Source organism: Thunnus thynnus, chromosome 17 (assembly GCF_963924715.1).
Source record: "Thunnus thynnus chromosome 17, fThuThy2.1, whole genome shotgun sequence".
In the NCBI taxonomy this organism is placed as follows: domain Eukaryota; kingdom Metazoa; phylum Chordata; class Actinopteri; order Scombriformes; family Scombridae; genus Thunnus; species Thunnus thynnus.
The window spans coordinates 9,857,322-9,929,410 of record NC_089533.1 but is presented as its reverse complement, the minus strand read 5'-3'; the positions used below and the strand labels follow the sequence as shown (position 1 = coordinate 9,929,410).

At 37.8% G+C, this 72,089-nt stretch overlaps 3 protein-coding genes across 4 annotated transcripts; 1 reads left to right on the top strand and 2 right to left on the bottom strand.

Moving 5' to 3' along the window:
* Window positions 1-2,119: 2,119 nt before the first annotated feature.
* galr2b (galanin receptor 2b) lies at window positions 2,120-10,057 on the bottom strand. Its single transcript, XM_067571006.1, has 2 exons — window positions 9,684-10,057; window positions 2,120-6,383 (listed from the first exon to the last, which is right to left on the bottom strand). Exons 1-2 carry the CDS (start codon window positions 10,055-10,057, stop codon window positions 5,621-5,623), a joined length of 1,137 nt encoding a protein of 378 aa, XP_067427107.1. The 3' UTR covers window positions 2,120-5,620.
* An 18,234-nt stretch (window positions 10,058-28,291) lies between these two features.
* zfand2a (zinc finger, AN1-type domain 2A) lies at window positions 28,292-32,698 on the bottom strand. Of its 2 annotated transcripts, none has more exons than XM_067570323.1 (10): window positions 32,514-32,698; window positions 31,692-31,790; window positions 31,519-31,613; window positions 30,960-31,091; window positions 30,725-30,876; window positions 30,500-30,622; window positions 30,315-30,390; window positions 30,095-30,171; window positions 28,802-28,932; window positions 28,292-28,598 (listed from the first exon to the last, which is right to left on the bottom strand). In XM_067570323.1, the coding sequence occupies exons 2-9, from the start codon at window positions 31,744-31,746 to the stop codon at window positions 28,821-28,823; spliced, it is 822 nt and encodes a 273-aa protein (XP_067426424.1). In that variant the 5' UTR covers window positions 31,747-31,790; window positions 32,514-32,698; the 3' UTR covers window positions 28,292-28,598; window positions 28,802-28,820. The 2 variants fall into 2 exon arrangements, with proteins under 2 accessions (XP_067426424.1, XP_067426423.1); XM_067570322.1 differs by having other exon boundaries at window positions 28,848-28,932.
* Window positions 32,699-46,286: 13,588 nt separating this feature from the next.
* On the top strand, window positions 46,287-49,962 carry uncx (UNC homeobox). The gene is made up of 3 exons (XM_067616278.1): window positions 46,287-46,947; window positions 47,491-47,666; window positions 48,582-49,962. The coding sequence occupies exons 1-3, from the start codon at window positions 46,689-46,691 to the stop codon at window positions 49,611-49,613; spliced, it is 1,467 nt and encodes a 488-aa protein (XP_067472379.1). The 5' UTR covers window positions 46,287-46,688; the 3' UTR covers window positions 49,614-49,962.
* The last annotated feature ends 22,127 nt before the right edge of the window (window positions 49,963-72,089 follow it).

The window sequence follows — 72,089 nt, the reverse complement described above, 5'->3', positions numbered from 1 at the left end:
ATATTATTATATATGACATCATTAGATTATTAATACTGAAGCATCACTGTGTAAGCAGCATGTTACTGTTGTAGCTGCTGGAGGTGGAGCTAGTTTGAACTACTTTATACACAATTACCTAGTTTAGTCCAGTGGTTCCCAACCTAGGGGTTGGGCCCCTCCAAAGGGTCACCAGATAAATCTGAGGGGTCGTGAGATGATTAATGGGAGAGGAAAGAAAAAAAACTCAACTGTCAACATCTGAAATGACTACACACTGCTTTTTATAAAATGTCAAAGGTTGGAATCCATTAGTTTCATCTTCGACAATGTGTTGTGTTTTAAAAGCTTGTTATATTATCCATTGTGTCAAATCTTCATCTGAAAAGTAACTGAAGCTGTCAAATAAATGTAGTGGAGTTGAAAGTACAATATTTTCCCTCTGAAATGTAGTGGAGTGGAAATATAAAGTAGCATCATATAGAAATACTCATGTAACTCAACTTGTACTTAAGTACGGTACTTGAGTAAATGTACTTTTTCACTTTCAATCACTGGGTTGCAGTTGTAATCACTGAATGGCAGTGGCTAATGGTGTTAATTATCTGCTGATGTCAAAGATGACTGATGACATAACTGAAAGGGACGGCTGATACCAGAGTCCTGACATTTTAACAAATGATTATACAAGTTTATGTTACATCAAGATCACAAAAGTGTTATTTCATGATTGCAAGAAAACAAAGCTTGTTATGTTTACATGATAATTACTTGTGATTGTGATTGTATTTCTGTTTTCTGTCAGAGATGTTTAGTTGATGTGCTTCTATGTTGCATTGTGATAAACTATATGTTGCATTTGATTTCTTGTATGGTACAGTACATGTTAGCAACAATTTATTTCTTCTTTTTTGCGCATTCTTAATTGATACTGCTGGTTGGGCCCCTTACCATTAATATTACTACCTGAGCATCCACCACTGTGACTGGTTTCAGTCTGACATCAACAGTAGACATTTTTCTGTAGAAGTTGGATGAGAAGCTTTTTTCCTAGAATAAATATGCCACATTCAAGATATACCTATACTTTTTTATAGAATAGTTGAAATTTAGATTAATTACTTCTACCGAAAATGGTGTTTTTGCTAGTGTTTAGTCACTGACTGACTCATTAACCTTAAAAAAAGGTGTGTAATTATTCCAGTGGTACACTCCAGACTTCACACATAGGTGGAAATGTGAGACATGAACATGTTCTGTCTTAAAACATCCTCCAGTAATGAATAACACTTATTCCTGGTACTGCTTTTTATGTCTAGTTTACTTTCTTGCTTTTACAGCATTACGGGTTATTGATTTGTTTCCTCTTTTTTTCCCTGGTTTGCAGACAGAAATTCAGTTCAAAAGAACAACTTAGTTGAAAAGTTTTAAGATCGTTACATAACGCCAATTTAGCTTAATTCATTCTTGACATCAACAGCTTAATTTATTCATTAGTATCTTCTTTTAAGTGCAGCATGGCCTGTGATGCCTCTCGCTCTGCTCTCACTTCCCAGAGAAGCGATGGTCTCTTGGGGATCTGCTCTGTTGTGCTGTGCTCAATAATATCATCACCAAGTCCTGCGGCAGAAAAACAGCAGCTAACAACATGAAGTGGGATAAAGGCAGCAAGTAAATATCTAGCAAGAAGATAATTGATATTTCTTTATATTTACTGTCTTTCTTTTCCATCCTATTAGACCATCAGGTGTCCGATTACTCAAAAAGATAGTAATAAACATTAGAACAGCACATATCAGTCAGCCAATACACATGAAATCGGTTTATGTGAATAAACAGTATGTACAGACCTGATAATCACTCCTCACTAATCCTAAACTCAGCACAGCAGAGATAGGGGAGTGACAAAAACTGATAGATAGCTTTAATGCTAAACTAATCGAACCGGTGTAGCTCTGTGTTAAAAGCAAATAAAAGTGTGAGTTAGGCTCGTAAAGATATCCTCTCACCTGGTTGGAGTTTGCAGTTTTGATGCATGAGTTGATATTTTAAGTCCACATTCATGCACAGTTTGTATTGAATAAGAGTACACAAAAAACTCAGAGCAGAAAATATTTTATTTGGTCATGTAAGTATAGCACATTGTGTTTTAAAACATTCTGATAAATGTCTATTTAAATATATTTATATTCTTAAAATCTACAGGCTGTTACTTTTGAAAACTCTACATGATGAAACAGAACGAACAGAGAGACACCTCAGTATATAGATGCAAAGGATAAAATCACAGTAAACACATTTGAGGAAAATTGGTCAGTGCAAAGGAGAATCATCCGTTTGGAAATTAGGCTTTTTAAGAGGAAAATTGCATCTTACACAATCTGAACAGAACACAACTAAGAGGCGAGAAGATTTTTTTCTTTTTACAGCTCTGAGGTAGGACACAAGCTTACAGTGAAACAGAGAAAGAGAGCAATACTGAGGATCTGCTTTCATTTGGAGAAAGAAAGTATATAAACCATGTAAATGATTGATTATCATTTCAAAACTTTTAAAGTTTTAAATACACAAAATACACACACTTTAAAATACACAACTCTTAACTGCGTAAGTGCACTCATTGATAAACACATTCATTTAAATATATAATACTTTACACCAAAGAGAAACATGCCATGAATATAATCATTGCAAAATACAAGTAAAGCAAGAAATATGTCTAATTTTCAAGTGGGGTCCAAAAAGACTTAAGTATTCTATATAGAGCTGTCAGTTTTTAATATTTATGATATACCAATAAACATTTCTTTTTACTCAATTGAGTCCTCTTGACACCTGATTCTTGCACTTTTTACACCAGAATGTAGTCCAGTCCAAATGTTAGAGTTTTAACTGCTGGTATAAAATTTAAATATAACTGAATATCATGTTTTTACACAATTTTCTGAAAGTGTCGTCACATTAGAACATATATTTAATTCAAATATATCAGTAATTTCTTGACAAGATGGAACAGCATCTGCATGCAAGATATAGATATGCAAAACAAACGGACCGAAGCATGTCCAGCTTCAGTTTGAAAAACTACAGTCCAATAAAAACAATTGGGTAATGATTATCTTAATGAGAGATGTGAAGGTTTTAAAATAAAGATTTAGTCAAACTGAAGAAACCAGTCAAACGTGTTGGTGGAAATACTGGTAATGACTGAACTGTTCTGGAGTCTGTGACTTGTACAGGATATACTGTACTTCTCATCTGACTTATGTGCATGAGCAGGAATGACCCTAAACCTTCATTAAAGCCTGTTTGAATGCTAACGAAGAGCAAATAGTTCTGACTTAGAAAGATTTCCCTCTACAGTCACCACATCTTGACCCTTTTAAACATTTTTGGGACCAATTGAAAAAGGAAAAGGTGAAACATTCTGCAATATTGTGAGACACATTCTCTGCTGCTCTTGAAATGGGTCATATTATACCCTTTTCCCACAACTTAACACAGTTCCCTGGGGTCTTAATAAAATGCATCTGACATGCTTTGGTCAAAATACCATAAGGATCAAACACCACAGAGGCCTTCTCATCTTGTCTAAACAGCCCTGTTCAGAACGGCCGGTTTGAGTGCCTATCCCTCCCACGTCAGCCCCTTCTTCCGCGGGATGTGCTGGCTACCATGGTAACTGTTGAGCAGTGACAAGTGTGAACCCTGGAGAAACATGGCTGCCAGAGGAAACATAGCGATGCCCATGAGTGGTGCAGCAAACACACCAAATGTGTTTATTCGTCCATGGGCGTCCCCTGGCCTGGGCATTCAGGGCTGTAGTCTCGAAGATTTTAGCCCCTGAATAATTCTCCACGGTTTGTCACTAAAGAGGATGGCAGTGTTGTAATTTTGTACCTTCAGTGAATTAACAGAGGCGGGACCAAAATAAGTGAATATTCTTGTGTCTTATTGGCTGACAGGTCTCAACTCTTCAATTGATGGGGTTACTATGCCAAAAGCTCACACAGTCAGTCAGTGAGAGGAAAAAATGGATATACAATGATTTTTTACTGGTAAAGAGGTTGAAGCTGAAGCAGTGGCACAAACATCCTCTCATGCTGAGCAAGGAAAACAAGGTTTGTAAGTGTCTGTATGAGTTCCAAGTTATGTGAACATAATATGAGCAGAGCATAAGTTATATACAGATAATGTACTTTGCATTGCACTGTAGCCAGCTAAACTGTTAGCAATGATTGCTTAGTTGTGCCTCCCCTTGGCTAGCAACACCAAACTAGCCTAGTCTTGTGTTAGATCTTAACCTTATGTCTGTTTCCTGTCTTATATTGCAGCCTGTTGGGTCATAACAATATAGAGGTAAGCAGATAATATAATTTGTCATTGTCTTCATTTTTCCAGAGGTAAAACAATATTTTCACATGTTTTACTACCTGTACCATTTAGGTGGGAATTGTGGTTCATATTAAGTAGGTCCATCAGCAATGATTTTGCAACCAAATCATGTAAGTTTACTCAGTCACTTAAGTAGTTAGCCATTTTAAACTCTCATTCATTATGGGTTTTGAGGATTTTCAATCATGTAGGCTTAGTAATAATGGTAATAAGTAACTGGTATGATGCTCATTTTGGTTTGAGACATTCGAGCAGCTGGAATATTCATGTGAAGATTATATGGTGAATCAAATCCAAACCCTTCCTTCATTCTCCAATTTTCATATTTTTTAATCAATGTGCAGCCCTCACATGTTAGAAAAAATGAATGATAACAGTCTATTTAGAGGTACATTTTTAAGTTTTTTGAGCCAGCGAGCAACGGCAGGCACCAACTAGTCTCCAACCAGCGCGGTGATGTTACTGAAGCTCAGCCTGAATGAACCCAAAATAAACTTAGATTTTGCTGTGATTTAATAGCCCCGCAATACATGCAAATTTTTCATCCTTAGCTTAGTTTAGCTTAGCTTAGGTTACCTGGGTCCTGACCAGCACTTGCAAGAAAAACATGGCGGACGTCAGGAAATTTAGTGGGTGGAAACTCAGATAGAAGCATGGATGGGGGGGGGGGCGATACAATTGGTGACCTAAGAAGGGGCATCAAATCTGAATGGCTTGTTGAATCACAGGAATAGAGAGGAAGCCAGCCCACACCAAACTGACTGGGTTGACTTACATACAGTTTGTGTGTTAGTAGGCACATCAGAGACCCAAATATATATGCACAAGCACTGAAAAGTATGGCCCCTTTAAAAGTGCTGAAGTAATATGGATAGTCGAATACTGCAAAAACTTAAAGAAATGCCAAAGTGCAAGCCATGGTTAAGGCAAATGGTGGAAACAGGAAATACTGAGAAATTTTCTCTTTTAGTAAATACTGACAAACCTGTCTGATTTACTGAATATCTAAGTAAGTAGAATGGGACTGAAACAAACATTTTTGGTAGTGGACTCACTGTGTACACAATGTTACTCTATATTTATATCTGTAAACATGTTTGTGCATGAATCCTTTGATCTCCTCCTGTTTGCCACCAATAGTATGAATGTCATGATGAGCATTTAACACATTTTGTAAAATATTAGCTGCAGTGTCTTTAACATAAGGCAATCTGTACTGAGCATGTCAGCAAAGCTGACTCACTTGTCAAGTCTGCCGCTGAAAGGGCAAATTCAGTGTCACTGTGGCTTCTCTTGGCTCTGCAATCGGCCTGTTAATCATTTCGCATTCATTCTGTCGTACATTCTCCTCGTTCATCTGTGACACTTCCGTAGAGGCTGCTTCAAACCCAGGCACAGTGTTGGCAACATGAACCACATGGACCTTATTTCTCCCATTTTTACTGAGAATACAGCTAAATACTTTCTTGAAGCCTTTGCGAAAGTGCTTGGACACCAGAGCGTACACGATGGGGTTGACACAGGAGTTGGCGTAGGCCATGCAGTGAGAAAGGAGCCTGAAGGCATACGTGGTCTGATTGAAAGGGAAGTCTCCGTACAGGTAGCACAAGATCACGACATGGTACGGCAGCCAGCATATGCAGAAAAGCACGGTGACAATGATGATCATTTTGGTGACTTTGCGTTTAGCCCTCTTGGACTCTGACATGCCATCCAGGGGGTCGACAGCCGTCCACAGGTACTTGATGGTTCGAGTGTACGAGAGGCTCACAATCAGCACAGGGATGACATAGCCGAACATGAACGTGCACGTGTCCAGCACTTTGCGGTTCTGCTCCTCCCAGCCAGGGATACACACAGTACTGTTGGCGTAATCAATCAGGTCGTAGTAGCTGAGATAAGGACCCGCAAAGACCAGAGAAAGACCCCAGATGATCACCATGGCAACCACTGCGTTACAAGGGGTTCTTAGCTCTCTGGAGCGTAGCGGGTAACGAATCGCCAGATACCTACAAAGACAGAAAAAAATAATACTGAATTATTAATGTATTAATTAGTGGACTTGCTGACTTAATCTGGTTTTAAGCGGATTCTTGGGTTGCTTTTAACAACTCTTAACTTCATAGTAATAAAATATCCTTCCTGCATGTTATTGTAACAGTCCTGCCTGCACATTGTGATTGGCTGTGAGATAGCCAATCACAAGGACGTGTCTCCTCTCTGAACTCATCTAAACTGAAATCCAAATCTGAATCCAAAAGAAAACAAGCCATACATTTTGATTGATTTACAATTAAACATTAAATTTGTAAGTAATTTCCTCAGAAACTGATCACTTTCTGAATTTAAAGTTTGTATATTATACATTCTTTTTTTGCAAATCAAATACAGTGACGCATGAGTGTAAAGGTCATGACAATTGCTTTTTGATAACCACCGATAGTTTGATTATGGGAAGGGAGCATCTACTATCCATAAAGGATGCTGCCACCTCCATGCTTTCCATTAAAAGCATCATATCTCATACTGAGAGAACTGGATGATAGTCATTCACACTAAAGCTGTTTGTGGGTATTGTTGTATAAAAAAGCCTTTAGGGAAATATATCATAACCACAAAATCCCAACAAAAGACATTTTTAAATAAAACTTTTCAATAGAGTCTGATCTGGCATGCATCACCTGGTAAAACCATGACAATAGCAGAAGATGTGACTGTGCCTTGGGCCATGCTTTTGATGCTGCTGAACAGGTGGGTGATAAAAGCGCAAATCCACTCACCATGTGTTGACATGAAAAAGAGGTTTAAATGATATTTTCCTAATATTTTCATGGAACAAATCTCTTTCACTACTCTGACACCACAATGCTTTTTACATATTATTGTCTCATCATCACCTGTGTTATCCGTCTTTGCACATGTAAAGCTATATTCATGAGTATTTATGATGTTTTATGAGCTGATGTTCACAGGGAATTTTCAAGATATTGCAGGTTCTTTTGCCCAAAAGCAACACTGCAAATTCATGTCCTCTCCATCCTCATTTACAGAACACTTGAACCAGCTCTCCACAAACATAAGAAAGAGTCCTTGAAACCTTACTGAAATGGGGCCAAAGACACTTAAATGCAACATGAAAGGGGAATGAAGCAGATATTGTGACCTACTTGTCATATATGGAAGCTCAGTGGCTTGGACGAAGTACTGAGACATTACTCTGTAAGCTTAGCTGAAATTGTCAGATTTATAAGAAAGCACAAGCTACTGGACAGTCTGTTAATGTCTGTCAAGATGATTTGCCTTTTACATTTGTGTTATGCTTCTAAATGAGGTTTTGCTAAATAAGAAACCAATTAAAGGGTAAAACAGAATCATCACATTTTCTGTAAAATTGAACCATGACTTAACTTCAAAGTTTCCTGGAAAACACAAATCACCCACTTCACTATTTGGCTCTACACAGATGCTGATGTGTCTATGCAGAGATACTTATAGTGATCATACTAAATTCAAGAAGACATTAACTGCCATATTATAATTATGCATAACTGTAGCCTCAACACATAGATATTTATACATAGGTGTTAAAAATTATTTTGTGTATGAGAGTGCATTAATAACTGAGCATCATCTACTGTACATTGTTTTTTTGGTACTGTTACCTTATGCATGCTCCAGATCTCAAGTATATGTTTTAAACTGCAAGTGCAAATTAATTCCCTGATTAAAAGCAATAACTGTAAATTGTTTTGTTTTATATGGAATCATTTTCTCAGGCATAAAATCACAGTAAATGTATGATCCGCCCCTGGGTAGCATACTGCAGCGGCAAATGCCTTCCATTAAAAGAGCGGATGAGTGTGCTGCTGTTCATCCAGGCTGAACTGTGATTTAATACCTGCTGGGGATTCCTAGTTTTAAGTGTAAACTGTAAGCTGCTGCTTTTTTCACTTGTTACAGAGGAACTGGGGGAGGAAAACGAGAGAAATTCATTAACCTCCAAAGTCAGATGTTCCTGCTCTTTTCCAGTCTGAGGAGGAAACGTCTGGTTGGCAAGGTGAAAATCTATTGGATCCTCTATAAAGTGTAAACATAGCCAGTGTGAGCAAAGGGTTTCTGCAGCAGAGGGCAGGTGCACACTGACTCTGTCCATATTGACTGAGCTGATAATATTGCCCAACAACTTAGAACCTTCTCTGTGAGGGATATAATTTTCAGCTGGGTATAATGAATGATTCTCTCATAAGATATTCAATTACAGATTGAGGGTCTCTGTAAGGTCTTAGAGTTCTAATACTGCAGGAAAGTGATGTTCCTCCAGTGCAAACAAAGCTCACTCCCAGAACTCCTCCCTCAAATTAATAGTATATGCCCTGAAATTACAAAGCATTAAATTACCAGTTTGTGCACCCTATGTACTATTTCATTCTCTCGTTGTAGTGACTCATGCCCTTGAACGTCTTAAATCATTCCCTTGGATGAATAATTTGTTCCCTTGAATGACTAAAACTTTCATGAATTTGTTCTCTCCTTCTTCTCTCCTGAGGAGGAAGGCTGCTCCAGAACCTTGAACCTGAGTATTTATGAAGTAATGCAGCACTGCAGAAAGAACTTGTTATCCTGAACATATGTTTGGAAGTCAGAGATAAGACAGCATTGTGTTTAACAGCCAGAATCCAAAGGATATCCATGTATCTCAGTCAAAGTTTAAAATAAAGCTGAGAAAGACAAGGACAAGAGTACAAGAGGACAATAAAGGGTGATAACTTACAGCTATTTATCTGAAGGAATTCATTAAGTAATTTGAGGGCATATAATTAGTAATTCATAGGCATGAAAAATTAATTAAAAGGAACCAATTATTGAATTTGAGGGTAGGAATTACTAAACAGGTTTAACACAAGTAAATGAGAGCATGAATTAGTAATTTGAGGCCACAAAGTACCGCTATAAGGATCTTATCAAAACAATTATTAATGGTGAAAGTAAAGTAAAGCCAAACACATATAAAAATGATGAGTAGTGACAACCTTTGGCAACATAAAGCAAAGGGATTTATGGGAAATGTAGCCTTCTTGAAAAGCAGAGCTATTTACACTAATCATCTCTGCTGCTCTATGTTTATAAAAATGACGTCAGTGTAATTTGAAATTTAATTGGGTTGTTAGGTTAGTCACATATGGTAGTTAAACTGAAAAAAATAACAGAATTATACGTAATTTTTGTGTTATATAACATACTGTAATAGCCATGTTTATGTGCACAGATATTTTCTCCTCTGGAACTGACAATAGCTAATAATAACATACCTGTCAACAGACACAGCAGCAAGGGTGAAGCTGCTGGCGTACATGGTGAGGTTAATGAAGAAGTGGACCACTTTGCACATGAACGAACCGAACACCCAGCCCTCGAGAGAGTAGATGGTGGCTTGGAAGGGAACGCAGAAGATGATGAAAAAGAAGTCGGCCACACTCAGGTTGAGTATAAACAGATTGGTTGTGTTGTATCCGACCTGCCCACTCCGCAGCAGCACAGCGAGCACCAGGCTGTTGCCAATGGTGCCCAGCAGGAAGATGAGCGAGAAGACCACCGACACAATCACACTGGTGGGGTTCAGCTGGTAGCTTTCAGACACATTCATCTGCCCTCCTAGTTTGTTGAAATCCTCGAAATCAGACATTTTGCAAGTCTGGAACAAGAAAATAATAATAACAATCATGATTCCTAAGGGTTTAACTGTATTACTATGTCTTAAATCATATCAACTGTCTAAAAGCAGCACTGTTGTGAAACCACATTTCCCAATCCTGTCTTATTTACGTCCCTTGAAGACAAGGCTTATGCACCAGTGGTCAGTATTGACACAATGACAAAGAAGCTCACTCAGACGGGGTTTAATGACAAGTTAGTCTTTGCAGCTTCTCAAATAATTTTGAGAAAGTTGACATGCCTGCATGCACCAGAAGATTTCTTTATCCAGTTAATCCCCTGTTGAGTAATGTCACACATACTAATAAGAAAAGAATAAGGTTTTAACTGGCTGGTGACGTTTGTCATATGTGTCCTTGGACTATTTTCAGTGTTTAATTAAAAGTAATGCTGCAATGCAGTAAATCTACAGTTATGAAGCTCCTGAAATGCATTTTGACTTTTACACTTTCAGTCTTAAGTTAAAATGTTAAATCAGTTTAAAAGAATGTTAAACACAATACTATTTTTGTTCTTTTGCTGTAACAGAAAGAAAGAGGGTCACCTTTAAAGTGAGGATAAAATGCTTCACTGTCATCACTGCGGCGATTTGTTGGGTTCAAATAGGAACCAGAGGATTTACAGGTAAGTGAACCAAACCACTCACAGCAGCTGATTCAACTCCTCTCCTCCCTAATCCAGAAAATTGTGTCTTTAACCGAAAGTGGTCTGAGTGCTGTTGTCTTGTCAGAGTCACTCGATCAAAAATGAAAAGAGCAGAAGTCCATCTCTGCTGGGGGATTTTTGCTTTCAACCTAGAAAACATCTTAAGTGATCATCTCTTCATAGCGAGTCTGACAGCAGTGATTTATCTCTGCCAATCTCTGACCAATAACAATGTCATTTTAGAGCTTTTAATGTATTGCAGTTTCATTAAATTATATCTACAATGTCAGTATGCACTCTTGGGCTTTTTTTGTCAAATTGTCGTGTTGTTGGATTATGAGTGGTACAAAATTGGGGCTTCAAAGTAAAGAGCTGTTCTTCATGGTGAAATTGATGAGTCACAGTGGAGAGATAATTTAATCCCATCCATCTGTCAAAGAGTTCAATTATGGATCAAAATGTTGAACTGCATTAAATGAGCAGCTGGGTCTGCAAATCGCTGTTTTTGGTTATTTCCCTTGATGTTTCTGATAATGATACATCCGTATGTTCTTTGTCAAGAGTCGGTTGATCTCTATGGAATTTCATCATATCTGAATTTAAAATATAATAATAACAAAAAAGGTTACGTGGCAAAACCATTGCTGTCATGACACAAGGTTTATTATTTATAAGCTATTGTATTTACGATACAAATCTCACATACATGTAATTTATATGAGTTAGGGTTGATCAATTGGATACATTATTGCTACAGTATATTTGACAGGCCCTTCAAAACTATCCTTAGTTTATGAAATGGAAATTTCTTGAGATTGTCATGTGCAGGCTCCATCACATCTGAAATTACAGTGAGGTCAGGTTGCAGGTCAACTGCCATTCAGACCTGTTGGAGTACCAGAGTTAATGATTGGAAGCTGGAAACAGACACAGCGTATCAGGGTTCAAGTGCATTTTAATCAGCTCCTCACTCTGACTCTAAAAAAAGAGGAAATTCTCATTTTTATGCCGTGTAGACTTCAATGTGACACCTGTTCATTGACAATTCCTAAATTGACAATCTCCAGTGTTGAAAGAAATGCATGTTATATTACCTTCAAACACTGGACTGCGTTTAGAAATGGCACTTTTCTTGTAGCTTTTTCGTGTGTAAAAAAACCCAAACTGAGGAGAGAGGCTCCAATTTAAAGCCAACATTTTCATCCAAAACTGTTATCTTCTTGATTACCACCACAGAATATGCATTGCACTTGCAATTTCCAGTCATGACTGGAAAAAGGAAACCGATGTATTTGAACATCAAGCTATGCCAAGCTCAAGCTACAGCCATCACAGATTTTTTTAGACTGAGAAGAACGAGGGAAAATGCTTTTTTTTATGGAATAACCCTAGAGCAACAAATCAGCTTGATCTGAATTGAACTGAAGAGGCATGAATAAAGGTTGCTAATTACTCTACCTAAATGAACAGACAAGGATTTTATATGAAAGGCACAGCGTGATGAATTAATGCTGCATATCTATGGCGGTACAAATGTGATGGCTTATAAAATTCATGGAGCTGAAATAATATTGAAACAATAAGAAGCTCAGACTGCAACAAAGCTACATGTAGATGGAGAGATCAGAATTCAATTTGGCATTTGTCTGCCCAGAATTGATGATGAAATCAATCACAAGTCTGTTGTCTTTTTCAAAGAGAGAAAACCACAATCACAGGGAAATAAAGTGCCATAAATGTAGATTATAAAAACTAATATGTTGTGACATTATTGTAAGTCATCCTCTGGCTTTTATGCTTCACTCATCAAATCTCAGCAATAACCGGCTTAAAATTAACTGTGAAACATTATTAAACTTTCAACATCCTTTGAGTATTAAACTCTTCTGCTGCCGGTCTATCAGCGTAATCAGAAACATGACTGAGGGCAAAATGAAGAGGATATACTGATCACAGTCAATGGCAAGTAAATGAGTCATAATAAGTGGAGATTGTAGACATTGTAATATTTTCTTATTAACCTTTTAAAGAGGCAGGGTTATACTTGCTGGATACTGCAGAGGAATTCTCCTCACAGCTCTGTTTCCATGCCTGACTTCAGCAGTCTCTTTCTTGGAGTGGCTGATTTCTCTTTCTTTCCATAGGGAAGACAATCTGAACTGATATTACATTTCTGACTGCATTGGGATACAAGGGCTAAGATCAGCCAGCGCTGAACATGTGCAAGAGTCTCAGGGAGGATCAGAGAAAACAGGGATTGGCACACAGGAGCTTTATGAGCTGGTAATAGAGCGTTTGGGACTTGACAGGTTGTGGAATTTGCAGACTTTGGCTGAGCGCATTGTGATGGATGCGAGGGCATAATTAGAATTTTTTTGGAAATGAAACAATGAGTAATGAAAACAGCGGAGCCAGAGGGAGGAGGAGGAGGAGGGTTGATGGGGATGTAGCTCAGCCTGAACCAGACTCCATGGGAAAACATCTTCATTTTGAGAGGAGAGGAGAGGTTTCAACATATAAAAAAATGATGAGGAGGCATAGATAAGGCAACACAAGCTGGAATACGATACATGATATGAATTCTTTCTCTGCCTGATGTTAGGAAAACAGCCAAACTTTAGATATCAGCCCAACAGCTATAGCATTTCTGCATCCTGTAATCGAATGTTCAAAAAGAAAAATGCTGGTTGTGCATCATTCATTTGCATTGCAGATGTTCTATAGATCCATTTAAATACTTCTATTCTGTACAGACAGCAGAATCAGCATGCAGATAAGGCAGATGCAATATGATAAACATACCAGGGTGATGATTAGTGGACAGTATCCAAAGCTTCAGCACTGCGCTCTGATTAGGAACACTCCCGGCAGACCTGCTCTGTTAAGATGCTCATACTCTTCACACTGAAGCCTCTATTCTTCCAGAGTATATCGCTATCTGCCTGTGTTGCTGCTGTCTTACTCTTTCCCCGCCTCCACCCCTTCCACCCAACCCCTCTCCCCCTAGTAAGGACTCCTCCTCCACATTCACTTTAATGTTCACACTTCACTGCAGAAAAGGATTGCAGTGCAAAGGTATGGAGGGAGGCTGCAGCGCTCAGCAATCTATTCACAATCAGTGCATAATCAGGGGGTTCACTGACAAAATAACCTTTATGCAACATTGATTGCCAATATAAAGAGTCTGCACATGCACCCAAATCAGCCCCACTCCAAATGAGGCGGTGACCTTTGCATTTGCGTTCATCTTTAACATGGCTTGTTGTGTGGTGAGTGAAATTATTGTCTGCTAAGAGGGAGCACGATTCAATTTGGCCAATCAATTCGGGGGGGCAGAGGAAAACAATATTGTCAGTGTACACATTTGTTATAGCTTTAATTAGTGAGGAATGTTAGTTCAGCATCAGGTTTATAAAATTGAAGCAGGTGAGTGTGTCACTGTGGAAGTCTGGGACATCCAATATTACAGATTGTCTCTTTATAAACCTATGTTAAAATATGTCACAACAAGTGAAATGCTCAATCACAGCAAACCACTTGAAACAAATGAAAACTGTCCCCTATTTAGCCTAACAATTAGACTTTAACAACTTGATGATTATATTATATTTCTAAGGATGTTTTCTTATTTTCTCATTTCAAAGTTCCCTACAAACCTTTAGGAATAGGTGAATCACTTCAAACAGAACTCTTTTCATATTTACCTGTAGGTTTTCAAATTCAGGTACCAAATGTTGTACTTGGGGCTGTATTTCAGGTGCATCTTTAATTATGACCATAGTAAAAATATTTCACAACTTATACAAAGTGTCAATAACACATCCTCAAGTTTCGGTGGTTAACAGCTTTTGATAGTTTAGATTTACTGACAATAGTTAAAGGGTATGGCTGGTGATTTTCTATATTTTTCTTATTGTCAACAAATTTCCTGTGCAGAGCCAAACCAACAATAAACTAATCCTACTTACAAGTATTGTGTGTGTATCCAAAGCCTGATACATCTTATTCCTCTGTGCCACAGACCTCCATTGTTGTCCAAAATCAATTAAGAACATGTCAATGAGCCACACCGTTGCACTGGGTGACATGTTCCTTCGCCCCAGAGTCAATGATCAGTCTCCAGAGATTAGTTCCATGTAAGGCAGACGCCATTGGGCATATGCTACATATCACAACCTCTTGACTTGAACTCTTGAACTTCAGCACAAAGTCACAAGGTTGTGATATGTAGTACAACAAGCTAGTGTTATGTACCCAGACTGGATGTATGAAGGTTAGATGTTGGTGAAAATCAATGTGTGGGATTTAGACTGGACCAAATGGAAGAGCGGGGATGCCGGCTTACCAGACTCTCATCAGGATCCTGGCAGTGCTGTTCTGAATGAACTGGAGCTTCAAATTCTTCTTCTAATTCCACTTCTAATCTATCAAAAAACTGTCCGATATGGAATACGTGTTCAGGCCACGAGGAGCTATGTACCACAACATTGTCCTTATAGGTCACCACATTCTCTAGTCCTGCAGTTACCATATTCATTAACCTGTGAAACGTTACCAGGACATTGTTCATTTGGTTAATGGCATTTACCAGTATCCTTTCAGCAAATCAAATTTCGACACAAAGTGACATGTAAGTAAAGTGTATTATCAGGCTTAAGGACTGATGCCAAGGGTGAGCTCTACTCACTGACTTCAACAGCTCCAATTTCCTTCAAGTAGTCCAGCTTGACTGAACCCCAGCTCACCTGTGAGGAGGGACTCTATTTGCAATTCTAAGTGGCCCTCTAACTATATTTCCATAGACCAACTCAAAAGGACTGACACCATTGGAATCATCGCGAGACTCTCGAATTACAAAGAGCAGAAAAAACATGACTGCATCACAAACCCCAGAGCACCCTGCACAATAGGTCTTGATCTTTGTTTTTAAGGTTTGGTGATATTGCTCTATAGTATCCTGTGATTGTGGATGGTAAGCAGAGGACACAACCTGCTTAATACCAAGCTCATACATGACCTCCTGAAACATCCCTGATGTACCCCTGTCATGTTGGACTTCTTTAGGCAAGCCTTCTCTCAAAAAAAATTGGACTAAAGCCTCCACAACAGGCTTTATACTCCTCAAAGACACAGCTTCAGGAAATCGGGTGCCGACATCCGTAATAGTCAGTAATGATTAATTTCCTTTTTTCGTTTTCAGTAGCAAACCAACTCAATCAATCAACACACATGAAGATGGTTCTTCCATGACAGGAGACAGGAGTGGGATATAGCAGAGTGACTGGGATACTTTGATTTGTCTTACCAACCACCTGACATACATGACATGACCTGGAGTATGCCACCAAAGATTGTGGTGCATTTTTGGAAATATCTCATGATCCTCTCCTGTGATTTACATATGCCCAAATGGCCTGCTCAAGCTGTCTCACGGGTCAGACGCATAACCTCTTGCCTAAAACTACTCAGTAGTATAATCTGTGCAACTACCAACCAATTCTCATCAGGCGGACGGTGAGGTGACCTTTATTTCCACATCTAAACATTATCTTGCAGATAGAATCCCTCTGCTACCTCCTGACTCTCTTCATGAGTCATACTGTGGCAGTTTCTCTTAGAAAGGCCACAGAAGGGTCCTGACGCTGCTCCGCAATCAGAACCTTACATGAAAACTGGCTGCACTCTCCTACCCCTGTTACCTTTGCAAAGAATGTGTCCATTAACTGAACTGGTGACTCCCCTTCCTCAGTTAAAGGGTTACTCGGTGAGTGGGACGTAGAACATATCACTACACATGCTGCAAAGGTCTCTGAATATTTCCTCTCTAGAACTAAAGTCTTAGACACCTCACAAGGCACCTCTTGAACTATAGAAGTGACACCATCACTAAGTACAGCATCCACATGGAAAGATCCACAATTACTGGGATAAACAGAGTGTCTGCCAGATCATCAAAGGAAAGCTATCTCTCCTACTGGAAAGGAATCGATTTTTCCCACTGCAGCTGGCGTACTTACTAGGTTAGTCCTCAGAAAAACCTTGTGAAGAGGAGCAGGAACAAACTTACTGCCAACACCTTTAACTAATGCTGAGGCATCCAGAAATGACATGTCAGTAGTGACAAGTCTAACGCTCCCCTCAAGAGCAAGGACTGACAAGCCCCAGTGTCCTAAGAACAGTTACTGGAACTTCCTTACCGTTTTTTGACACAGACATTGTACCTTTTGACACAAAGCCTTCGTAATGATGCTAAACCTACTGGTGGCACCAAAATCTCTGCTTGTTCATTCTTTCCCCTGAAAACTTACAAAGGTGACAGACTTACTGGCTTCTTTTCTTTTCAATGCAAGTCATGCAGACTCAATACAGCCTGGCTTTTTACAGCTATAGGTGCTCTTCTGCCTTCCTTTCCTGTTTAACTGATTTCCCCCTCCCAGGCAAGTTACGATGAGTTAGTTCATAAGAGTTCTAGTTTTCTAAGGCCTTTCACCTACAGGTCATTAAGGTGGGCTTCAATATACTGTGGTAGACTTTTTTTAAATAGTTCCATCAACATTAACTTGTGCAGCTCCTGAAAAGAGAAGACTTCATTTGACATCAACCACCTATTGAATACCATATCCTGTCTCCCTGCCAAATCAAAAAAAAGTTTTGTCACCTCTATGCCTAAGTGACTGAAATTTAAAACTGAAAACTGCCTTTCTCATCATATTCTTTGCTCTGATTAGCATCTAGCGCTGCATAGGTTTTGCGGGCCTTACCTTCAAGAACACTTTGAATTAGCAAGGTCCATTTGTCCTCCGGCAACTGCAGTTCACTGGCAATCTTCTCAAAAGAATCAAAGAAAACACTTGGTTCACTTAGGTTATATTTGGGCATTAATCTTAAACGCTACCAATGTGAAAGTGAATTTCATGCATGTGCTACATCTGAGAATTTGAGTGCTGTAACTTTTCCTTTTCTAATGCAATCCAAGCTCAGTCAATTTGAAGTTCATGCTCCCGTTATTTAGCTTCCGTCTCTCACTTACTTTTTAACCGGGTTGGGTAATTGTAAAGCCTCAACCATACCAACAATGTCAAACCTTCTTGCTTGAGGGTCAATTTCCACTTCAAATGCATTGGCCACAACAAGTAAGTGATCCTTTTTCAATTTTGGGTGCAGACCAAAATGCCTCTGGATGCAATTTGACAGACCTACAACCAATCAGAGCAACGAAATGTGTGACATAGCACTGAGCAACTTAACAAATCCTGTCAGACGTACAACAAACACTTTCTTATCAACAAAAGCTTTGAGTGCAATTTTTTGTTCTTCTTTTAGAGAAAATATACCTTCCAGTTAGTTTAATACTGTAGTGATAGTGGATTCAACAGACTGTTCCACATTAGTGGCAGCTATCTTGGTTGTTTAAAATGTCTCAACAGCGCTCCTCTGTACAGTCATCGTATCAAACCTGCCCCATATTAGATAATCAATTGTGAATGGCCCAACCCAGGCCAGGTCGGTTGGAAATCTGTCCAGAGAGGGGGCCAGAGGCATCTGCCAGAGCAAGTAAAACATGAGCTCGCAGATTTGTCTTGTTCCCTGGCAAATATATTTTAGCACTGAGTGCTGATTTCACAATTGCAGATGCAGCTTTATATTTCAAAAACAACTTATGCTGTAATGATGTAAGCCCCAATGAAGTAGTGAGACTGTGTGGTGTAGATGTATGCTCCTCAAGCATCCTACTGCTCTATTTAACCCAGTCATTGTTCCTCATCCAGTGGTTCCTGTCACCTCTAATAAAGGATCCATGTGCAGGAAGGGGGATGCTCAGCTCTTGTTATGGTTAGACCTTGAAAACTTGGTGCCAAGTGCCAGTTGATAAGTGAGGAACTGACTTTCACCTTATTTATTTACTCAACGCTTCAATTGTAAACCAAGATGAGTCATTTAAGCTACCGGGCATATCTCCACCACCCTAAATATGAGCAGAAAATATTTTGTTGAATCTAACAGGACCCAGCGTAGGTTGCTCTCCCTGTGGTGGCAGAGTTGGCTCAGAATCCTTAATCCTGAATCAAGTAACATTCAGATGCAGCCTTCAGTCTGGCACGTTTCATCCTCCTGTTCTAGATACAAGCTCTGACATGCTGTCTGTGCTGCTGTCAGCTATCATTCATCAATGAACTGCATGACACCAGGTCAGACAAAACAGCAGGATGGAACATCATGTCCACACTAAGCAAGCAAACATAAACATGGTTTTTCATCCACTTCTTTTTGATTTATACCCTTGCCACTGTCATTTATTATCACCCTTGCACGTTTCTCAATATTTACTTCCACTCCTACAATATTTGACAGTAACATGGCAAATTTCACTGCTCAAGCCCACAAACAAAAGCTATATGTACTGTTAACATTCATTTTATGCATCTTATCTTCAGCGTAAATTCATATACTGCAACTGACAATTAACAATGAATGACAAAGTTAATAGGCTGATTCTAGTTGGGATAAAATCCATTTTTCCATTGGATTCCTTACATAACTGGACCACCCTTATTTCAAATGGATGGAGAGAAATATATAGCCAAAGCAAACAGCTTAGTTCGGACAATGATGGATTCTGGCCTCAGTGTAAGGCAAATTAACATTCAGAAATACCTCTGGGTGTTGTTTCATGTGAACGTTTCCATGGCAACCACGGATGGATCACTTTGAAAGGATGGCGAAAACACGGAATTGATTTCCAACCACAACACGAGGAGTAGCATGGCATTTTACTGAATAGTCTAAGATATTCAATGAATTGGTGAATTAATGAAAAGGCAGCTTGTGGTTAATGGCATCAAAAATATTTCTTCTGCCAACTTAAACCTCAAACTTGTTTCTGTAGAACTCAATGTGGTATCCAAAGAGTAGCCATTCCTGTACTCATCATCCCTCTCATGCCCAGCAAGTTCAATCAATCCAGACTCTCCTAATGAATTCCTGCATATGACAAGAATCATTAGTTGTTTGTGTCCACTTAAAATCCTTTTAACATTAAAAAGAACATCTAATCTTTCTGCTTTTGTTTTTTCAAATGTTTTATTCATTATAATTAATGCGGATTCATTGTCTTCAGAAATGCTGTATTAGAAAATGCAGAATATTGTGCAGTGTACCAGAGGTATGTAGTGACACTGTCTCTGAGCTGATGAAAGCAGAGTGAAGTGAAACAATTGTGCACATGACTTGTGTGAATAACAGCTTCAGTGTCGACAAGCAATTAAATAGCTCCTGTGACAAAAATACTGATGAGATCATTATCTTCAAGATTCAACATCTCTAAAAAAAAACATATGGCATGTTCTCAACTAAATTGAACAGACCCACCTTATTAATTAGTGTTCTGTTGCTGAGGTAGAAAGAGAAGCATTCATTATTGATGCTTTACAGTAAAAATCAATTACATTGTGAGTGGATGGTTTATATGCTGCACGTGATCCTGCTTATTGTTCTCCTCTCAATGCAGAAGATTAATCAGTGCAATATTCTCCGAGGAAATGAATGGTGTATCTGAGGTGAAGTGTTAACCTCACGTATTTACCTTGGCTCATGATAACTGGAGCATTTACATTTGCAGGAACCTGCTATGCAAAGACTAGTGGAATAAAAAGCATGTGTTCACAATCTATTGATAAAGTCCAGTGGTGGAAAATGTACTCAGATCTTACTAAACTTATTACTCTAACAACAATTTAAGAATGCAAGGAGTCCTACATTCAAAATCCAATTTAATTAAAAGTACAGAAGTATTATCAGCTAAATAAAGTATCAAAAGTAACAGTATTAATTCTGCAGAAAAATGGCAGGAGTTAAGAAAGAAGAAATAAATAAGTTCTGCTACACAAATTTATATGCATATTTTAAATTTTTCTCATATTGTTGCTTTTTCTGTGAAATATTGGATTTTTTTTTCTTTTTGGCCCTCGAACACAACTGTTAACTTATAGATATCTTAAACGTGATAATAGGCCATAACTAGCTAACCAACTAACTATACTTTTGTGTATTGTAAAAAGAGAAAAGGATAGGAACCACTGGTTTAATCTTTAACTACACGTTGTATTTTCAAGTTTTGATTTTTTTTAAATCAACATTCATCTGAAACAAGAAACTTGGCAAATAAATGTAGTGGAGCAAAAAGTACAATATTTCCCTCTGAAGGGTAGTGAAGTAGAAAATAACAGTAAAGTAAAGTAAAATGGAAATAGTTAAGTAAAGTACAATTACCTTGAAATTGCACTGAAGTGAAGTACTTGATTAAATGTACTCTGTTACTTTCCACCTCCGGTTATGTAACATCATGTCATGGTCTCAATTGGCACATCTTTCAGTTAATCAATCTCTCTATTAGCAGCTGTGTGCTAAAACAACAATTACTGTTATGCACATACAGCAGGACAGACAATTAGTATGTTCAGTGTACTGGGGAGTGTGTCACTCACCTCTGGCCTTGGCTTTTACCTCTGGGAAAAGCCATGTTAACTGCCAATTTCTCCACAGCTCTACAGGTGCTGATCCAAGTCTTGATGGGAGTGACATAAACCATATGTGTAATTTTCAACAGCATCACTTTGAATCAGAATGAATTAGATGTTGGTCTTCTTGATTCTCTTGATATTCTTTTTTTTTTTAACCTTTATTTATTCAGGGAACTATATTTAAGAGGAAGCCTCTTTTTTGCAGGAACGCCCTGATCACATTTACACCTGAAAGCTGCCCAGTACAACCACAATCTTATCTGCCTGCCACTGAGCAGCTGCACTGGAGCATTTGGGGTTAAGGGCTATGCTCAAGGGCACCTCATTGGTGGTAGTGAATGTGAAAAAGCAGCCAGTTTTTCCACCAGATTTATCCTGCTGGTGCAGGGATTGAATTGATGATCTTCCAGTCACAAGCTCACTTCTCTAACCTTCATGCCACCACTCCTCTTTTTGCAGAGATCAATGAAATCTAAACCAAAGTCCTCTTTGTACTGCTGCATGATTCCTATCTTTATTATTCCTGGAAATGCACCACTTTCAGTTAGTTTTTACACATAAAAAAGACGATGAACAGAAATCAGTCGTATTCAGAGACCTCCATTCAAACTTCAAGGCTATTTGCAGTGGCTGAATCATGACTGGCTTATCCTATAAGATTAAAGTGATATTTCAAGATGCCTCATTAAATAAATTTCAAGATCTTGCATTGACATAAATGGTGGATGCCTACGAGAATGACTACAGAACTTCAGTAAGAGCTGATGTTGAAGCCCTCATTTATGAAAAGAGATGACAATGGAGAACGGGAAGGAAAGAAGCTATACCTGCATACCAGCTTAGGCAGCAAGAAAATGTTCAGTGGCTGACTACAACTGCAGATATCAATGATTCATATCAGATCATTAAATCATTAAAACTACCCTTCTGTTACACATTACCATCATAACATCGTTGCCTGAACTTGGGAAAGATCACGAATAAATTATTTCATGGCGGCAAAAAGTAGAAAAAAGATCAGCAAATTTTCCTTTTACTTCAAGTCTTTTGGATTTGAAGACCTTTTATATAAAATCTTTTTAATGCTTTTTTTATTTGAAAGCTAAACTGAAAAGGTTTGGAGTAATTTTTCAAATTAGCATGGTGTGTGAGCAAATCTCTCATCAGCAGGCAGTCTATTTCCTGTCTTAGATGCACAAACACTGAAAGCTCTGCAGTGAGCTCTGGGACTGAGAAAAGAAACTGATTTAGCCTTATCAGAAGAATCATTGCAGTAGTGAAATAAGGTTTGATTGCAGATAGAAAAGACTACAGTAATGCATTGCAAATTGCTACTGTGGGTCAGTCCAGGTCTCAGCTACATACTGTATATCATTATCCCCCAGTTGTCATAGAAACCAATGCAGATGATGCCGTGTCTGTACTTAACGTTGAGTATGACAAATTTGTCTTGGGGTGTGCATGTGCTGGGGTTGTTTTTCTATGTGCCAGTGCCTTTCTTTTAGTCACATGAAAAGAAGCATGTGAAGCTGAGTAGAGCCTCTGCAAGCAGGGATCTTCTTCAAAGACCTTTGTGCCTTTTTCTGCCCAAAGTTAAAATTTCAACTTTCCAGAATTTTAAAAGCATCATTTTCTGAAAACTGACTGTTTAGAAGTGCCAGATGATATTATCCCACATGCCACAGTGATCGATTTGAGCAGTGGCAACTGGAGAAATTGACCTACTAGACAACAGTGGTCTTTAGGATTAGAGGTTTATTTGGTTTGTTGTACGAACTATATAACACTCACTTTTGTCCTCGAACTGCAATTAAAACACTAATTTACAGACCTTCCAACTTTCCCCACAAGCATTTTTCTTCAAATACAATTTATTCAAGCATCCAAGTTCAGCATTCAAGTCTGCCTTTGTGTGATCCAGACTTTGTTTGACGCAATGACACTAAAGCCTTGATTATATGGATTTGGCAGTGCCTTTCAGAACGTCTTTATTAGAAAACAGAAAGTAGTGGCTTCAAGCCAGTGTGTCAATACAGATATGAATGTGTTTGTTTTGACCTCCCAATCTACAACATCACACTGATACTAGAATGAAGAGAGCTCCAAGGAGAATGCTTCAGCAAACCTCACTGTCTGACATAATTGATTGGCAGGAAAAGGATGCATTCATTAGCTTCAGAAACACCACTTCAAAAAACATCATCAAAACAACAGATGGATGGTGCTCACAGGTCCATGAACAAATGATTTCTTCTACATAATTAACGGCCTGCAAAAAAATGATAAAAAACAGGCTAAAGTTAAGAGGTATTGTGCACTGGGTTCAGCAGGTGGATCACTATTTCTTTGGTTTGAATTTAAAGCCACCTTCATCATTTAGAGTAGGCCATGTGACTGCTAAAATACTGTGATCATATTATGGATATCACTTCTTCATTTTTCATGTATAAATCATAACTCAGCCTCAGAGCTGCTTTCCCTGTTAGCTTTTTCAGACATCTGAAGCAGCTGCTGAGAACACTGTGAACCCCCAGATGGATCTGAAACTATTGAAGTCCACCCTTGGACTCTCAGACAGAGGAACACAACGGGACTGAAAATTGATTTACGATATGTTTATATATGGGAAATGTCCCAGCAGAGCCAAACAAATCCTCAGATGTTCACTAGAACACAAAAAACAGATTCATTGTTACAACCAGCCAAAATTGACTGGAGAAAAGCTGCTTGCACAGTGTAAATAAAAATTAAATGAATGGAAAGAAGGTTACCACGTATATGGATGTAGACAAGTAAATTTAACCATCCCTATCTGTCATGGCAGATAAAATAATGTATATGTACATGTATGTAACAGATGTTTCTTTACAATAAAAGAGTATTTATTATTATTCATTAGATACAGGTCAGTAAAAAAAACAAACATAGATGAATATATGAAAATAATCTACCCCGTGACATAAATTTGATCGTTCCCAGATACAAAGGAGCACCTCACCCCTGAGCGACCCTGACCACCCTGAAAATGCTTCTTATTGATCATGGTGCTGTGTCAAAGCAGATGCTCCCCTGTGTCCTTGGGCTTTTTGACTTATGAATCTGGCGCTGATTAAATGAGAAGCTGTTATAATTACAAGCAGGAGCACAGAGGTGCAGAACAAAAGAATGACAATGTGATTAAAAGAGACTGAAGTGGAAAAACAGTTGGTTTTTTTACCTGCATTTCCCTGATGTTCATCCATATCCTCGGGCTTGACAAACACCAGGATAGTCATATGACCCAACAGGAAAAATAAAAGAAATGTATCACTTATATTAGCTCAACTTTGAATGTTTAACCCTTGAAAAACTAATCACAACTCCAAATAACAAAACTATTCTTATGAACATTTCTAAAATCCATTTTTGAAATTTTTTTGTGTGTTTTTGTGTTGTGTTGTATCTTAATGTTTGGTCTTAACCGAGACAATTCATTTTAAAACACCAATAAATCTTTTGATTTATTCACTTGAAATTTTCAGAACTAATTAGAAATTGGTATGTTTTCTAAGAATAGATGAGGTTCATGATGTCACTGTGATAGTCGAGCAATTATGAGATATTGACATTTTTGTAAATTTCATGACATGGATGTTAATCTAACTGCAACCTTTGAATGATACTGCAAATTAAACTTCACATATAGAGAGCAATACAGCACTACACTTGTAGCTTTCTGGCATCTTCCTGGAGCTGTTATTCATGATTTGGGTACCACTTTACAATAAGACTACCAGTATAAAGGATTTATGAATGGTTTATAATTAGTTTATTAATTAGGTTGTTAACACTTTATGAATCATTAATAAGCTCTTATAATACATTAGATAAAAAGAGCAACAGTGACCTGTTGCTTGCCATATAGTGAGCCCACATTTATCTGTACTGTTAAGCCTCATGTCTCATTGGTTACTTAGCTTACTTTGTCTTCTCCATCAGCCAGCATGTATACCTGTCAGCTTCAGCTGATATTTCTTCATGAGTTACTCGCATTTAATCACTGTCAGCATATCTTAATAGTCAAAAAGTTTCATTTGGCGTATCACATTATGGCATATCAAATTACCAGATTCATACACTAAGGCTTTGGCCATATTGTTTACCTTGACATTTTCAGCACGCTATCAGCAGCCGTCCTCAATATCATCACAAGTGTTGATATGACATTACTATCAGGTTGTTATGCACAGTGGATATTAAAGTGGTTTATTGTGATGCTTCATGTTGATTGATATCTTCTTTACAACAGCATTCCAGGTGTTTCACACTTTACAATAAGGTTCCCTTTTGCCAATTATAAACGGTAGTAACTCATTAGTAAGATTAATGAGTAGTAAACAGTTACTTGATCTTGCCAAATAGTGAGCCAGCATCGATGTATGAAAACTGTTATAACTTGTTCATAATTGTTTATTAATGATTTATAAAGTGATTACAACCTGGTTAATAACCTAATTGTAAACCACTTATAAATCCTTATAAGGGTAGTCTTATTGTAAAGTGGTACCACAATTGGTTATAATTTTGTGGCTGTGAGTAACTCTTCCTTTTTATTTATGCTTTGTGGGACACAAAAATCAAGTGCTTTTATGTGCCTACTGACTGTTTTGAGTATACTTTATTTTATCACCTGTTCACTTCATAAAAGTAAGTAAGGAAAAGGAGTTAAGGCTAGTTAAACACTTCTGTATCATTAATTCTATCAATTTATTTCCACCAGGAACAAATAACTCTGGACTCATACAATTGGTATTTTGTGTTAATCTTCACTGTATGATGTGAAACAGTGAACTAGAGTTGGGTGAAGATGATGTTGACCTCAGCTCCCTTTATTCATCAGCACACTTCTGCTCAAATAGTTGATGTAGTATGTTCAATCAATCGGTTAAGTCTCACTGGAGTCAAGGGCCATTTACTTGAGCACTATTTTCTCTTATGTGCCTATTTTACACAGGAGCTCACAATCAGGTTTTACTTTGTCCCGTACCCTGACCTGCTTTATGCTTGTACACCACTCATCTATTCAATGACTGATAATTCTTCAGTGGGGGAAAAAAAGAATAACACTGCTGTCTCAACCTTCAGAAATGACCTTTCCAATAATCACACCGAGAATTTCTATAGTTAAATGTTACTATTCTATTTTTATCTATCTGTTTTATCTATTTTCTTTTAGCCTTCATCATGAAGCTGGAGAGAATGTCAGTCAGCCTGTCAGGGAATAATTAAAAAAAAAAATTGTCATCAGTAATGTGACTAATGTGACAGTTCTATGTGATATATTGGACATCATTTCATTAAACCTAATTGAATAACTTTGCTAATCTAAATGTCACAATTACTAGCCAATTTTCAGCAGAGAAAGTCAGGAGATTCCCTTCCTTTTGATAATTAAAAAACGTGTCATCACGAAGGCAACAAAACATGTCTGCATCTAACCAGGAAACACAAGATGCTGACAGGATTGTGCAAAAATCCAACTTCCATACTGTTAACTTGAAATAATTTGTGCTCTTCTCCTTAGTGGCTGCAGAAACAGTGTTTAGTAATAACTAAGAAGAGGGAGTAAGTGTCATAAGACGTGTTCAATACTGTGCAGTATAATGAGCAGCCTCCTCTGGTGAAAACATGAAGTTATTGCAAGAGATGAGATGCCTGAAATGAAAAACATAAAATAGAAAATGGAATAATGTAATCAGCCAAAATGATCAGAAAATGATTATTAATTAATTAATAATTACTCATCAAAAAAAATCTAAATCATGTTCCAATCAATCCAATTACTAATGATAAAGATCAGCAGAAATGTTGATTAGGTGATTCAGGTATTAATAATAATAATCTTCTTCTAATTGTATTATAAATCCTACATAAAGCATTAAGTACAGTAGTTTGAAGAAAACCGCTTTCCTCATGAATATGCAAATGTATGCACAGATATGCAAATCAGATTATCTAATGCATAATTTTAAAAGTAAGGCATGCAGCGAATACTTTTAAAAAGTTGTATACTGATAACTGAAGAGCTAAGATATCGATTTAAGTCACTACGCTATGTCAGCGATACATAACACATTTTTTACAAAGTGTGTGATAACTGAAACAGCTTCATCTCTGGCAGTTGATAGTAATTTGAAATGTTGTAACCCATGCCATTATCAGCAGGGTGAAGCGGTCTCCTCCAGCAGTTATGTGCCCTTTAGCTGTGCTTTTCCAGTATTGTGTAAACGGCCTTCGGTCAGTTTATGCCACAACACTACCATCATGAAAACGGCAGCAAATGGAAAAACACTTTAGGACAAAAGCGACCAGAATCTCTATGAGAATAACAAGTTGTAAAATAGCAGTGGTGAAGGAAACACCCAGCCTGGTATGAGTGAGTAAATATAATCTATGAAGTGTTACTGCCCTCTGCTGTTCAAACTATGAACGACACAGATGTTGAGGAGCAAAGAGGAGCAACACAGATTTAACTATATATGTATACAGTACTTCATAAAATTTGTAGTGAAGCGCATAATGTGCCATTTTCTTCACATCTTTGTTCTGCTGCCATCATTTGGAGATATTACTCTACTTAAAAACATGGATCTAGCTGCCTAAAACTGTCAAAGTTGATCCTTTTCAGAAGTTTAGCCTGTGTGAAATACATAGAAAAAAATATTTCAAAGACTATTACAGCTTAACCCAGAGTAGCTCTGATATAGGTGAAGTTTGAGAAACAATAATTGCTACGAAGAAATGACTGGAAAGGAAATCTGCTGTCCTAATGTTCATACATGATCAATCTACCCAGATTTTAGGTATTTCTTTTTACTATCAAACTTTCTGTTAATTCTGAGCAGTGAACCAAACCCCTTTTGTTCAAAAGCTGAATAAAAGATTTGATTATTCCACTTCACAACCCTAACAGACTTCCTGGTTTATCTAACTAACAGGTCTCACCCCTCAGAGTCTCAATGTGAGTGTCTTCAAATCTGAATCAATTGAGGAATTCAGCATTCAGAGTGCATCATTGTAATAATTTATTCAATATTCATATGTGGTAATATAATGGTTTCATGATCAACATATAAAATATATACAGAGCAAATCATCAGTAAAAATGACCGATCCTGCTAGGAAAGTATGTGCTTTATATTGTAGAAGGCGGAAATATCTCAGCAACTTTTACGAGGTTTTCATTTATTTCACAATCATTGATAATCCCAGATGTGCAGTTTCTAGAATGTAATTAGCACAGCTTGAAGTCTAAATGGTGGTCCGACATTAAGAAAGGCTGCAGGTCGACTGTTTGGACTCCCTCCCCTAAACAAAGAGGAAATACAGTTAGAAACAAAGGCACTTTTTTACCCCACAAATTTCATACAATAACAACGCCAACAATAATAATAATAATAATAATAATAATAATAATAATAATAATAATAAAAACTAATTATTCCTGTTTCATCTCGTGCCAGCTAACAAAGTTTAAAAAGGATGGGTTGCCATAACGTCAGTGTACCTACATGTGTTCCTGTTAGCATGCTAGTGACGGCTAAGCTTTCCGGGTACCTGTTGTCTCTGCTGCTGGCGTCTGTATTCTTCTTCACTGGCAGCGAGAGCCTGAGCGAGAGCCAGATCCTCCTGCTCCTGAGGGCTGAGACACAAACAGACAAAAAAAAAAAACATCTTAGAAACAGTCTTATCTAATGAATTTGAACTGTCAGGAGAAAACTAAAAGCAACTAAATTAACTTAGTGGTTTGATTGCCTTTCCACTACATGTGGGAAAAAAATCTGCTTAGGAGAAAATCCTACAACCAAATAACGTGAGAGCTCACACACATTTTCTTATGGCATGCAAAAACAAAAAAAAAAAAAGAAAATTTGTGAAAATATTCTCCCAGTGGACATTTGCTCCTGGTTGGTAGCAGCCTAAAGGGCCTTAAGAGATTAAATATAAAGGCAAATATATGAGCCTGTTAATTCCTTTTTTAAAATCTTACAATCAAACTATCTCAATGGCAGAACACTGTATTAAATAATAACTAATATTGCTTTCCGTTTTACTGAAATGACTAGGACTGAGGACGAGATGTAAATCAGAGCCACACATCAATCTCTTTCTTGCTGTGGACAAGCTAATAACTAAAACATCTTCAAAAGTGTCATGATACTCCCATAATGCACATGTGATCAGTCTTACAAAATATGTACTACGAATGAAGAAAATTGTGTTAGGAACTTTAAGTACCGTGGAGGATGTTGAGAAGGTGACATTAGAGGCCAAACTCCTGGTCACTTTCCATATATTGTGCTTACATGCACAATATTAAAAGCGTCTGACACTCAAAGTGATTGAAATATATTTTTAAATGCTTTCATCCAGGGCTACCCAAACTCTTTTATATTATGTCCCCCTTTGGAAGCTGAAGAAACTGAAATCCCCCCTCTGCACCTCCTCATGACGTGTAAATCAACTGAATTTTCATTAACTGTGACAATATTGGGGAAACTATTAAAAGTACCAGACCACGCTCTGCTGCTATATTGACAGCAACATTGAAAGTGGCATAAAAATAAAAAATCTGAAAAAGTCTGAAGTTTTTTTTTTTTTTTGGCAGAATAAAAAAAAACCTGAATCTCAATATCATTTTAGGCATCACAGCACCATTTGTTTATTGAATCAGGAATCAAGCTCAGTGAGACAAAACACACCGTTCTGTTCTCAAAAGTAACATGTTAAGTGTGTTCGGATGGTTTGTCAAGTTGATAAAAGGGATATTTCTGGAATTACTGGTTGTAAATATGTTTACTCACCTAAGGGTTGGCTGAACAGTTACCCTCGACTCAGCCAAAGACATCTCCAGAGCCCTTTGTAAAGCCTGCTCCTCCGTCTGTAAGGACAGCACAAGAGCAGCACACTCATGTTTACATTTTTGATGCAATGGGGGCATTATTATTATTATTATTATTATTATTATTATTATTATTATTATTATTATATTATCAGATGATGCCATTTATATAATATGCGTACCATCCCGGCCTGAAATGATGTTGATGGTGGAATTACATTCTGTGCTGAAACTGAAGTGGGGATCCGCTGGGTAGAGCTGGAAAAAGAAGAATTATTACTTAAGGTGTCAAATTTGAAGTAAAAAAACTTTGAAAGACCATAAGCTGTGGAACATTTCAAAATCAATACTGAGCAGATGTGCTTACCCGCTATTGTGGCCTCTGTTATTAGCAGTCACACCATTAGAAACAGGTCTAGAGCTTCCTGTACCAGATGAACTAGAAGCAGAGGCGGAGGAGGAACCGTGGGCCCTCATTACAGCAGCGTGTCTAAGATAAAAAAAATACAACTAAAATAAGTCAAGCATTCTTACTGTAATAGTTCAGATAAAAGAAAAGCATTATCTGAAGATGTAGTGTGGTTTCACCTACCCACTTTTGGACAAAGGTTTTTTATCAGTGTTACAATCATGGTCTAGTGGATGTCGGTGTTTAAGACAGTAATTTAAATGGCACTGGTCGCAGGTCACTCGCATCATTTCCTTCTGCTTACAGCCTCCTTTAGAACATTTATTTGTAAAAATCTGAAAAGAAGAAAAAACTCTTCCATTACTGCTGTTTAGTTTATAACTAATTGTAAGTTTAAACATCACTGAATTATACAAACCTTTCTCTTTCTTTGCGCAGGGTCTGATTTGCAATCCCGATCGATGTGTTCACCGACCTTTATGTCGGGCATCTCTCCTCTCTTGATTGGAATGGGGATGTTGCACAAAGGACATACTGGGACCTGGATATCCTACAGAGAAAAACATAAAATCAAAGACATTAAACAAACACAGGACTATAGATCTTGAACAGATGAAGATAATATAACTGTCACCACTGTCAAATCTGACCTTGACAGTCACAGGATCTTGACAAACAATAAAATGCAGGGAGGGATTATTCATGAATGCCATCCAACAAATATCAGGATGTAGTAGCAGGATCTGCAATCTCCAGTTTATTCTAGTGGGATCATTTGTCAATATGTATTATCTACTGTTATGATAACATTTGTAAAGACACTCTTTTCCTCAAAAAGCAATCAAATTTTGATCCAGAAACACAAGTTAATACAACTGATTTATTTTGACATATATACATACTGCTGCGTGAACACAACATAAATTAGAGGTGTGTGTATTTTCTGTAGCTAAATGAACTAAATTAAGTGTAGTTACCTTTTTATAGGATGATGTGCATTTGTGATTTGCATAGGTTATGTGGTCCTTGCAGAAGATCTCTTGACAGGCATCACATCTCATGGGAAGGAAGTCTGTAGTGTCAAATAAGCTTTTAAATGTCACGTTCAAACAAAAGCAGAACTAAGTGATCTATTTCAAACAGTACACACCTAAACGCTTGCAGGTCTTCTCAGAGCAATGCTCTCCCAGATCCGGAAACTCCATCGCAGAAATAACTTGACAACCAGCAGTGATGAAATCTCAACAACCTGAAGGAGGGAGGAAAATAAAATGTGTGGTGTTTCATTGTTTAACTGTGACAGAAAAAGTGCTGACAGTGTAAACACTGAAACAGGTGAGCTCACTGAAGGCTCGCTAACATTAGCTGTATCATTAAACGTCAAGCCATCACAAGGTTTAAGAACAGATCACAAACATCTTGTTAAGAGCTTATAACTATACAATGTTTCATTGGCTTTCAGAAGCTGTCTTTCTCCACAAAAATAGTAAAAGAACAAAATGTTATAAGACGATTGAGAGCTAGGCCAAGCTAACTTATTTTTAGGTTAATTTAGTTACGTAATTAAGTACAGCTAACGTTGTTTATGATCGTATAGTAGACATCGCAAGGATGTAACTTAACAACAAACAGGAATGTAACTTGAGTTGTGACCAAATGAGGATAATACTCCGTTTTCAAATCACCACCTGTAAGAATGATTTATTTACGACTCAAATGCTAGCAGCTAGCTTGTCCGTTCCTATGCATTAAGCTAACATACATTTACTTAACTCTAGTCTAAAACCATTTATTCAAGCGGGTGAAGTTAAACATACATGCTGTACTTTCTCGCTCCTGAATTAACACAATTAACATCGTTAACATTATGTTGTTATCCAACGTTACTCAAACAGTCATGTCAGCTGACGAAGCTAGCTGAGCTAATCCAAGAGCTAGCCTAAGCTTTCGTTAAATCGTTTCATTTACTCACCAAATCACGTTTCCTCCTCGGTCTGTCGTTCAATAGTAGGACGCGCCAATGTTGTCTTAAATTAACCAGGTTTACTCTGACTTTCCCGTGGTCTTTCTAGCGTCGTTTATCCACCGTTGTGAGTGTTGGCCGCTGAGCTGCTGTCTGTTTTCATAAACTGTTTTTTGATGTGTCACGCACGTTCCTCCCACGTCGGTGACGTAACGTGGCGTCAAGAAAAGATACGTCACCCCAGGTGTGGACCGTCTGTGGAAATATCAGGCCAAGTCTAGAAAGATCCGGGCATTTTTGCATTGTCATTGAGTAGACGCCAGTGGTGGGAGTATTCAGATCCTTTATTTAAAGATTCCCTCCAAATATGTTTTAAAATGTACATAAAACACCCTACTTTCACTAATAATTTGTGTCTGATATGGTTTTTCCACACACACACACAAAAATTATCTTGTTAAAATCCTTAAGATTACATCCAATCCTTCTCCCTTGTTAAAAATTCTAGAACATATATGTAAATATATAAACATATATGTAAAATATGAAAATATATTTCATCTCAAAAATGTAACTGCTGGACACAAGTTGTCTCCTACTTCACCATAAAGTCAATTCTCAGTGTTTGTGCGCTGGAGGCTTCAAGTTTCCACATCACACTTTAAGTTGAATATTGGACCAGGATTGGCTTACAAACTATTTCTGTTGTCACAAATCCTGCTTGTAAGCCCACCCCTTAAAATTGGATTTTCAATTAGCACAGAGAAGCTTTCCACTGTCAGCAGATAAATGTCAAAACTGCCTTCTAGTATCAAACTGCACATATATCATTCTGCACAGTGAAGCTCAAACATCCACCTGTAGGAACAAGAACAAAAACATATTTTTGAGTGGAGGGGGACTTTAAGTAAAAGTACCAATATAGCAATGTAAAAATACTTCATTACAAGTAAAAGTCCTGCATTAAAAGTCAGTACATACATACATAAGTATTCCTGAGGGGTCGTGAGATGATTAATGGGAGAGGAAAGAAGAAAAAACAAAGTTCTGATACACAAATCTGTTTCAGTTTTTGGACTTTTTCTCTAATCCTTGATTTTTGGTGAAATATTGGATCATTTGAACATTAATTGAAATGAAACCATGTGAGAAGTTTAGAGGGAAAAATCACTATTTGGTGGAGCTGTTAACAACTCATAGACATCTGAAATGTGACCTCGACTACACACTGCTTTTTATAAGACATCAAAAGCCAAAAAGGTTGGAAACCACTGGTTTCATCTCTAATAATGTGTTTTATTTACTTACACTGATTGTTACTGTGATTTCTTATAACAAGAAGAACTATAATCTCTGAATACATTTATTTTATTTCTTAATTTGCTTAACTCACTATGACAGTAAAAGTCAGATTTATATCAACATACACAATAATGTTCAGTTCAGTTGTTAAAATGTATAACGTTAGACTTTCCTGTAAATACTGTATTGTTTGATTAAAAGATGTGTTGTGTGGTGTAATATATTTCAAAAGACAGCTTTAAATAATATATTTGTGAATGTGTTCACATATACTAGACAAACACAGCTGGGTCTTGTGACAGTTTTGAGAATTTTTACTGGAAGCGTAAATACTTGACACTTATGTGAAATTGACAGAAGACTTGAGTGTATTTAGATTAAGTTGCTTTTTACTGCTTTACTGGTTTTGTATGACAATTGTTATTATACCTCTTTGTTGTTAATAAAGAAAAGTTTGGGGGAGAGTGTACTAAGATTTGGATCATGAGTGTTTGCTGCCCTCCAGTGGTCACAACTGATAACTGCAACCCATTAAATTAGTCAAATTTGCACTAAGGCATACAAAATGACCTCCTGTGAATCCTGTGAAAGTAACCCAAAATTAAATCAGAAATAAATTAATAGGCGATCAATAAATATTTTCGCTTTTTGTAATGGTCACAGTTAGAGTCTAAAATCACATATTGTTTATTGGGAAAATTACAAGAATGTATACTAATTATTGGTATGGTCTAGAAGTATCAATAAGGGTTCAGTCATGTTATTATGAATATTAATAATGTGTGTTTTAATGACATACACTTTGTTATCAAAAAATACAAACACCTGCCCCATGTAATGTATTCCAACAAACAGCCCTATGATAAATACAACCTCTGTGACTGCGGTATTACTATTTACATTATGTTTAGCTCTGAACATGAAATAAAATTTAAAAAACACTGTTGTTGCTTTCTTTTATTTGGAACAGCTTTAACTGGAAATCGTTGCATGGTATTGTGTCTAAATTGATGCTCGTCAATGTAGATTGTTCATTGCCCTCCAGTGGTCACAGTGAGGAATTGCAACACCACATTAAATTTATGGCTAACATATGGTGTTAATATTATCTTTATAATCGTATCTCAACATGTAGAACTCATTATAAGTATTATTATTAACAGTAATGAGAGACCCTGTAAATGCTAGCAATGTGTGCTAAGCACTTAGCCCCAGTTTGTGCCTCTCATGTATCAGCATACATTTGGGTCATTTAAAAACACTTACTGCTGTTCTGAAGGTATTTCCAGAATCCAAAAAGACTCTTCTAACCATCTGGATGAAAAAATATTTTGTCTGCGATCAGAAGAAGGATTTTTAACCCTTTTCCCAAGTTGCCCGTCTCTTTCTGTATCAAAACAAAGATGGCAGCTTGGATAGGGAACAGAGTCATAATTAGGGAAACAGGTTAAAAATCTTTTTTATCATACGGTGGACAGATTTTTTAAAATCCAGAAGGTGAGAAGAGTCTTTGGGGAATCTGGAAATACCTTCAGGACAGCAGTAAGTGTTTTTAAACAACCTTCAACAATCTGTCTTTTCAGTCCCTCCAGGAAATTGCAATGTTGTGATCACAATTAACACAAATTCAAGAAATCTCCGCAATATATGAGAGAGCTTGCAGTTTTGCTAAATTACCACAACTTTTCCACTTGGAATGGCCAAATCAACAGACCACTTGTGATTTGGACCAATTGTCAGCATTTTGTGTCATGTTTACTTAATAATGGCTTATAAATGGAAGTGGAAAAATGGAAAAATCCTTTTACCACAAAAAGAACACATAAAACATTGCAAATTGTATTGCAATTTTTAAGGAAAGCCTCTGCAAAATCAAGCATTTTTGGCCACAATAACCACTAAAAAACTCCACAAAATCCTGGAGGGACTGACTTTTAGAGAAACCGACCTCTGTGACCCTAATGTATGCTAATACACAAGAGGTACAAACTGGGGCTACTAAGCTAACAGGTGAGTAAGCATTATCTAAGCAGGTGAAAACACACGCTGCACTGCTGAGAAAACCTTGCCTATCCAGACTAAAAGCCCAGAACAGACACAACCACCTTCAATAGTTCCTAGTTTTCAGCTTGCTGCCCTCCTGTGGTGACAGTTGGGAACTGCAACAAATTAAATTTGTCAAGGTACATCAATAGAGGCAATAATGCATACTAATACTTCAGGTTTGTACTTTAAAAAATTTGATGAATGATCAAAAATATTAACTAAAATATTTATAATTTAGCTATTTAAAAAACAAATTAACATAAATTATCAATTATATTGTTCTAAAGCAATCACAGAGAGAGGCAAAAACTGCATTTCAGCAGGAATAATACAGATAATAACTTATTATTACTATTATTATTATTCTTTTGAGGTATCAGAAAGGGTGGCAACAGTATCTGTATTGGTAATTTACACTAAGCCCTAAAATAAATTCATCAATTAATCATCTCACCCATCAGTCTGTTCCCAAATGTCTCAGCATTGAGTGAGGTTTGAATCCAACAAATGACTCCCCTCTGGAGCTCTCTCGAGTGTAGAGCAACAAAACAACACTTGACATCTCTCCAGCGTTTTCATTTGAAATGCAGATTATCTTTTTTCAGTTAAAACCCTTCCACTTGTCATGATTTATAGCAGTATGTCCAGTGTGGCTGTATGTCCCCAGCCGTGCCCTTTACCCTCTCTAACAGCTGATTGCCCTCTGAAAGATGCTAGTATTGTGATTAATTTGTATTTATTACTTGTCCTTCCCCATTATACTCCCCATTCACAACAACGTGTCAGATTGATATATTTCTATACATTTGGCTAAACAATGACATTTAAAGATTCACCCACCAACAAACTATTTACAAGGTCAAGAACGAACTTTGATGTCTCATTATTTTCATATCTCCCCTCTCTTCTGTTTTACCTTGCTCTGGATTTAGAGTTTGATGCACTGCTTAAGATTTTACAGACAAAATAACTGTCGGCTAAGACTCAATTTAAGTAAATCAAGTCAAAAGTCCATTTTTACAACTTTAAGTAAGAGTAATACTGGTTTAGCTCACATTTTTATTTTAATGTGGTTTGTGCATTTAGCCAATTTATCAGAGCTTGAAACATATTGTAGAGAATATTCATTATTATTATCTCACTTTTGTGGTGAAGACAGCCCTCTCTCTGCCATAATGATGACCTGACATGCAGCAGCAAACCATTTATATGGTACAGTATGCAACATATGCAGGTTTAAATCAAAAGCTGATTGAATAACTATCACTTAAGTTTAGTAATGTTTCCATTCTAGTATTTTATCTTCTCTGTACACATCATCTTTTCACAGGGCAGTGGTGCCCGATCCATAAAAAAGCTAAAGAGACTGAAAAAAGGTCACATTTCAAATTCTACACTTTTGCCATTAATGGATAACTGAGCATTCAGTTATCCATTAATGGCAATTAATGGCTGCTATTAGTGTTCTGAATTGATTTAGAAATAAATAAATGAGTGGTGAAGATAAGATATTTACTTGAGAGAGGCAGTGTTTCCCTTTGACTGGGCAGTAAGACAGAAGTTTAACTGCTGAGCTGGCAGCTACCAGTGGCCAACTGGAGGTACTTGTGGGCTCCTGCTGCTTTATTCACAGTATGATAAAGGAGATAAATCTACTTACTGAACCTTGCAATTATTCTTTTTCTCATTATTAGCTTGACATCATATCATATGAGTGTTGTTTTGTGGGATACACTTGATGTTAGTCACTTACATTTGCACCCATTACTTGAGAGTTAAATGCAGGAATTATAGTATGTACAGTACTATTAAAGCAAAATTATTCTGACTTCATTGTGTTTTACTTCTATTTTTCATTTGTTTGATATGAGCTTACATCTGCCCACTACAGGGAAGGTAAAGGATTGAGGAAAGTGTTTGACCAGGAGCTGAATTCATCCTTGGAGGCATTTCTCTTCCAAAAAATCCATAATCCATCCTTAATCCATAATTCTTTGACCCCTGTTCAGATACCAGATGTCTAGGGTATTCTACATTAAACTGTAACCTGCCTGGCGTGTGAACTCTTTTAGTATTAGTTTAAATAGTTTAAATAAATTTTGTAAAATGTTCTTGCTCTGTTTACACTTGTTTCCACAACCTGGTGGTGTTATCTCCTCTTAACTGTGGTCATTATATTTTTGACAGAAAAGCCAAGCTTATACAGATCTTTTTGATCACGGACAAGTCGACGTTAAAGGACCAGTGTGTAGGTTTTACTGATATCTAATGGTGAAGTTGCAGATTGCAACCAACTGAATACCCCTGCCCCCTTCCTCCCCTTCCAAGCATGTAGGAGAACTTACAGTTACCACGAAACTCACGAAAAAAACACTAAAGGCCCTCTCTAGAGCCAGTGTTTGGTTTGTCCATTCTGGACTACTGTAGAAACTTGGCGGTGCAACATGGCAGCCTCCATGGAAGAGGACCTACTCCCTATGTGGATATCAAGGGCTCATTCTGAGGTAACGAAAACACAACAATTCTTGTTTCAGGTGATTATACACTGATTAAAACATACTTATGAATATTATATTCCATTTCTGTCAAGTCTGTTCCGCTAGATGCCACTGAATTCTACACTCTGGACCTTTAAGAAACTACCTCCATAATTAGTGGGCCCGGGGACATGTGAATGTTATACAGTAAAATTAAAACAATTTTGACTTAATAGTATGGTATATTCAAAGTTTTGTTTACACCTGAATTTTTATTTAATTTTTAGGGGGGTTGGCAAAGTTGAAGTTTCATTTAGACTTAATATGAGTCATTATAAATTCAATTTTGTGAGCCTGGATTATAAGGCGGGTGGACAGCAGCTCTGCTAAACTGAATTTGAACATTTGACATGCCAGACAGAAAATAAATTACACTATATGCTTTCTATCTTTTGAAATATTTAACCCCAAAAGAGTCTTTGAAAAAGCCTAAAGTAATATTCAGCATTCATGAAAATGTGTGTAACTCAATTTTATTAAAAAGTGGGCTAGAGCCATATAATTCCAATATCACATTTTGACATGAATTATTTAAACCCAAGTCCAATCATCCAATCTTTTGGCAATTTACCGGGAATGGATCTTAGATTATGTTCTTGAATTTAAATTTAGTGGTTCTCTCCGATGAATAAGTGTAATAGAGGGAAATTGACCTCAACATTGTTTTAGATGGCACACAGGCTAAATCCCTTGCAAACTGATGGCTTACTGCCTTAAAATGTTCATTTTTCAGAGCAGAACTTCTTGGTAAAGCTACCGGGATGAATGGTGTCTTTGCAGGTTTTACCAGTTGATGGCAGCAGGATTCTTCTTTAAGCTGCTGCTCACTAGGGCTAAAGATGAACTATGAATAGAGCTGGATCGCAAAGGATTTAGAGACAACAATATATACTGTATACAGCAAATACAACAGTGTTTGAGTGTAAATTGTCATAACAGGGTGAAAAGTGTTTAATTATCTGATTTCAAACATGAAAGATCCTAAGGAACAAAATTATTATGAAGGGATCAATAAAGTAACAGATTTAAATGACACACCTAGAAATTCCTCTTCTGTCTTTGAGATGATACATATAACACATGAGTGCATCACCGAGAACAGACAGTCAGTTATAGAGCGCATAAATTTCTCTCCTGCTCTGAAACACCTGCCTCGGAAGCTGGTAAGGCTGCGGCCAGATGGCACACAACTCTGAAAACACCTGGCCCTCCACACACATCCCCAAAGATTTCTCACATGCTGTAGACCTCTTCTTGAATTGTCGAAATTTAAGGATGCGATAATTTCAGATGATGGGTCGTATTAGAGGATTATAGAATCTCTCAGCAGTGCAGATGATTAACATCTAACGTGTTGAGTCAATCCAACTGTGTTCTTTACCGTACAAAAAAAGAAAAACACTCAAACCAACAATAAAATAGGGAGTCATCTTCATTGAAAAACAAGCATGTTTTAGCATAGATAAGTCAGTCTAATTTGAAATGAAATTATTAGTCATTCCAGCTTCATTTTTGACAAAATACTTAAAAATTCAGTCTCGTCATTACTTTGTGTTTGAGCTACATGCACTCTTAGCATCTTACTTTTAGGCTCCTGTACAGTAAGTGCTTTTTTGCACTTTGCATGATGTCCTCAGTTTCATTTAAAAATGCAACTGAGTATTTATGACACAATTTTTAAAGTTGGCATGTTTTTCTCCTATTAACATCCATATCCACACACAGGGGAATCAAGAGGTCAGCCAAAGAAGTGAGAGGAGAGTTCTTGCTTTAGTAACTGGATATTTCAGACATAGACGTTTAAACCTGTTGTTTCTCCTCTTTAAAGATCCTCTCCAGACATGTTGTAAGATATGATAGTCTGCTTGGAATAATAATATGTTTCCAATGTGGTTTTTCCACAAAAAAGTTCCAATTACCTCTTTAGAATTATTAAAATTTAGATCTCGTCCTTCTCCCTTGAAAAATCCACAATCAACAAATAAGTAAATATTGTTCATTTCAAAAGTTTAACTGTTGGACAGAAGATGTCTCCCAGTCAAGTCACTTTTATTTATATAGCACCAAATCACAACAGAAGTTATCTCAGGGCACTTTTTACATTAAGCAGGTTTAGACTGTGCTCTTTAATTTACAGAGACCCAACATTCCCCCATGAGCAAGCACTTGGCGACAGTGGAAGAAACCTCGCCAAACCAACCCATCCAAACCATCCAAACCAAACCAAGCCATCTGCCTTGACTGGTTGGGTTGAGAGAGAAAGAGGGAGGGGGAGAAGGGAGAGAGAGACAGAGAGACGCACAGCAACAACAATAATAGCAGTATTAAAAATACTAATAATAGAAATATGACTAATAATGATAGCAGTAGCAGTGGGAAAAAATGACTAATAATAGCAGCAGCAATGGGCGTCAAGTTTGACCACAGGGACAGCAGTCGGTCTGCAGCCAAAGATCTCCTGCGAGATGAGAAGGCACAGAGAAGTTACAGAGAAGATGTCAAGTTACTAACATGCATTAATGGTACATGAATGTGTGCAGACAGAGAGGGAGAGGAGGAGAGAGGATCTCAGTGCATCATGTGAAGTCCCCCGGCAGTCTAGGCCTACAGCAGCATAACTAGGAGCTGGTCCAAGGCAAGCTTAGGCCTACTTCACTGTAAAGTCAATGTATGTGCACTGGAGGGTCCAAGCTTCCAAATCACACTTGTGTAAGTTGCATACTGGACCAGGATCGGCTTCCAAACTAGTTGTGATGTCACAAATCATACTCGTAGATACACACCGATCAGATTTAAGGTGAGCCCAGAGAAACTTTCCCCCTTCAGCAGATGAATGTGAAAGCAGCCTTCTAGTGTCAAACTCTGTGCATACATCATTCTGCACAGTGAAGCTCAAACATCCAACTGAAGAACAAGCAACACACATCTTTTAGTCGAGGGGGGTTATAACCATTTGTCCACAAAGTCCTATTACGAGAACTGTCCTGATGTTGTAAACAGTGGTAGTACATGACATTTGTTTGATATGTGTTGTCACTGTTGCTTGTGGCCTCCTAAATACGTCAAACAATGAACAGCCACTAGAGGGCATCACAGGTCTTTTTATCCACAGTGAAGCACTGTCTTTGAGGAATGAATGAAATTTTAGTTTGAGGGGTCAAAGAGGCCTAAAGGTCTGCTATGTGGCCACATCAATGTGCAGTTATATTAATAAGGGTCATGTTGACTGATTTATAACAAAATGCAGGACATAGGATGTGGTAGAGGTTGTGTTTCTGCAGAATGTGACAGTAAACTCAACATGATGAGGTTCAGAAACTATACAATCAGACACACAGAATATATTGTTTTGCAAAGTATGTGAAAGAACTGCACTCTTGGTTTATCTTTTTCATCAACAGAAGTAAAACATAAGCCTTGAGTTTGTCAAGCATGCATCTTAGAAGTTGACATTAAGTTTCAATCTGTCTTTCTGTGTTAGAACATGTCTCCTTGTTTTGCTGCAGTGTAGTTCCACAGTAAATATCTCTGGGGTTTTTCATATTTTTTTGTACAGCAGCAGATGGCCAGGCTGCAGAGTACAGTCACTGCTCTCTCTAACAGATCTCTTTGTAATGTGAGGAAACAGCGAGGGACTGCTAGCTATCCTGCCATCATTTCCAACTTGGCTACAGTCAGAATAAACTACTCACACAAGCTATAGCAACAACACAGCTAGTATTTGATGATAACAAATGCATTTCTCAGGCTCTTGTCTCAACTTTATCACTTGTTTTTTTGTACTCGGCTTGTTCTGCAAAGTTTGGGAATGTTACTCTTGTGAAAGTGCTGTTATTCTGCAAAGCTGATGCATTACATAGTTTATTATACCTGCTTGATTTGTAGGCAAAAGGTGACTTTAGTCTCCACATGTAGATATCTGATAGGAAACAATGATGTTGCTGCAGGAAGTTTCTGGATCTTTAACGCTGTCCATGGTGCTTAGGGTCACTGAAACCCCTAATTTGTGTGTTTTTTACACATGAACACATACATATAGTCATGCACAGAAGCTATATGAGCTGCAATAACACCTACAAGGACACATTCACATTTTCACCCATCCCAAACCATTTGGGATTATATGGAGGATGGCTTAAAATTCGGATAGGCTACACTTTTTTTTTATATTCCTGTAGAGTCGAATTATTAGATTGAAGTTGAATAATAAGCACTGAGTCAAACAGCACACACTTCATCTGCGGAGCTGTAATTAACGGGGGCAAAATGCAGGCGGTGGCGAAGGAGGAAAAAAAAAAAGCAAATTATTCTGCACAAAGGCTCCTCACAAATTGGCGTCACCATTTCTCAAATTATATCATTACTATATTTTGAAAATGTTAATCTGTTGAGCGGATTTCCCGGGGGAGTTGAGTAAATTAGTTCTATTTCCGAGACTGCCTCTCTGCAAAGGCACGGCAGCGACAAGCACCTCTGATTTGCTGATTACAATTAGACTCCCCAGTTTGGGCTCCTTCAAGCATTGATAATTTTCGGCATATTAAGCACGTTTTAGCAAAGGTGATAAGTCAGTTTTAATTGAAATGAAATTATTATTCTAATGGAAGTTTGGTTATTATTATTAGGAGGCACTAGTCATTCTAGCTTCATTTTTAATATATAAATGCTGGGGAGTAAAAAAAGATTTTGAAGGGCATTAGGGTGTCAGGATTGAATGAGGTAATTTGAAGGGAATTACTTTCTCTTCTATCAGAAATGAACCGAATTAAAAGTCCAAATCAATCGCTTTCACTTCTCCATTCTACTTTGACAGCGGCACAATTACAGATAATTAGATGGGAGGAAACTTTTAATTGTGGGATTAGACTGGAAGAGAATTTGTAGGATCAGAGGAAAAATTTCGAGGCAGAGTTTCTTGCTTAAAATCGAATCAAAGGATTTGCGAGCTTAAAATGGCAACCAGCTTTTTTTTTTTTTTTTTTACTGTTTAATTGGAATTGCATCTAGTTCATCCAAATCATCCAAAACAATTAATTTAGATTTAATTCTATAATTATCATCAAATCGAATAATGTGCAACCTAATTTAGATAGTTAAAAATTAACGTGCGTGAAGTTAATTGAGTAATTAAACTCCTAAACTGCTGCCTATTAATTTGCCTGCCTAATTAAAAATGAATTTGATTCTGCGCTGGTAAAATAGGCATCAGTGTTGGTTGGGCGTCTTGATAAGGCCTGTGTCTTTTTTTGGAAGGGGTGGGGGTGGTGGGGTGTATCATTTGAACACCTATGTTAAGTTGACACTCCTATGAATTTATCTGTTTATCTGGTTTAGTTACTGAGTCAGGTGCAGCTGCAAAATCCTCTTAGGAGACTCAGCCAAGCAGTTGCAGAGAAACAACACAAAAAGTTGGCATTAAAAACAGTCATTTAGGGAGGGGAAAAAGATAAAGTGCAAAAGAAGAAGTGGTTGACTTTTGCTTGTTTAGCTCCAAAAAAGAAACTTTGATGGATACAAATGGCCCTAAAAAGGAGTGTTGTAAAATGTCAGGCTGTAGACTTCTGGCATCTTGATTAGAGTAAGTGAGTGTGTGTAGGGAGATTATGTGTGTGTGTGTGATTGTGTGTGTGTGTGTGTGTGTGTGTTAATAGTATAGGGGGACTTTCCCTTGTGTGCTCCATCAGTACCACTGCTTTTTCTCTTAATTCATCACTGTGGTGAATAGTGGACTTTACAGCCAACTTAAAGGCCCTCCTAAGAGATTAGAGCAACATTTAACAATCCTTCGAGTGATAAAAAGAAACATTCAGCATATAAAGCAACAATAGAAGAAAACAATAACACATGTGGCTTCAAGTATACAGTGTCTATAAGAGGAAAACATCATCTCATCATGGATATAATACACTCTCCAGGCTTCAGTGTGTGTTCCTGGTCTTGCTATCTTTCAATCACTGTTAAGAAGAATAATCTCTAATAGAGGGGGAGGAAAGGCTGTTTTATCATCTAAACTGTGCTTGAGGTGAAGCGGTTAGAACTGGTTAAGCCTTGAGGTGAAAACAGTCACACCAGTGAAATATCAAATGGCAGCAAATGTAATAAAGTATTCATGTTAAGTTGTTTTAGAAAGGGCAAGTTGTTTTCCACAATATTCTTTGGAAATCCAAGCACTTTACATTTCAGGCTTATATATGTCTATATATTCATATGTTTGTAAAATGACATAAAATTTACTCTGTGCATAGTATTTATTATTGTATCTGTCATGATTTCTCAGCCTCCACCATCATTTGTCCTGGAATTTATCTCTTTGGATGGAAGTTAATCAATTAGTCTATATATAGGCTACACCCTGTGCTCTTATTGATTTGGATCAACAATACATAAATGCAGTAAAATGATGTGTCCTGAGACTCTGATGCTACAACAAAAGAGTCACAATGAAAGAAAAAAAAAACATATTATTATTATTATTTTTTCCCCTCTGAACAGCTGCCAACAGGGCCAGTTGTAAAAAGGTAACAAGGCAGGGCAACAGCGCGACTGAATGCTGGCCTTGTTCGCCTTATTATCGGGTTAATTAAAGCTAGAATCTGACAATGTCACCCGGTTGTAGAAAAACGGATTTAAATGCAATGTCTCTGGAGACTGTGTCAAGGGCTGCTTTTCATTGAGCTCCTGTGTGCGCCAGAGTTGGGGACAGCCTATGTACGCTTGGAATTGACGAAAAGCAATTATTGAATTTTAGATGTTCAAAAAAAGAAATGAATGGGGAGGAATTATTCATAAGATCTTGTCCGTGTGCGTTAAAATTAAAGTTAAAATACAAAGAGGAACGCTTCAAAGACAACCCCACTGCTGCTGCCAAAAAAAAAAAAAAAAAAAAAAAAAAAAAAGGAAGATGGATAAATAGGCGAGATCATTTCTGAGGAGTTCATTAAAATGTAAGGCTACACATTGAAATACAGAGGGTTGTTATTTGGGCTTGGGGGTCAAGTGACGAGCGGATTATATACTTCCTCATAATAATATTAATTAAACAATTTGCATGCTAATAGGGTAACAATTATCGCAGCTTCTGTTGAGAGATTCAGGTTATTACAACATGCCAATCCGGGTGCCAAGGGTCAGGGAATGAGTGGGGTGCGAAATTTCAACTCTGATTAACATTATGACAGCGCCAGACTTGGGATAAATAAAGTCGAATTAATTATTTGAAAACCTAATGAGCAGATAGGATTTAGGCTAGTCACATATTGAGTGCAGGGGTTGCACAAGTGGAGGAGCTTTCCAATGTTGTGCACTGACAAGACATGTTGTGAATGTCATGTAATGTACATATGGGTATTTTGTTTCTATCTAATTGTCCCTGGTGTTTTAACAGTTGAAACCTTCCTTTATCTGGTCATATATTTTGTTCATAACAGCCTTCGTCTTGTAACAGTAAAATATTATAGTTTCACCTTCGCTTTTTTGTGCCTTCAGCAATATCTCAGCTCCCCCTTTAAACGCACCCATATTTCAACAACCGCCCTATTTGTTTTACGCCCTGTGAACCTGCCTGTTTGTAAAGGTTTAATGTATTTAAATGATGATCCATAACTAACATAGGGGGGGAGGGGGTTATCTTGAGTCAGTGGTTTCCCAAAGTAGTGTCGTACACTCTGAAGAAGATCGCAAGGAAAAAATATTAGTTTAATTACATTTATTATCAATTTTCAATATGTAACGACGACATGTTTGGATCAGCTTTCACTTTTCCTGTGGCAACTCATATCTGAAAATGCAATCAAATAATACCAGAAAATAAAAACCTAAGAAAAAAATCCTAATATGATCAATCTGGAGGTCTAATGTGGTCTAATTCGCATCTATTAGCAGCGAACAAAAAGTCCGGGAGCCTCTGGCCTAACCTATCCGCCTGTAGCCTTTTCTTCCCGGGATTCAGTGAGCCCTTCCTCTCGGTGGGTCCCCCGTGTAGTTGCGATGTAGTTCTTATCAAAGCACTCCTGTCTTGTTGTGACAGCTCTGATATTGTTTATTGAGGTGGATGTCAGCTTTAATTAGCAATCGATACGGGGAGCGTTTGCAGAGCGCGTCTCTGACGTCAGAGTCCATTACCGCTTCTCATTGGGTCTCATATTCCCACAGCCTGGGCTAATTATTGGGAGGTTCATGTGGATAAAGTACAGCTCAGCCCTCCCTTCACATCATGTCCCCTACTCGTTGGCCACACTCACTGCATGCTTTTTAAATTCCCATCACCGGCCTCCAGACGTCGTTTCCTTTTGCCTGCGGGATGATGGACAGCAGGATACTGGATCCACCTCACGCCCAGTTCGGAGGCTCTCTCGGCGGGATGGTGGGCTTCCCGTACCATCTGGGCCACCATCACGTTTACGAATTAGCCGGGCATCAACTTCAATCTGCGTCCGCGGTTCCTTTCTCAATAGACGGATTACTAAATGGTTCCTGCACGGCTTCAGTGGGTAATTCCAACCCCCTCTTGTCTTCGGGCTGCGGGATGAATGGAGATAATCAGCAGTACAAACTGACAGGTAAGCCACATTATGCTGCACAATAACCTCTCCTCAAGGTTGGCCGATTGCACAGAGACAAAAACAGAAAGAAACAAAGACAGGATGTTGCGATACAAGTTATCCTCTTCGTGTTTTAAAGGGCAAGACAAACCTCTCTCTCTCTCCCACACACACACACACAAATATACACAAACACGCACGCAGGCAGGCAGAGGAGTATTCATCGCCTTCCCTCTTCATTTCCATCATCGAAAGCTGCAGATGCACACAAGCAAAAACAATGTTCCTGTCAGTCAGTAAATACTAGAGAGAGGAAATGCTCGTGTTAACATGTGAAGCTTTCTGTCTGATTTGAACGGAGCTGCAGGCTGTATGTGTGCATTACTGCAAAATGTCAAATGCTCTCACCCTCTTCAGCTCTAAAGTTGGCAAAATTATAACCCAATGCATGAAACCTATCTTCTTAAAATGATGTTAAAATGTGGTAATTTACAAAAAAAGAAAAAAAAAAAGAAAGAATAATTTACCCTTTGTTTACATTTGTTCTCATTCTGCTGTCAGACTCGGGGGACCCAGACAAAGATAGCCCTGGTTGCAAGAGACGAAGAACTCGCACAAATTTCACTGGTTGGCAGCTGGAGGAATTAGAAAAGGCTTTTAATGAGAGCCACTATCCCGATGTGTTCATGAGGGAGGCATTGGCTCTACGGTTGGACTTGATAGAATCAAGGGTTCAGGTAAACATCTATTCTGTTCCTCTATTTTTTTTTCTATTTCTTTAGTTGTAATTTTACATATGTCTGTGCGTTTTTATCCCCTTGTTTATGTTATTATTGTTATTGTATTCATGACAAAGACTCAGTGTTTCAACTTTATGCTCCAAGCTGAAAAAAATGTAGAATAAAACCTCAAGGAGCATAGGGCAATTTGGGGTCATGATGTGTATTTATTAATATTAAAAAAAAAAAAAAAAACAACTAAAAAAAATTAAAAGCAGGCTAGTCAGTGTAGATGTGTAGTGTCTGACCTTTCATGGCTTATATTAGTCGAATAAATCAATTTTAATTACACCTTTATTTAAAAAAATTAAGCTTTTAATGCCGGTTGATATTTTGTCTTCAATTTATTTTCAACAATTAATTTTGTCATAAATCATGACTTTAAATTTGCCAAATATATTGACAGTGCTGGATAAACAAAGACTAAAATATTCTTGTCCACAATCTCGATTGCATAAATAAAAATATCGACCTGTTTTACTGCTATTAGGCAATTTTTATTGATAACTCATAGTGGAAGCTGTGATACTTTACTAAGTTTAATTGTAGAGGTTACCTCGAAAAAAAAGTTAATTATTAAGACTTGTAAACTTGACCTTTACCTTAATTATTGTGTAAAACCAAAACCTCTTTTGTTAGGCTTCATCCCAACTTTTTGCAGCCTTTTCTTTGCACAGACTGGTTTGTAATCATGGGCCTAATTAAAGGCCTGCGTATAAAACAGCAAGAGCAAGATGTAACTTCACTATTTGTTTAATTACCATATTGTTAAGACGTCGATAACTTTAGGTCTAATTAATCCCCCACCCCCACCCCCCCTGCAGTGACAGTGCACATTACACACCTTTCACTATTTTGTTTTTTTCTCTGCAGGTATGGTTTCAGAATCGCAGAGCCAAATGGAGGAAAAAGGAAAACACAAAGAAAGGTCCAGGTCGACCTGCACACAACGCCCACCCCACCACCTGCAGCGGGGAGCCCATGGACCCCGAGGAGATCGCCCGGAGAGAGCTGGACCGGCTAGAGAAGAAGAAACGAAAGCAGGAGCGCCGGCTGCTCAAGTCCCAGAACAGGCTCTCTTCTTCGGATTTATTTCACACCCCGGGATCAGACAGCGACAGCGGGACGTCGCATGTGACCGACAGTGACCACAACACGGGCCCGCCTTATGACACTGTGGGGGGAAACCAATCCAGTTGCGACCAATCACCTCACCCTCTCCAGTCCCAAAATCAGAACCAAAGACACTTGGACCGGGATGCTGGCGGATCCGAGCTGGACTCGCCCGACGCCAGCCACCGGTCAAGCCTGTGCTCCAACAACAACAGAGCCTCCAGCCTGCAGAAACTCAACCCTTTTAGCGTCGAGAGCCTCCTTTCGGACTCCAGACCGAGACGCAACCCCGCGGCCTTACCCTCCTCTCGGCCTTTGATAGGGAAAGGACACTTCCTACTGTATCCCATCACACAGCCGCTTGGATTCATTGTTCCTCAAACTGCTCTGAAGACAACAACAGCAACAAACTCTGACAGTGGCGCTGACAACCCGGCGGAGAGAAACCAGCCCGGTGTCCGCTGCAGCTTCTCTGCGAGCTCTGCGGGATGTAGGAGCAGCTCGCCGGACTGTGCAGACGCCACACAAAAGGGACAGGTGGGATCAAAGGAAAAGACCAGTTCACCGCACACCAGCCCGTCCAGGGCCGCCTTTACCAGTGGCAAAAGTACTCACACCTCTGTTATTTGCAGCGATTCGACTTTCGCCCACGAACACGGTCCACAAGTCATTAAGCCTGTCGATGCAGACAGAAAAGATCATTTAGAGAGCAAGGACAACCCAGAGTCTGTCCTCAGTGACAGTCCAGCAGACACAAAGACAGACCCTAAAGAAGATGTCGACATGGAATAAATCCTCCGGGGGTAAAAAAAACAAACAAACAAACAAAACAAAACAAAAAAAGAAAGAAAGCAGAAACTGATATAGCCTCTAAACGACACCTTTCATTAGGCCAAAGCTTAACGAGAAACTACATCTTTGCATCTAATCTTCTAGATTTTCCCCACTCTGCTGATAGTTTGACAATGGTGTGCTCTCTCTCTCTCTCTCTTTCTCCCTCTCTCTCTCTCTCTCTCTATCTCTCTCTCTCTCTCTGCGAGCGTATGTGTGTGTGAGTCAGGAGTCTCAAGATATCCTTTTAATGTGTGATAACTTGTCAAAAAAACAAAAAACAAAACACAAGACCAACAAAAATCCTCAAGAGCTGTAAAAAGGTATTATACTATTTATATATGTAAGGTTTTTCTTAAATAAATCTATTGTATACAAGCACCTCAAACCGTGTGAGACCTTAAATAGCAGCACATACAGTGCAGGACTACAGTACAGTAGGAAGGGCTTTCTTAAGAAATCTCATGTTGTACTTTGTATATTGCCTTAACAAATTTATTCATCTATAAGCCCCCACTGAAATGAGGTTACGAGCCTGAGGCGAAAAGGACCCGCTCGACTCCTGCAGAGTTTTGATATGAAAGTAATTATTTTCCCGGTGGCTACTGCAGGGGGATTCAGTTTATTTTAGCTCAAAGGGGGTTATAATACATTACCAATTTCTAGTGATATGAAATCACATAAACTTCCAAGAATAATAGAATTAGCATGAAAAGGCCTGGGTGTCAAATTGAAATAGGAAAATAATAGCCCCGGCAGCTGGGAGTGTGTGTGTTTGTGCATATTGGATAGGAGATGGGGATTCGTGGGGAGGCATTTTCATGAGCTTTTTTTTTTCTCCCCCTCTTCTTCTTCTTCTCTCTTTCTCCACTTTGTCAGGGCCCCTTGTAGCAGGGCTATATTAAGATAGATGTTCGATGATATCCCTCATTGTTCTGTCGCTTTACATTGATGTTTTCTGTGTTATCAGCCTATTGATCATGCGTCGGCTGTAATAGGACGGGCTGAGGCAAACGTGCCTATTTACAATAGCAGAACACATTTGTTCTAATAGGGTTGGTGGTCCCCGGGGAAGCCATGCAGGATCTAGGACATCTGCTCCCTTTTGCTATATTAGCAGTGTTGACCACAATATCAAGGCGACCCAAGGAAGAAATGTCGAGGCTGTGGGGCGTGTAATAACATAAGGAAATAAGACAAAACAAAAACATCCAATCCAGATATATGTATGTAGAGCTGATCATACCCCCTTTTTAAAAAAAAAAAAAAAAAAAAAAAAAAAAAAAATCCACAAGCCCTTTAGTGTTCCTCTTTGGGTCTTGATTTGCAAATAAATTGAAAATAATCAGAGGGGTGAGCTTTACGTCTGAGCCGGCGCAAATGAATTTCTGAGCCAGTGTCCCTTTCAAAATATTTACATAAATTTCAACCCATGCAGCTGTTTGCTCTAGGAAGCAATGTCTTATTAGGTTGGTGGGGGCAGGGGCAGACGCAGCCAACATGGCACACAGAGTGAACATGCAGAAGATTAGGGCCTGCATGAGCTGTGGGTTAGAGGTGTCTGCATGGTGCTTATAGTGCTGAGATTATATCCCTTATTGTACTTTGTGGTGCTTTTTTCCTATTTATCAATTTATTTTATCCTCCATGATATCATTATAAGTTTTCGATAATATTCTATTCACCAGTGAGGTTACATTGACCTTTTTAATCCCCAATGATTATATTGAAATTTGTAGTTTTTCAGTGTTATCATACATTTTATTATGAGGTTACAATAGCCTAAATGTTTCCATTATTAAATTGGGGTCATTCTGACACAATTTAAGACAAAAAAAAATGGCTCATAGGTTGTCAATTCTTTAAAAATACAGAGATGCAATGTTTATTTTATAAATTGTGGGATAACCGGGGACAATTTGGAATAAGATCGGTGTGTATTTTTCCCTGTTACTCTTAGGCTATTTGGGACGTATGCCCAGTTCATCTATAATTCATTAGCACACTGAATAGGAGTATCGCTGGCTGCACATTGGTGGCCTTAAGGTGAAATTAGCGATTTGCTTAAGTAGTTAAGCTTTTCTTGCCTGAGAGCTGCACGCTGCATGATTCAAGACAAACTATCAATCGATATGCCCAGGCAGCCTCCAGGAGATGTGTCGTCCATGAATCATACTTTATGAATTCAATTTATACCCGGAGAAATTTTCAATTTGAACGCCGGATCATTATGGGAGAGTGTAAATTGTTTTTGCTCTATTATGCATCGGACGCCATCATTTTTCTTTCTAATTACGGAGGTGTCAGGTCGGGCTGTCATGCAGACGCTGATTTTCAATTTAACTGATCATCATGCATTCATTTTCCCATTTGATAAATCTGCTATCTCGAAGCTTCTCCATGCCTGGAATGCTAAAAGAGAGGCACAGATTGGCAAAGTAATAGGGGCCTGTATGCGGCAATAAGTGCAGATCAGGCAGCTAATTTAGCACCTCCTGGTATTTCCATTTCCATTTCTCATTTCCAACTCTCAAAGGAGGAAAAGCAGCCCAAAGGCAGAAAGCTGGTAGGCTTTTCACTATCGGAGAAAGACAGAGAAAAAAATCTACCAAAACGGCTTGTTTTCAACCACACATTTCCTAAATTAGGATATCAAGCTTAATTAAGGCTAATAGAGTTTTCTCAGTATGTGTTAGTTTTATTTAATAGAAACAAATTTGCACAATTAATTATGGCCAGGATATTAAGAGTCTCATTTGTAACATTCGAGCTGCAGCCTAAATCAGCGTCTTCAGAAATAAGCCTCTCATTTCCAAGCCAAATGACTAACCAAATGTTTTTATACCAGCTTCCATCACAGAAATCCCGTCGGTTTATTTTCCCACATCATACTCAAGCAAATTAAGTCAGATATGACACAAATTGATCTCCTTTAACTGCGCCGGCTGACTAAAATAAATGTAGATTTGTGCCATTTACTGTTTTATGCAAAACTTATGCGTGTTAAATTTTAGATTTCCTAACTTTATGTAACACTTTACACAACATAAAAATGAATATTTTCTCTTTGGTTATCATGTAGAGTATCAATGAGAGCTATGGCACTATTGCTCGACCCACACACCTCTCATGATAGCCTATAAATTAATGAATTTTATAATAACTGTGACAGGGAAGGATTTTATAAGTTTCATGCTCAAATCAACTCAAATGGACAACCTGTGTTCTCGCCACAAATCCGCCTGTCTGTACAGGCTCTTCTTGTGCGCTTTGTGTTGCTGCATGAGATCTTAGGCTCTGAAGGCTCAGTTTGGATAAGAAAGAACCGTGTCCCTTTTAAAAGGATCCTCCATAAAATAAAATGGCACTTGACATTTGGCTTCTCCTGCAGCAACTCTGCCATGCCTTTTAGGATTATTTTACATCTCATACTCATTAATGCGCCGGTGGATTTAATCATTCTTATCTTTCCTGTGCATACCTGGGATAAGCCTGAAATTACCATCTGCATTGATTTCTGGACGATCCTTAAAATAATTTTAGTTATCTCGGGATATTTCGCGAAAAATCCCCCCCTAATCAAAATTTAGTTCATAACACTTGAACATTCGCACATCAGGGTTTTTTTTTGTGAAATGTTACTGCGAAAACAACATAACTCAAATTGAGGCGTTTTTTTTAAGATTAAATAAAATGTGCAAAGGCTACATATGATTATAATGACCCTGAGACCCATTTAACCACATGCACTTTGACTTACAGTCTGACTTTTTGTCCTGAAAAAACTCTTGTCCCACACCACAGCTAAATTCACAATATTAAAGCCATATTTTACTTGTAAAAGTGAATAAAACTAGGCTCTAAATGTCACTTCTACTGCTGCCACCAAACATCATAACTCCTCTGGTATTTTTATTTTTTAAAGTAAAGCCTGATCTTTGTGTACTGGGTAAATATATATCTCCAAGACTTATGAAAATAATTTGAAATAGATATTCTTTAAAATTACATGGCTAGACAGTGGATTTTTATTTTTTTATTTAAAGAAAAGCATGATTCTTCTTTATGAAGTGTTGTTCTGCCTATAGCTGAGGGGTTAAGGGTAGAAGAGTATTTTTCTTTGTATCAGAGTTAATGCTACAGTGACATACAATGCCAATTGTCATGACAGTACAGCTCAGCTTTCTGATAAATAATGCATCTATATTACCTTCCACAAAAAAGTACTAGGAATAAATATCACTTTATATAGCAAAAAAAGGGCATTTAACATTCAGAACATGAAGCCTGGAATTATTAACCACACAGAGCAGTGCATCTCACTGTAGAAAGAAATAAAAATTATTCACTTTAAACAACACATTCTGTATAATTATAGGGAGTAACATTTGCAGAAGTGCAAACATCCAAACTTGCTTGAGAGGCAGATACCCGTTGTTAGTAGTTATATCACACCATTTTTCTTGTTTAACATACAGTATGTTTTGTTTATCCCACATTATAAAGGGATTGGCATAGAGTACAAAACAGAAACTTTAATATAAAAGTTTTAGAACCACTGCCAGAACAATACATATGAAAAAATATAAAGTAATATGTCTCTCAGCGACCAATCAAACAGTTAAAATGATCTTTTTACTGAGAAGTTACACAAGGAGACGCGCAATGGCACAGTCACGTTCTGCATTCCTTAGTGCAATAACACACAATTTCCCTCTTCCTTTTAAAAAAATATCTTTCTCATTAAATATTGCACATTTCTGCATTATGCTGGCTCCATATTGTCTCGGAATAGCTGTAGGGAAGGATTAGATATGAGACTCCTCTTCATAATAAGAGCAAGTGCATCCTTTGATAATGATGTAGAGAGGTGACAGGAGTCTTTTCAAAACGGTCACACCTGTTGCTATCTGTCTGGCCTCATTATCTAATGTGAAGTCGTATTGTGCTTTTTGGATTACACAACCTAACAATTCATAGTGTGACAAAGAAAATATTAGAAAAAGCAGGTAATGTGTAGAATAAATGTCTCGGCAACTAGCGGACATGTTTGCACATTAGTTTTAAAGCAAATTAACTGACACCTCGTTGTCTTTGAGTATACTCAAAAAGGTTTATTTCTACTTGAGAGCTTCTTTCTTCCAAAAGGTCAAGCTGAAGCCATTATGTTTCACGGTGTTTGTTGTGATGGGATGTATTAGAGCAACCACATACTAATACACTGTCCATTTGTCCATTCAAAGGCATCACAAAGCCTTGGCAGACCATATAAATGTAGTTCAGCAATCCGTGACTTTGAGGAACATTTCAACGGCACTTTTCTCATTTTTTCTCAGATCTATGTAATGAATACAAAAGTAAACCAAATACATAAGCCCACTTTGAAATGTAATTCTGCGCATGGTGAGTCCAGAGGTGAGTCATGTACAGTGGTATTCCCATTGTAGGCTGTAGCTTAAAGGCATAGTTTAGGTTTTGAACATTCAATGGTATGAGTTACTGTGCTGTACTGGTGTTGATGAATGGATATTCACACATCTTCCAGCCAGCCGCCAGACAAAAATGAGCAGCACCAAATGGGCCGAGGAAACAGAAACAATTTAAGCCACCGTAACTTTCATAAACTAACTAGGCTGCTCACTTTTGTCCAGCATAATAAGCATTAGCTTACAGCATACAGATTAATTCCTTTTGAATGGCATGATATGGTCTTCCTAAGAGAAAACAATAGCATTAGTGCTACAGGTCTACGCTATTTTAATTAGAAATGAACAGAAATGGTATTGCCATAAAGATTTACATTATTTCAAAACCATAATGCTGTTCACCCATTAGTTATGTGAATAATAACGTTTTTCATTTATGTATAAAATGTTGATATTGATTCAAATTACAAGATGTTGTATTGCAATATAGCTATAAATATATTTTTCTACATATATCTCTTTACATACCAATAATCACCTTCTCTGTGTTCAAAACAATTTAACAATTTAAATAGACATATTTGGAGCCTTGGCTGGCCTATTCAGTTTGAATATAATCCATTATAAAACATCAGTATGCCCTGTCAGTCCAAATACTACATTACATTTTTTTTTAATTTGTTGGTACATGCCATAGTTTGGCTTCTTTCCTCACATTAGTAATGATATGTCAAAAGGGATTACAAGAGGAACAGGTAGGTACAGTGGGAACTACCAGTGGATGGATCAAGATCTCTTGATGTACAAATGCAGCTGTTCTAAATTACCAAAATATGCTTTAAGAGAGAAACAAAATACAGCCAAATATTAGATAAAATGCTAACATTGGACATTTCCAACAATGTTCACTGTCAGCATAAATTCATGCAGAAAATAACTTAAAAATATTCACTGTCACTGTTTTTTGTTCTTTGTCTTACATTATCTGTTCATGTTGCTAAAGCATGGTCAAGCAATGGTTAAATTTAGGCAAATCTCTCATTGTCATCATGGTCAAATGCTGAGCCGGGACACAAATGCTGCAAATGCAAGCATTTTGTATGTCCATCCACCTCTCCAACCTCCACAACCCTACTTCCTGGAATGGCATTAATGTTGCATTATATACATTTGGATGACATTTTTAAGTGGCAAGGTTGCGGATCGCTAGAAACCCGTGACTTGCAAAGCATCACAGAAACAACACATCATAAGACTTTCTACATCATGAGGCAGCACATAGTCACCAGACCCTCCATGTGCCACTGGCTAAGCCAAAGCAAGGCTGCCAGTTAGGAGTGGCTTTAGTTTAATGAGGACAAGAAAGCAATTCTTAAACCAGGAGGGAAGTGTGACACTGACAGAAAACTCCAGGCAATACATTTACATTTACATTTTGTCATTAGGCAGATGCTTTTATCCAAAGTGACTTATAAGCCAGGCAAGACAATCAATCGTTAGAGGACGGTGACTCTGAAAGAGCCGTGGAACAAACTCTCAAGAAGCTGGCCAGGTACAATGGGAAAGAATGCTAGACAGACGGTTTGATTTTTTAAACATTTTCTTAATTTTAATATATAAAGTAAGAAACAACAGGAAGTAGACAAGTGTATAAGAAATACCATAAGCAACAAGAAAGAAGTGCAACAGTAAAAAAAAGGTTAAGGTTAAGAAGGTCAAATGTTGAGGTGTTCATGGAAGCTGAGTTTTTAGGCATTTCTTGAATGCACCAAGGAAGTCAGCAGACCATATAGGGCTGGGTAGCTCACTCCAGCATCGTGGAACCACAAATGAGAAGAATCCATTTAGCAGCCTTGGTGCTAAAGGGTTTGGTACAAATAGAGGAGTGACTGACCATAACCTCTGTGTGATGAACAGTGACTAAGATTTGCCAGCCAGGGTTTCTACCTTTCACAAGGGTAGTGTTTCCAGACATGTTTGGAGCAAGATTAGGGTAAAGACTTACAGTACCAGTCAAAAGTTTGGACACATTTAGCATAATGAGAAAATGTGTCCAAACTTTTGACTGGTACTGTATATCTATAGAGCAAAGCCTTGCTCAACAAATTATGGTTAACAGTGATAAATTAGCCTTGTTTCCTGACAAAAATGGGTTCCTAATTCTATATTCCTTGAATTGCTGCCTGCAGATGGATGTTCAAACCTTCATACATTTATTTCCTAAGAGATGTCTTTTGTGCTTGCTCCTGATTTAGATGTATACATTATATGTATATATTCACACAGGATATTCTGCACATATTTTCAGATTAAATAACTTACTTCTTTAACTTCTAGTGAAACCCCACAATCTACCATACCCAAGCAGGATCCTGATTCTTGTTGTTGAGAAAGGAGAAGTGGTTTTCTGCCTATGCCATTCATCTGTCCAAGCAGGATAGTTGCTACTTGTAGCAGTGGGCGTATTAGCGCAACCAGGCCACCTCAGTGCTTGCGGTCCCAGAGTAGGTTTTCATACTGCAGTTAAATAAGCCTATAATTTTTTTTCTTGCTGGATCAATGTGAATCACTACCGGATCGCCTGTGCCTCAGAAGAGGAACCCTGCAGAACATCCTCAGCTGTTGCCTGAAAGCTTTGGGAGAGTGAAACTATCTTTTGGTCAATAACCACATCCCAAAGGCCCACAGAGCATCATCCAAGGCAAGACACTGATGTGATCCTAGAAAGAAGGGACAAAGATAAAGCTCCAGATCAGAGTTCCATGTGGACTTCTCAGAGCAGCACAAGACTGGTAGCAGATGGTTGAATTAGATAGATGCTCAGAAACCATTATATCGACTACAAGTGGGTAGAAAAGTTTGAAAATGAAGCTGTCTGAAGTATCAACACAGTTGGTCAAAGTTTAGCAAGCTGTTCTCTTTTAAGGTGCATTCTGATTGGATACAAATGTTTGGCTTGCTTGTATGTATCTGTGACAAAATATGTCAAATTGTACCAGCTCTCCAACTGAAGCTTAAAATTTGTCCTGAGTTAAATAAATTTGGATGAGCCATCACCAAGGAAATGGAACAAAAAGAGGCAGTGATTGTGGTGCTGCCTAGCTAATAGGTAGGTCAGTCTGCAGCGCAGCACCTCGAGCTGGGACAACAAAGACAGAGACACCAGGACCTGGTAGGTAGAGCTCATTGATTTTTGTTGGATTATTTTGATACTCAAATGGTGGTGTTCTTGGTATCAGGGGGTTTGAAACTTTCTTCAATGGTAAACTGAAAGAAACATCAATGTGAACAAAAACCATACAACAATCTGTGTGTGAAAGTTCATTCTTAACCTTGGAAATAGTAGTTTGACCAAAATATCTTTCTCTGCCCAACCACAGAAAGCAAGTCATTTTCTCATTGCTATCATATTGTGACATTGCGTGCTACACGTTTTTGTTCTCAGTTTTGCCAGTTTTAATAGGATGATAACAAAAGAAAGCATCTTCACTCCACAAGCTGAGATCAAGGGTTGTCCATTGCAAACCTAATGCATACTGGTACATATTGTAGTTCACATGCATTGATATTGTAGAAAGAAATTATTTTCAAAACATTGCCAGTAGTATGGTTAAAAGAATGTTGTCACTGAACATGATCTTTTGCAGAATCATCCAGTATCAATGTTCTTATTCACAATATAGTGTAAATGGCGGCATTCATCCGGGTCACCACCAAAGCCTGGATATCCTCATAACTAAATATAAAATTATAATAAATAACAATAAATAAATTAACATAGATCAAAGCTTAACAGTGGAACATACAGTAGTTGACTTCATCAATTTGATTTTTTAACATGTAATTTAACATACATTAATCATGTACTGTATATCAATATAAGAAAAATATTATCATTAATATCGTGGTTTCAACTTATAGCCCTTGTATGAAAAATGTCACTGTCCAGTGGAAATCTTGCTTGCAGTTGTTGCTGGAAATCAATTTATTTTGGTTATTTTTAAGTATTTTCATTTATTATTTTGACCAATAATGAATCTGCATCACAAAACATGACCCAGCATTTAACACCGTATCTTCTGGTTATTTTGCTTTATTAAATATCTTAACCTTTTGTGGCTGGAACTCTTAATTATCACCTCATAAAAAGTCATTAAACTTTCTTTGTTTTTAAAGCACGTGTAAAATAACAAACTGCAAAACACCTAAATATAACCTTACTTGAATATCATTATGATAGGTATGGTATGAATCTTACAAAGTGTTTTTGTAGTAGTTTTATTAAATCCTTGGAGTGAAAGATCAAAAACATACAAGACATGTTTGTTTTGAGTAAACATATTAATGAAAACAGACGTTATTGAGCCATAGATTCAACATGACATTAATTGAGATACTCATGTTATTCTGTTCATGGGTTGGCACATATATGTATGAATAAGCTTACTTTGGTAGCGGGCGTATGTCAATTTAATCTGGGATGCTGAGACAAGTAAACCTTATCACAATTATTGTTGTTTTTTTCCGATTAGTGCAAGTTTGGTTTTCAGAGTAGTGTTTGGAATATTTTGTTTATGCATGTATACATGGATATTTGCAATCGAGATATATAAACAGCATTTACCGAATCACACCTTAACTGGAATATCAGCTATTATCTGGAATACTGTGTGCATGTAAATGTTGTCATTGGGGGCTTACCGCTTGGTGGTGATTTATATGAAAAAGACAAGCATTTTCCTTCCTTGACTTCCCAGGGAATCTGTGCCCTAGAGGTTAATGAAGTGTGAAGTGTGAAAACTTCCTGAGATGGGATGAGTTAAATAGTGTTCTCAGATGTTAAAGCAACACTGTCCAAATTTATTTGTGTGTGTCAGTTCTTTATAAGTCTTAAATCTGGCAAGCATGCCCCATGGGCCATCTGCTACCACTGTTGGGGCTAATGCCATCTTGTGTGTTCCAGTCAGTCCACATAAATGGGTGTAATAACAAGATCTAAGTAAGAATTCAAATTGAATTCATGGAATTTACTAACATTTGGTGTACTGTTCAGTGTTTATAATGTTAAATATATTGACAAATTTCACATGCAAAGGTAATAAACCAAAACTGCCTATCTGGATTTAAGCACAAGTCTGCAGAGAGTGAGAATTGCAGAGATCAAGAAGAACTGCTAAATGTCAGTCTTAAAGTAACATAAAGGCATTTAACAGAAATGACCAGTTAAATCAGACTTATTCTAGTTAATCAGGCTTATTTTCAGTAAATTCAGTTTAAAAGGTGCAATAAAGACATTAAGCCTTACTGGATGTCAGTAAACAACTATTTGTTATGTAAAGATATACTGGAGTAATGACAACCTGAGCAGTGAATGAAGTCTCAGTCCCTCTGTGTGTGTCGTTATCTGACCTTCTCTGTTCTTTGTTTTGGTGGCTGGTCTAACCGTAGGTGCATGTTAGTGCATGTGAGTCCCTACCCTCGATGTCCTCGATGTCCTCGATGTCCGTTTCCAAGACAGCGGCCACATCACAAACTTTCTCAATTTACAGCTAAACTGTTCCATGAAGTCAGTTTATATTTAATGTCAGATTTTGACATGGGCTGCACCTATTGCATATACTTAAAATCTAAGCTGATATCTTTTTTCAGTCTGTAGTTTTATTTTATTTAAAAAAAAAAGACAGACATATACATATTAAAAATACAGAAAGGTCAGACAGCCTTTCTGAGGGTGTTTAAACAGTATCTCCACCATGTACAGGCTGTAATATCACTTGTACAAACTGAGTAGCAAAATTATCTTATTTTCTTGTTATAAAATAAATGACCTCATTGGGGTCCTATTTAATACTTCAAAGTTGTCTATATGTTAATTTTCAGCACTTATTATATATTAAGTTCACACTAGTCAAGTGAGACTTGAGCCCACAAAGTCATGATTACAAGCAAAGTCCTGCATCAGAGCTAAGGGAGGAGTTCAGTGAGTCTGAGCTCACTGCTGAGCTACGACATGCTGCCAAAAGTTGTTTATTGCAGTGGTTTTGTTCATTTTTCAAAAATATTTTACATTCTATATTATATATTTAATATCTGCTGTTCTGTGGCTGCAAACATCACTTTTTTGTCTTTACATATTACATTTTCTTCATTGTGAATTCATGTGATCTGTGCTTGATGTCTCTCCCTGTGTTTCAAAGTCAAATAAATAAACTAGAAATAAACCAGGCTTTCCACAGTAAGCCTGCTTTTCTGAGACACATTTGATGAAACACCATTCAGATATGGTGGCTGTAAGCATAATGGATATGATGCAGTGTAAACAGATCAATGGAAAACTGTTAATACATTTATTAGTAAGTACATATGGCATAACTGCCAACATTTTACATGGAATCCTGCAAATAATTATTAGTGTTTCATACTGTGTTTGGGAATGGGTTTGACAAAACTGTCAAAATGTAAATGATAAATGATTTGCACAATATTTGGATTAAAATGCTTTAAAATGCTTCAACCTTTATCACGTATTTTAATTAAGTGATGAATTTCACAGCTTAACAATAAATAAAATAATAATAAATAATAGATTGATAAAACCTTTCCAATGATGTATTCCAACTCAACAGTTTGACCTCTATAATGGATATAATATCTGCCTAAGGGAGACTTCACTAATAGACATTTTTGGTTGCAATTAAAAAATGGTTCCCATGAAAGGCCTGACATGTCCTCTAAGGCAAGAGTCTAAGATTCAGCCCTTCCCTTTTGCCATTAAAGTGGTATTGCAAATGTTCTTAGCACATCAAGGCCAAGACCTCAGATCTCAATATTACATGCACATTATTTAATCCTTGGGCTCTCTGGTAGTACTGACATGTACAATTTCTGTCATTAACGCGCCTGTAAGCTCAGGGATGGACCAGACTCAGAGATCCACTTGAGGTCCAGTTTTTCATTTAATGGGCCAGGGGAAGTAGGGTTCAACTGGGCCTGAAATGATACTTTAAAAGTGCTCTGTAGAGGAGCATGTTATAGCTCTATAGCTGGTCTAATCGATGACATTAGGGCTAAGGAAGTGGTGAGATGTGACAGCCCAGAAACATTTCAATACTGACACAATCTGTCTGAGAGCTTTAGGCACTCTTCTGAAAATAAAAAATGCCTTGTATCAGTCCTGTAAATGGGTGTGATTAGTCATAAAGGAGCTTATTGTGCAGAGACTGGAAGCAAATTAGAGGTGATAGTGGGACAGAATCAATGCTGTTTACCTCTTGGAGGTGTGAGCATATCCATCAGCAGCACTGGGGATGGCTGAGGATCCCTCCTTCTCAACTAGTTATTGACAATTTGAGGAGGACCTGAGGAGGGAACATTTTAGGACATAGCATTTATTTATCTGCTATCGACGAGTAACCAAGGCTTTCAACAGCAGCACAGTGGCTCAGTGGTTAGCACTGTTGCCTCACAGCAAGAAGGTCCTGGGTTTGAACCTCGGCCGTCCCAGGTGCTTTCTGTGTGGAGTTTACATGTTCTCCCCATGTTTGTGTGGTTTCCGCCAGATGATCCAGTTTCCTCCCACCACCAAACTATCATCATCACTAGCAAAAGAACTGAAGTTGGTCCCCAGGCATTGCACTGCGGCTGCCCACTGCTCCTAGTGTGTTTGTATAGGATGTGTCAAATGCAGAGGATCAATTTCCCAACAGGGATCGATGAAATACTTCTTTTTCCTCTTGTTAAAATAAGTTATTAAGAAAGGGATGAAATCATTAGAGGATCACCTTCAGCTGCTTAAACCAGTTACTTATTTAGGCAGTTTAGAGAAATGTATACAATTACTTTTCCCCTTTCTTTAGGCATATGTTGTCTATACAGTATCTGATCCACTCTCCACAGACAACAAATAAGGCTCCACAAGAGCCTCTACTGTTTGCTGGTTTGGTTCTTATTGAACACTGCTGTGATATTTGAAAAATAGAGCTCTGACTAGAAACAGAACACATTAAGAAACAAATTTCCAGTTTATGTTTAAAAATCTAACATAGATGCTGACATTGCATGAATGATGTGTTCATTAGATCTTTGTTTTGGTGATTCAAACCAAAAACTAAGTTAAAATTGTATAATGACATTAATGACCAAATTTGTGAATCGAATGATCAAATGTTGATGTTGACCAAGTCATTGTTATGATCCGTCCTCCGGCACTATTAGTCCAAAACATATCTGGTTGTATATTTACAGTATAAATGTACTAATATAATGAGATGAGCCAGAAAATAAATTGTCAGAAAGGTGATAATTCTACTTTATGTTTATTATTGAGGTTTTAGTGGGTGGTGGTATACTGGGGTGCATTATATTGAATGGTGTTCCTAATATTTTGTCCACTCCATTAACATACATAAGGGGGGGGGAATATTTGGAACACTTATAATACATATAATTATTATAACACATATAATGCACTCCAGTACACCACCACCACCCACTACGACCTCAATAATAAACATAGTAGAAAGTAGAATTATCACCTTTCTGACAATGTCAACAAAAACTGAAAATGTATTAGCTTTGTAAAAGTAGAATTTATGGCAGAGTGGTGTATTGGATTGCATTAGATTGCACAGGTGTACCTAATGAAGTGGCCAGTGAGTGTATATGTGTATATATAGCAACATGTGTATATATGTTGAAGAATTACAAATTACTCAGATTAGCAGATCTAAGAGAGAAGGTCATGCGCTGTAAACAAAGCAACCACTTAACATTACTACTCAGGTGACTGTATGAAAGCTGTAGTTGTAGAGTCATTAACTTACTGTATAGCCTGTATACCTTTACTTCATTGCAGGTCCAAGTGAAATGTAGACAGTTTATCATAAAACCTGTTAAAGGCCGTCATTTTTGATGCAGCTTATACTTGTGTTCAGAGAAAAGATCATCCATATAGGAGCCTGAGCCTAGTGTATGAGTGCAGCAATCACTCCTTTGTATCTTTATTCAACAATGGCAATATAATCCTCACGGTACTTTAAATCTATCCATGTACAAAAGCAAACATGTGTCTGCAACAGCACCCGTGGCTACTAAATCGCTGTTCGCTGTGCCACAAATGTTTGTTTGGCGGTGGGTTGTCAGCAGTGGCTGGAGAATTCAGCAAACAAGTCAATCACAAGGAAAGTCACACACTGGGAGTGAGACGACATTAAGGAAATAATAGTATAACTTCCAGCAAAGAGGTGAGCTGACCTAGTTTTAGCAGTAGCCACACTGTGTCTCAGAGGACTCGATTCTCCTCCAGAGGAAGGTGACTTTGTCCTTGATGGAAGGCATCAGTTGCCTCTTCAGCACAACACAGGGTTTTCCTTCAAACAGGCTGATATGAAGCCAAACCCAACAACAGTCTAAGGTGTAAAGATGCTTTCAGTAATGATCTGTGAAATTCAGTGGTAGAAGAATGATTTGGATTCTTTACTGAAGTAAAACTATCAATACTACAATGTAAAAATGTCCTTTTTAAAACTGCAATAACTGTTTGGGGTTTTTTTTGGCCACTTTAGGGGCAGCAGAAAGAAGTTGTGAACACGACATTGACATATCACCTTTTAAGTTGACACAGCAAACTTGTTAGCAAACAGTTGCTTATTTATACATCCAGCAGTTACAGAGCAACATTATCATTCATTTGGAGTCCAATAGTCACACTCTTTTAGCTTTGTTTTTGGTCTCTACCGATTCCTGAGGGGAGTCTTTAGTTGCTAAATGTTCAGTTATTAGTCGTTAGTTAGTCGTTAACTGTGTCTGTTTGCTTTTTGGTGCTAAACCAGCAGCATACAGTGGGTTTTAAAGCATTTTCACTGCTGCAGCTGAGCGGTGAAAGTGAACTAAAATAGTAACATTGCAGGCTGGACATAAGAGTTTGGGTGGTGGTCTCTTTTTTATCCTCTTCAAAACCTAAAATACAAGAGTAAAAATGTAAGGAATGGATTAATGTAATTTAATGTAAACTGGGGTTAGGATTAGGATTCACATTTTAAAAAAAAACAACATTAAAACATTAACTGAAACATTAAAAAGTCAGACAGAGACTGTCTTTTCGATGAACTCATGGAGATAATGTAAAACCCACCAGTGACAGTCGTCATTTCACCCGACAAAGTCAATGGTGGCTAGTTGAAAATAAGAAGCCTGCTATTGTCCACCACTGTTTGAAATCAAGGACCCATAGTTTTGAAAATTAATTAAACTGCATATGTGACATGTGAGAACGTACATAGCAACAGTAACAAAGAGGCAGGGGGCTTAACAAATGGTCAATATAGGTTAAGAGAGTTTGTGATCTCTTGTTCATCCTCAGTGCATAAAGTAACATAATTTATTGATAAAATGTAAGATGATGACACTGTTTTTTGTTAGTTGACAACCTTATTGGGTAATAATTATTTTTATTCTGTTGGGTAATTCATGGAAGTATTTCTCAGAGGAGATCTCACTTAACAAATTCATCAGATTAAGTTCTCAGAGGAGTCTCATGCGTCATGTTTCAAGCATCATGTTTCAAGCATCATGTTTCAAGCTATCTTCAGATTTTCAATATTGTTTTAGGTGAGATAACTGCTGAGTCTATTCTAAGCAACTGTTTAGATATTGAACCACTTGGCAAATGTAATTTCCAGTCATCATTTGAAGGCAGCCTATTTCAATAATTGACCAGACAACACACAGTTTCTGACAAAAGCCTGCTCTGTCAGAGATCTTAAAGGATGTCTGCAAATTAATGAATAGAACACAAGATGAGGAAATTAGTCCTTGAATTCTCTGGGCAGAAAATTATTCTCATCTTTATCAGTCAAGATCAGATCAAGATTAAAGTGAAAGTGATGTTCTACCACTCACTGATTCAGAACAGGTAAGAACCCACAAACATGACACAGAAACCGTCAGGTAAGAAATCAAAGTTCACAAAGTTTATTCCAGTAAACAGGCAAGGATCAATCAGAGGACGCAAATTCAACCGGCAGGGATCAGGCACAGAATCAGGGTCCAGGGTATCAGGCTGAAGTTCAGATAGGAAGGTTCAGGAATTGGGTCGTAAGTGCTGAAAAGCTTAGCTTAATGCAAAAGACAATCTGGCGAGGAACTAGTGGTGATGGACCAGTATATATGCTGAAGGACTAATGAGGGAATGAGCTGCAGGTGGGGAAATGGGCGGGGAAAAACCAGTTGAAGGGAATGAGGTGGTAGCATGGCGTGAGGGAGTGGCAGGATCAGAAATAACAGGGGAATTAGTAACCATGAAAACAAATGAGTAGATTGAATGAATGAAGTATGAATACAGGGAGATCAGGCAAGATTCATGACAGATGTGAACCCCTAGTGTCTCCAATTAAGAAGAGAGAGAGAAGAGAAAAAGACAGAGAGGGAGAAAGAGAGCAGAAGTGGACTCTGCTGCATTACTCTGCTTTCTGGTCCCTAAAGTATCCCTGAGAAAAAGAAAACAACACAATTAAATTATGACACCTGACACCTAGACCTCACATCAGCGTGAATCATAATGGACTAACCGCTGAAAGTGAGATGCTGTCAGACGATTAATGTGATCACACACATTAGCGCCTTTTCAACATGACATTTTTTGATGTTTTTTTTCTTCTGTTCTTGATAAAGACCCCAGGTCAGACATCTATAGAAACTGTGCATAGCTGAGGGTTTAAAATGAGGAAAAAATACACTGAACTGATATGCCTCCATGTGGTATCTATCAAGTCATTGTCTCAGTAGAAGAGTGTACCCTCAGCAGGTAGCCAATTGCTTACAGGCTGGAGTAGCCCTCTCTTTCTGTTTCTGCTGTGCACCCACTGTGTTTTCAGACCAACTAATAAAAACTCTTACAAACCTCTCTTTGAAAAATGTGTTGCCAAGTTGAGGTGTCATTTTCAAACAGATTTGCAATACTTTGATTTTTGAAATTTCATGTTGTGCAGTGTTTTCTGATATTTGTAATACAAATCAGTTAGGCCGGTCTTTTCCAGAAGAAATACTGACGCGCACAGGAAGTGAACCTTTTAATATTTCCTGTAGCAGCAATAGTTTGTGTGAAATCAGTAGAGAAAGAGCATTATAGTGAGCATGAAGAGTTGTAAACACCACGAAGCATTTTACCAATTTCAGAAAGATTTTGACAATTAATGTTTTAAAGAGGACCTATTATGGTTTTCCTTATTTTCAGTCATATATATATAATGTTACAATGTCAGATGTTTCCTCCTGCATTATTTCTGACTGATCTGCTGAACAAAGAGCACCAAATATCTCCATGTGTTGTTGTGCCAACCGGTTTTTAGCGCCACTAACGAAGCTCTGCTAATTTTGTGCGGAACACTTTTCATTTCCTGTAAATTCTTCACAATATTATTTAGTCATTTTAAAGCTTTTAATATGAAGCAGTAAAGCAGGAAATGTTATGTTTCCCTCAGCAGGCTTCCGAAAAGCTGGCCAATCAGAACAGAGAGGGCTCATTGGGAGGGGGCCCTTAAAGAGACAGGAGCTGAGACTGCCTGTTAAGAGAAAGAAGCTGAACTGATTAGCTGCACAAAGGGCCAGTATAATGTAAATAAGGAGTTTTTTTTAACTGTAAATCATGCAAAGCTACTCTAGTGGAGTCCCAGAATAAAAATATAGAGCTGGAAATGAGCATAATAGGTCCTCTTTAATTTAAAAAAAAATTTGTTTTGTCTTTTTTTTCCTGAAAGAAAGTCACCTGGATTCTGTTAAGAGAGGTGAATGCATGGCACATTTTGTGACTGTTTACCAGCTTAATTTGATAGTCTTTTCAAAATAAATCACAAGAGATTTCTTTCTAATTTCATTTTTCTAACTTCTCCAAAGGTATTTCAGTCTGCCCCCTATGGTGCCACTGCCAACTGTACAGGGTTGCCACAGAACATAACCCCTAACTGTAGTCTTTTTTCCCTCAAGCATGCTGTGGCTGGTAATGAATTTTTTCATATGGGTGTGGGCAAAGAGGCTTACACGGTTTTACAAGCAGGGGTGCTACCAGACTTTCTGCCTTCTCTGACAAGATGTCACACTGGACCCCTCCACCCTGTTATCATAGAACAGTAGAGTATCACCTCAACTGTACCCTCCACCTTGGGGTCCTATTAAGAATACTCAGTGCATTTTCATGAGACCCACTACCAGTGTCCCAAATTAAGAGACTTTCAACACCAGTGAAAATAGCTGCCTGGAGCAGCGCCTCCCCACCGAGTGGTTGAAGGAGCTCTCAATCAGGTGATGGAGGGGAGTTGTGACCATGTATATTTTAATGTGTAACCAATCCAATACCTAATAAGTAACTCTATTTGCTAATAGATTGCTGGCTGGCTACACCAGCTGAGCTTCATCAGGTGCCACATGTAGTTCAGTTGAAAATAATTGAGCATATATTGTAAGATACTAGCTGTTTTTACATAGAAAAAACATCACCTTTTTAGCTTACCAGCATGTATTTTTTTAGTCATTTTCTTAATACAAATTAATCAATTTCTTTTTTTAAATGCATTTTTTTCTTGCTTTTAAAATAAGTCTTGAAGGCTGTCTGTCTTGGTGGCTGGTTTTTACACATTATGTTATTATTATATCATATGACTGGCTCTACCAATAATTGTCTTGCAGGGTTAACTCCAAAGTTAGCAGGCTAACTGCACACCCACACAGGTCTTTTCAGTTACGCTGGTTGAATGGAGACTTCTGCACAGGTTGAAGTTGGGTAGACCCATGCTGGAAATTATGAGAGGTTAGCAAACTCACTACTATAGAGTGATAAACAGCATGTTGGCCTGCCCTAACTCAGGTGTAATAGTAAAGTAAAGAGGCATCAGTCAAGCATGGTCTGTACACGCACACACAGTCCTGAGAAAATGTCTAATCAGCCAAAATAAGTGAAAATCTACTGTACGTGAATATTAAGGGCCTTTAATCCTGCTTAAACAGCAGGCCCTGTATTTCCACTAAACTAAAAAGCTACTGAGTAAAAACACATCATTACAAGATGAATATAAAAAACATTTGATATCAGATACAATATACTATAGCTAGAATTCTTTCCTTGAGAAAAAAAAAATACATATATTATAAACTTACTGTACTTGTGACAGTGTCTCCACTGCTGAACACAACTGTTACTTATTTCTTATTCCACCATGAACCCGCCCCCTCAACAGACTCATCAGGTCAGCAGCAGCTCTTTGTTTCTCCTCTTCTCATTTTCATCTCTCATCCTCAATCCATTTACAATAAAAAAAACACAACATCTGTTGCACTGGTAAAGGTTTCAAGTTAGTAAGAACCCATAAGTTCCTCATGCCTTATGTTTACACTCATGGATCTCATATATACTTTTCCTTTTAACTCTCTCCAATACATACAGTGTAACTGCTGCAAATACATTTTTGAGGGACGTCAAATTGCAGTGCAGCCCTGCTTGAACATTTAGGTTATGTTTGTGTTTTTACTTCTAGGTCAAACTAAAGACCAGCCAGCTGAAAATGTGCACTGATAGCACTGAAGAAAAAGGCCCATACTATGAGTATACATGATTATTTTAGTTGGCAACATGTTTATTTACATTTGTTCAAATTAATGAAAAAATAGTACATGGAGTATCTGGATTAACTCTGGATCTGAATTTAATGAAAAGATACAAATAAACATAAAAATGACAGAGGCATTATTGTATCATCCTTTAATTGATTTGACAATTTTGCCGCTATGAGGCAACTGAAAATGGGGTTGTATAGTTGTGGACTGAAGGATCATTGATCATTCAGTTTCTACATTTTCAGCATTTTCAATAAATGTTGAACTTTGAGCTACAGTCGTAATTCTTTGTTTCCAAATGAGCGGGAATCACATTTCAGCACTAAAAACACACACAGTGCACACACGCACACCTAGCACATCACACCTACACATGACTCCCACATTATAACAGTGGGTGCTTTGTTATCAACATGAGGCTCGATTCAAGCAGTAAATCCAAGTAATTCAGAGGCAGCACAAAACAAGTGCAACACATTTAATTGCTGTATGGTATGGTGTCACTATAAACAACCAGAACAATTTCTGTTATTTAAAGGCCCCTTCAAAGATGAAAATATCACAATAGCACCAGAGAACAAAAAGAACATGGAGAGCTACATAGTTCTTCACATAGTAGCACTTTATGGAGTTCAGTACCGACAGGAATGCAGACCAACCAATTCTTCATTCTGTAATATTAAAAAAAACAGTTTTTAAAAAATGAATAGCCTCCTGCATCCTGTAAGAGGATAGCTGGAGTTGCCAACTACTGTTGTACGCCCTTTCTTTTTAAATTTTATGCAGTATTCAATTCCCTGTAATCACCTGCAGCTGAATAGAAGATAGGTGTTATACTACAGTTAAAAACACATTTTGGGACTTATTCATATTTGATTTATTACATCACAAAGATTATTATTGACCCAGTTTAAACCTATTAAAACATTTTCCAATACATGCAGTAATTAAAGATTTAAAAATAACAGCATCCACTGTCAGGCTAGCACACCCAATGTTGAAGTTATATACTTGAGGAAATTTGCAAAATTACACTTTGCAGAATGTAGTTGTGTCCTCAATTGTAAATCATAACTCTACATGATAATTTCACCATTTTATTGTTATTGCATTGAAATGACTGACATTTGGATGGCCTTTAACCTTAAATTTGACAAGTTGTTCTGAATGATAATAACAGGGATAACAAGGTTTTACACTCTATATAATTTCTATCAGAGCTGTTTTAGTGACAGAATCCATTACTCATCGGTTTAATGTGCTAAAGAGTCTCATTTTATTTTGTACAAACAATAGAAGAGACAAGACTACGCAGGAAAAGAAAAGCAATCCTTTTGCTCCAGTGGTCCATGGTAGATAGATGATTCCTCCAGGTAGGTTTTTTAGTTCAGCTGAGCTGCATTGATTTGGCAGCATCGGGTGGATGTCACACATGCACTGAACAATGCTCAATGACTTTGCTATCCTATTCCCATTTAAATTGCCTCTACGTTTCCTTTCTGACACCTGTTTAAATCAATGCCTTCCTCTGCAAGTCATGGGCTGAATGTACTAAGGCGCACACCAGCCGCCTCTCAAATCCACTAAAATCAACACAATAATTGAAATATTTTCAAGCTGATTACACCGAAGCCCAGGGCTTGGCTGGTTGCTAAGAGTACGCTCCCTAGTTGCTAGGGGGAGTAAATCATCTTGCATTATTTGATTTTTGTTACTGATATGAAACTGCTAGTCCCTCGATTAAATGTCTCACAGTCAAACACCTAGGGGATGGACAGGAGAGAAAAAATAAAATAGTCACCGCAAACCTGTAAAATAGCATCTCTAACTTCTCTTTTCCATAGGGCTTCAGCACAAATCTATCTGCTTGTTTATGTTTGTTCCTGCTGAAATAAACAGAGCTCGGCTTCCACTCTCATTGAGGAAAAACAGAAAAGACAGCAAAATATCCAGAAATCCCATATCACACTCAGGTTTGGTAAGATCATGAGTAATCTATCTGTCCCTCAAAACAGATTGCACAGTTGAAACCATGGTTTCAATCTCATTGAGATTTGGGCAGACAATCTTATAAATAATAGTCAGTCAAATACAACAAGAACAACATTGACTGAATAATATACTGTCAAACAAGATTCAAAGATAAATCACCTTGACTTGCACACAGGAGTGTCACAATTTATAGAAAACCTTTTTTTCTTCCTTTGAAGCAGACATCTCAGTCAATGTAATTAATATGGTATTATATTTAGCAGAAATGCTTGCTTTAAGTATGAGTCAGAAACCTGCAATTTCCTCCCAAAAAACATTTCAAGCTCTAATACATTTATTTCCCTCCTTCAGCATGAAAAGGAAGGGGCCACAGTCTACTAAACTACACTCTTGGATCTGATGCTCGCTGATTACA

Bases quoted from the DNA above. Each gene is read 5' to 3' on its own strand.
- galr2b (XM_067571006.1), bottom strand. From the start codon at position 10,057: ATGTCTGATTTCGAGGATTTCAACAAACTAGGAGGGCAGATGAATGTG. The intron at 6,384-9,683 runs GTATGTTATTAT...CTGTCTTTGTAG, and splicing joins GCTGCTGTGTCTGTTGACAG to GTATCTGGCGATTCGTTACC.
- zfand2a (XM_067570322.1), bottom strand. From the start codon at position 31,746: ATGGAGTTTCCGGATCTGGGAGAGCATTGCTCTGAGAAGACCTGCAAG. The intron at 30,877-30,959 runs GTTTGTATAATT...TCTTCTTTTCAG, and splicing joins CTGCGCAAAGAAAGAGAAAG to ATTTTTACAAATAAATGTTC. The intron at 28,933-30,094 runs GTGAGTAAACAT...TTTGTGTCTCAG, and splicing joins ACTGTTCAGCCAACCCTTAG to CCCTCAGGAGCAGGAGGATC.
- uncx (XM_067616278.1), top strand. From the start codon at position 46,689: ATGATGGACAGCAGGATACTGGATCCACCTCACGCCCAGTTCGGAGGC. The intron at 46,948-47,490 runs GTAAGCCACATT...TTCTGCTGTCAG, and splicing joins TCAGCAGTACAAACTGACAG to ACTCGGGGGACCCAGACAAA. The intron at 47,667-48,581 runs GTAAACATCTAT...TTTTCTCTGCAG, and splicing joins TGATAGAATCAAGGGTTCAG to GTATGGTTTCAGAATCGCAG.